General features: G+C 40.0%; 1 protein-coding gene across 1 annotated transcript; it reads left to right on the plus strand.

The window, feature by feature from the left end:
- The first annotated feature begins 4404 nt into the window (after positions 1–4404).
- ARFGAP3 (ADP ribosylation factor GTPase activating protein 3) lies at positions 4405–38282 on the plus strand. The gene is made up of 16 exons (XM_042795486.1): positions 4405–4570; positions 10671–10789; positions 11912–11984; positions 14079–14210; positions 16256–16339; positions 18065–18152; positions 18549–18605; positions 20348–20394; positions 22543–22688; positions 26199–26324; positions 26906–27028; positions 30120–30257; positions 31439–31562; positions 32545–32635; positions 36414–36535; positions 37180–38282. Exons 1-16 carry the CDS (start codon positions 4502–4504, stop codon positions 37195–37197), a joined length of 1557 nt encoding a protein of 518 aa, XP_042651420.1. The 5' UTR covers positions 4405–4501; the 3' UTR covers positions 37198–38282.
- The last annotated feature ends 13823 nt before the right edge of the window (positions 38283–52105 follow it).

Raw genomic sequence — 52105 nt, forward strand, 5'->3', positions numbered from 1 at the left:
GCAATGTATTTTTGTTATGCACAATATAGCTGTGAGCAGTGACAAATTTTGCTTAGTGTGCCAAGTTTTCCAAAGGACACCAAGCACAGTTCATCCATATCCTCTGGCTCTAGGGAACCTTTGGCACTGGGAGGGTAATGAAAATCTAGCTAGCATAACCTGGGACTGTATCTATATTCCATCATTTCTCAGTAGCAGTGTGAGAAGCAAGCAAACAACAGGAAGCTTGATAATAACAAGACAACAGCACTAACAGAATTTTACAGAACTAAAAGCTTTGAAGGTTGGGAATAGCAGCGAGTACTTTAGATCTGTGAGATGGTAGTTGGCCACTAAACCTGTAATTCCACACAACTCGATGCGGATGCAAGTGCCTATCTCTGGTTATCAAATCAGGCAAAGACCTAGAGAACAGACAGTTCTCGATAGATCATCCTCAACAGTTGTCCTTCTTTGTATTCATATGTCCTGGCAGAACTGTCCAACTGTCCTGGATCAGGAGCCTGAGACTTTTGTTGTGGCAGTTGGATCAATGAGATGAAGAGAAACCATTGGAACAGTTTGCTTTGCCTATGCCGGACCAGCTCACAGAGTAGCTCTGGCACCCAAAAACTGGATGTCAACAAAGTATTACAAGGAAAACCCATCCATTTCAGGCCTAGCCTGGCTATGCAGAGAAGGGGGTATTAGCACAGAATCACTCAGGGAGGAGTGGCCTCAAAACCATCTCCAGTCCAATCTCCTGCTCAAAGTGAGGTCAACACTGAACTAGGAGCAGGTTGCTGAGGTCTTTGGCTGTTTGGGTCCTGAAACCTGCAAGGACAGAGTTCCACAGTTGCTGTGGTCAAATTGCTCCAATGTTTGATTCTCCTCATCATGAAATCTTCTTCTCTTCATGTCAAATTGGAACTGCATTGTGGGTTGTTAGTAAGAATAAGAGCCCTTGGTTTTTGATTTGCAAAACAGCAACACCCAGAGTCATACTCTGGCATGCTGGCAGTTAATTGCTCTGCATTTGCACCTGATTAGAGGGCTTAATACACACAACCCTTCTAGGGAATGCTGTACTTGCCAGACATTTGTTTCTGAGGGTACATATATAGCAGTCCTCTTCCAGCTATATCTTTGTCAGACCAGCTGGCATGGAAGCAATTTTTAAATGGTGCTGTGTGCACTGGGAATACAAAATGTGTATTTTGGACATTCTTGGAAACCACCAAGAAGACATGTTACTGTACTAAGACATAACTGGCAAAGCAGCAGTTGTCAGTTTTCCCACCACTGCTGCTATTCTCTCTCTGCACCTTCCCTCTTTCTGCAGTTGACTCAAACCACAGACTTGCTGAAGAACAAGAGGGACCCACTCCTGTTCCCTGGAGACATTCATCACCTTTCAGGGCTTATTCTGATGGTTTCCATTATTTAGGCTCTAGTTGGCTTCTCCCTTGGGGCTGGGCAAGGTCACCATTAGGGGGAGAATAGGATGTAGGGGATATTTACAAAGTTTCTTGACCAAATCAGCATTCCTTCTTATGGACAAAGAAAATGACAGCACAACATGCTGTGGATAATGGGTCCAGAGAAGGAATCTGTGCTCCTTGGACAGGTTTTTTTGGTCAAGATTAAAATCTACTGAGGACTTGAGCAATGTCAGACCAGAGGAGTCAGTCTTACTCACAGTGCTGGTCTCCTACTGGGTCTGAGAAAGGACCTGCATTGCACATTGCTCACCAAAGCAGAGGACATTCCAGTACCCAATCTACAGGCACCCTTGAAGGTAAGTCTTTCTGGATTGGTTTTATTTATTTACGCAACATGCAGAGCAGCCAATGAATTATGAGCACTGCCCTTTCCCTGATGGAGGAGGACCAGCTCATCCCTTCCTTCTACTGTTACCTCCATTTGCTGTATTACCTTTCTCCCACAGCTTAGATGCTGCTCTAAGATTGCCTCCAGGACCTGCTTACCTCCCCCAAGTTCATAAACATGTGCTAAATGCTTTTCTTCCATCTTGTCTAGACCTCATCTCCTAGCAAGCAGCTGAGCTTGCAGTCTGCAACAGGAATCTGTCTAGCATGCACATCCCCGTAGTTGAATTGCAAAGCACAGCCTTAGGATAGAGCGCTGTGTGAAACCAGGAAGGGACAGTGCAATGTGCTCCTGAACACTATCCAGGGCTGATATACTTCTTCCTGGATGGAGACTTGTGAGCTGTGTGTGCAAGGTGGCTCTGAACAGCTAGCAGCTTTTTGACATCCCAACTAGGAGGCAGAGGGGTACCACTTCCTGAAGTAGGAGGCCAGCAGAAGATCGAGCCCCCCTATGGCGTGACTGGCCTGTGCTTCCCCAAGATGCACTCTGGGTCTCCGGGGTTGCTGCCGTGGCAGGAGCTGGCTGATGCTGTGTGACATTGCCTGGGGGGGCAGCAGTGCAGCTGGGGAAAGTGAGGGACAAGAAATGTCATCCTTTTCTAGGATCATGCCAGACAGATCAATCCTTAGCATGACCCTGTTTTTCTGATGTTAATTGTTCCAACTGATTGGCAAGATTATACCCCTCCTGCTTTTTTTTTTTTTTTTTTTAATAGAAATAAAGCTGACAGAATGGCCTTTGTAGAAATTTGGCAACTCTTTCTCCCTGCAAGGCCAGTACTGGGCTGTAGGCTGGGATGGCAATTCTCATGCTATTGGATGGGATTTAGCAAGTGTCTCTGGAGGGCAGTGTGCAGTAGGGAGCACCTATGACTATATGGGCCATGTTTTCCTGAAAGGTAAACTTGGCTTGTAAAGGGAGGCCTTTAAGAAGAGTAAAATGTTTATGCATTCAGCTGCCTGTCAGGATAACTAGTGACTGACTCCTGGTGATCATCAGGGCACTACAGGGTCAGGGCATGCCTCAATAGCAGCACTGAGGGCCCAGTGCCAGGTCAGCGTGCTCCAGCAGAAATCTCTGAAGCAGTGTTCAGGGCTCTGCTTGCTGTGCAGTGTGGCCAGAACCAAGGCTGTAACCAGGTCTCATCACCCTGATTGACTTCCTCACTGGCCAGTAAGAACTGGGGGTGTTAGCTTCCATGGGAGATGGTGAGCCTCTTGTACCTGAGGCACTGAAGGTGATGCAAGGTTGAGGCTGAGGGGCTGAAGCTTGATTTTTCATGCAAAGCCTTGAACATGGCTATTTTGGACCTTAAATAACTCAATCTCTGTCCCTGTTTTTAACAGGTTAGAACAGACAATCTCCTGAGGTACTTTCCAAATTAGACTTTCTCTGAAAGAAAATTATAAAATTGTAGAAAATGTCTTATCTGTATGTAGCACAACCAGAGTTAAACACTGCAATCTTACTTGTCTGTGTCAGAAGAGTAAGGGAGAAGGAGATACAGCCTTGTGAGCCTTAATGGTTTCTGATGAAGAGTGCCATGCTCTGAAAATCCTGTTACGGATCATCTTACTGCTGCTGAGCAGAGTTCTGTACAGCCACAAAGTTGTCTTTACGCTCTTCTGCAAGGGCCATCTTAAGGACTTGTAAGCTTTAGTTCAGTGCTGGCCACAAGGGACCTGGAGAGGCTCCTGCAGGATCTCGGCAGCATCGCTGCCAGTGTTCCAGCCAAAGGGGTCAGGGTCTGGCTCGCTGCCTTTGCTGAGCTTCACGTCCCCAGTGATAATTGTCCCGTGAGGGAGGGAGCTGTGACAAGAGGTCTCTGCACGCAACCACGTTCAGTGCGTTGGAGGTTTTTGAAGCAGGGATGCCAGGAAGTTACACAGTTCCTGATTATATTCCTATTAGTTTTCTGTTCTGAGAGGCTTTATGACTTCAGATTTATGAACATGCTGCTTTCAAAAGCAATCAAAACCTGTTGCCTTTTTGTTCTGCTTGTTTGACACCAACTCATTTGTCCCCGGCTGCATACTTTAATGTTAGCAAAGAGAGGGAACAAGGGGTTTAAGTAATATTTTTACAGATTGCTTGAAAACCCCCTTGTTGAGTCTCAGAGCAGAAACAGCTCTAGCCGCTGGCATTACGCTGTGCTTGTCACCTGCCCTGAGGGGAATGCGGCAGTTTCATTTATTCCCACAGCCGGGGGTTCTCCCGTGGGTTTTCTCCTCGGGTCCCACGGTCCCCGCTGCCGCCGAGGGCCCCGAGGGGGCGAGGCCCCCGGGCCGTGCCCGAGACCCCCGCCCCCCCCTCACGGCGAAGCACCCACCGCGCCAAGCCGGCCGCCTCGCACCCCCCCGCCCCCAGCGACAGTTGGAGCTGCCCGCGGGCGGGCGGGCGCTGACGCAGCAGGGCCGCTCGTCTCCAGGGCAACCGCGAGGCGGCGGGCCCTTCCCGCCACGCCGGCGACCGCAGGCCGCGCCCCGCCGGGCGGAGGGCGCGCGCGCTGCGTGGCTGCCTCCCGCCGGGCGGGGCGGGGCGGGGCGGGGCGTCCCGGCGGCGCGAGCGGGCGGCGGCGGCGGCGGCGGCGGCGCTTCTCCTCCGCGGCCCTCCCGCCTCGCCCGGCGCCATGTGCGAGCCCGGCAAGCAGGACATCGCCGCCATCTTCAAGCGGCTCCGCTCCGTCCCCACCAACAAGGTAAGGGCGCCGGGACCGAGGGGGGGGAGGGGGGAGGGGGGAGGGGGGAGGGGGGAGGCGGCGGCAACGGATGCGTTCCGCCGTTGTGACACGTCGCACTGCCCGGCGGGGCGGGGGAGGGGGAGTGCCCGCCGCCTGCCACGCCCCGCCGAGACCCCGGCGCCGCGGCCCGGCTGCCCGCTGCCCCTGTGGAGCGGTGGGCAGGGCTGGGCGGGCCCCCGGCGGCGGGGGAAGCGCCTCTGGCCGTCGGCCGGGTGGCCGTGGCAGCCTCGGGCGGGCGGGGGGGCCGCTGGGCCTGCTGGGGGAAGCACCTAATCGGGGAAGTGTGTCTCATCCCGGGTACCTGGGGTCGAAGGACTGCTGGATGAGGGTCAGCTCAGCCAAAAATAAAAAACGAGGTCCAAAACAGCGACAACGTAGAGTGTTGAATGTGTTTCCTTCTTTTTTTTTTTTTTTCTTTTTTAATCAAAGAAGTAAAGCGTGTTGTGGCACAGCTGTTTCTGTGGCGATAAAAGTTTGATGTTTTCCCATCACGTTGGACTCATCCAGTAGATGCTTTCATTTTTCAGTGTTGTAAAGCCCTGTTGTTTTTTTAGTATCCATTACATACGAAGGTGTGCGGTGGCTACCTGTGAACTGGGAGAGGTGCCTCAGACTGCAGGGTGACATGGCAGAAGTGTTGGGCGGCAGAATTACTGTCCACAGTGACGTGCTCCTGTGCTGCTTTTCAGTGCCATCTGCTCCATTGTATTGGCTTCACGATGCATACTGTGAACATACCTGAAAAATACACTGGGAAACTTTGGATTGACATTATGAAGGAACACCTTGTTTTTTTGTTTTCTGGCAGCATGAGTCTGGAGGTCTGTCTTTGGTCCATAACTGACTTTCACACTTTGAACACAAACCATTAAGACTGTACGGGCAGTGGGCAGTTTGTCAGAAAGCAGAGCTCAAAGATGAACACTCACCAGTTAGTTTCTAACACAAATATTCCTAAAACTTGCCTTTGCAAGGGGGTGAAAAGTTCATCGAGGAAAGGTCCTACTCCCGATTGGAGAGTCAGAGAGAAGATCTTTTACAAGCTCCTGAAATTCACTGGCACTGTGTCTAAGAGTTCAAGTAGTTCTGTAATGCTGCTGTGATGCTTTTTCTGTATTGGGATCACCAGAGAATCAGAAAGCAGTGTCCACAGCTGGCAAGGGTGGAAAGCCTGAGGATGGAGTTCAGCAAACAGTTCCCCTGTACTGAACTAATTGTTACCATGCTAGACTTAATAACCTGTGGTTACTCAGACATATCAGTCGTCTTGCAGTCACGCAAGGTGCTGCACAGAAACTTAGAGCCAATGTTGACGAAGCAATATTGGCACAGTGTGTGCTGCCATTCACACTAGGTCAGTTTGAAAGAAGTAGCTCAGATGCAGAGAACTCATTAATGCTGCCATGAAGCTGGGTCTTGTTGACCTGTGAATACAGAGAGGCAGGAGAGTGGGGAAGCATCAACCGCTTAGATCCCACAACTCTCCCATGCCCGTGTATCTGACCAGTCTTCCTAAGTAAAAGTTGTTGCTGCCCTCAGTTTATCCTCTCATGTTTGATTGCATCTTGTTTTGTTTCCTTTCTCTTGTGTTCTCTTGCACTCTGCCCCTTTTATTTGGAGGGCTTTTTTGCTTGGAAAGACAGACGTGGGAAAGGACAAGTATGGGAAAAGTTCTATATTAAAAGCTTAGTAATATGCCTGAACAACACGGTTAGTGTATACATTTTAGGAAGAACTGGTATCTCTTCTGTGCAGCATTTGGGCTTACTGACTGCCTGCTGCAAGCAGGCATGTACCCTGACACTGTGCTAGGTGCTCTGCAGTAGTTCTTGGTGCACATGAGCTTAGGGAAATAACTCTCATTTATATAAATGTACAGTTTAACTTGTGGATTGTAGGGTGTTTAAACTGGTATTTGAATAATTGTCTTGAAATTTACATATCTGTAATTTGATCTTGGTTTCATTTACTTTGTATACCATGAGAAACAGCTTTCTTTTGAGTTCTTGGTGTGTCTTTGGGTATTATATAATACAGAGCTGCCTGGCGGCACTTAGCAAACATGTTACAGTTATGAAATAGGATGTATTTTGTACATACAAAAGTGCTCATAGTCTTTAAACTACCTGGTGTTGCTGTTTGTAAAGCTCACCTGTTTTGAAGAGTTGCACCCTTGAGGCTGTGCTATATAGCCTCTTTTAATCTGTCATAGATCTATTCCTCTGAAACAGTTTTTAATTCTCTTTGGTTCTTTCTTTTCTTTTGTTGATGATAGTATTCATGTCTCTGCTTGGACACCAGGGATCGAGGATCTGAACTGGCTGAAAACTAAGTATGCATGTTGTGGTGGTAGTTTACCTGTTGTTCCGTTTTGTTATTAGTGTGTTTTGTGACTGTGGTGGAGGGTGGGCAGAGGGGGGTTTGCCCCAGAGTAGTGTGTAGTGTATCATGTCTTACTTAAGTCATTTTAAGACCACGGCACATCCAAAATGAGCTATTCTGTCTCCTTTCTGTGGCAAACACTCCTGTTCCCTCCCTTATACTGGCATTACTGTTCACGTGGGTGTGATGTGAGTTGGACCTACCTTTGCTCCGAGTCAACACAGAGCAGCGTGGCTTTCGGGTAGGATCAACGAGTGTGATTATTATTGCTGATGCAAGAGAAGGAGGAAAGTGTATCTCGATACGGTGACTGGTAACAAAGAAGGCAGCTGCTTGGATTTAGATCACCTTTGACCAAGCGTGAAACTGCCTCCTGAGTTTTAGGCTGGCTTAGTGTTGATGCAGCTGTACGGTTGCCTTGCGCTGGCGGTGGCAAGCACAAGGAGATGCAGCAGTAGCCCCGCTACGTGGGAGGCTGGAAGTGCCTGTGTAACCGTGACCCCAGGGATAAGCTTGCTGAACCTGCTCACCTCTTCTGAAGTGCTGAAACTAACATTTCTATAGGCTACATATTACTATGTTTCCGCATCCAGTAACGATATTATATATTTAGTTATTGACATAGGTAGCTTGTGCAAGGTCAATGTTATGTGAGTTAATGACTGTTTGATGTGGATTATACCTGAGTCTTTGTGTTTGCTCAGGTACGAATATCTTGATTAAGCCTTCAGCTCTTTTTTTCAAGGCGACTGTTACTGAATCTAGGCTGTGCTGAAATGCTTTATTAACACAAAATAACCAAAAAGACTGCAAGTGTGTTTTAAAAGCCAAAGCTTATTTAAGCGTATCCTTCAAATTGTTTTTTATAATGATTTTGGTATCTTGGTTGTACCTAAATCAGTACAGAAGATACACTTTATTTGTTTTTGAAATTAAAACGATTCCATTCAGGGATTCAGGGTGGCTCGGAAATGGGTTTTAAATTTGTTTTTCCAATTCTTGTTACAATTTATGTTGTGGGAAGCACTTCAAAAATTGAGAAAATTAAGCAAAATTAGTCTAAATGTTAATGAAACATGCTTCTATTTCTGTTGTATAACATGATGAAAATGGCAGCTTTTACATTACTTTCACAAGAAAATTAGATGTTCCTAATTACATCACAATGCTAAAAGCTACCGTTTTTATGCATATGAATAATTTTCACAGGTGTCTGGTAAATAGCTGATAGTCCTGCAGGAGTGAAGATAATGAGCCATACTGCTTTGTGGCATCTAGCTTCCAAGGTGATGCAACTGACTTTTAAGATGTTGAAATTAAAAAGTGTTTATAATTGTACAAGGGAGGGTTGGAGAATCTTTAGGGATGTTTATAACTGAACTTTTTTAAGCATGTTTTTTTTTTTTTTTTTTTTAACCACCCAGTAGTACTCAAGATTTTTGTTTCCCATTTGTGCTCCAGGGAGCTTCCACAAGACTTAAAACTATAAGTCTGCTTTGCTTTCTTGTATTAGAAGCGAGACCAGGGCTGTGCTGTTAGCTTTGGTTTCAAACAGAATCTTCTACTGTTTTGTTGTCCCTATCTTTCTTTTGGCATTGTAAGAAAAAAGCCTGAAAATAGCCAATTTAAAATTAAGATGGGGCTTATGTAGTTTTTTTAAGGAACTACTTGAAAGACTGGAGAGAATTGGAAAAAAGAGAGTAAGTTCTGACTACCCAAGGCTATACGTTTTCTTAGAGTATGGCATACAGGAAGAGTTGCTCATTCTTCTTTTTCACTAATTCCCTGTATGTCATTCTTCTACCTGTGCTTATTTCAGGTACTCCCTCTAACCCTTCCTTTTGTCACTTATTCTGTGTAGCTTGTATCTTATTTCTTCTTTCTGTTATGCGTCAGTGAATGACCCCATTTTCACATACAATAGTGGGATACATAAATGACTTCACATTAAAAAAATGTTAAGTCTCTGTTGGGAGAGAAAGAAGGGACTTGCACATGTAGAAACTGTGACCTCCATGCTTTCTGTTTGTGTTACTAGTTATTAGCCTAACTGGCACTCAGTCTTAAAATGTTCATATGTCAGAAGAGCTAATGCTGGATCTGCTGGTGAACTGGACTGGTGCCTGATAAATTTGGACTGTACAAGCTTAAATAGACCCACACTAAAACGAGGAGTTTAGCTTCAGACTGCTCCTGGGAGTGTACTTGAAATTAAATTTGGGTGAATGATGGGTGAGCTGAGTTGAGTGCAAACTGGGGTCTTGTTTGACTGGGTGTATACAAAAGAAGATACAAAAATCTCTAGTTGTATGAAGGGGGTTTCTAGTAAGGAGGCTTCTTAACTTTTTATCTTTTTATTTTTCCAGCCTGATGAGAAGCTGCTGGAAGCTTTATGGCCTGCATGTAGAGTATACTGTATGTCCTCAGCTGACTTGGAAGAGTTTTGGTGTTGTTTTTTTTTTTTTTTTTTTTTTTAGTTTCTGCACATAGCTAGAACTTCCCTTGATATCTGAGGATGGATTAGGTTCATAGGATGTTAAAAGATAAAATTGCAGATTGGAACTCCATCGATTTGTGTGTAAAACTTTGTCTCTCTGTGGAGTTATTTCTTAGTAGATGCCACTGACCATACCTATAGATGGGTGCTTTTACTGTAGAAGTACTTTTCAAGCCTTTATAAATAACACTGAAAAAGCATTGGTCAGATAATAAAGTTCTTTCCTACAGGAATAGACATGTGCACATGACATTAACTAGGAATAGCTTTTTCTGTTTAAATTTGGGTTCTTCCTTGCGTTTGAAAATCGATTTGTATCATACACATTTTTTGGTTTTGCTTTCCTTGGCCAAAATAGTACAAAATTGAGAGTAACTGAAGGAGAACTTGAAAGTTGTGGTCTGCAGACCTGCAAAGTGTATGACATGTAGATTCAAATACCTCTTGTAGTTTCAGCTCAATGTTAGGAGTCTAGTGTGGTGGCAGAGGATAAGAAATTCTTGGTTTTGCCTGTGCAGTAATTGTGAGCATATTTGCTTTTTATCCAGTCTTTTTTATGGACAGTTTAAAGGTTGATACATCAATACATGTGTGATACATCATACAAATAGTGATGTCTGGCAGCGAGTGCTAGGCTAGGCAGTACACAGTGTGGACTCTTTCTTCAGACAGCTGGATTTCAGAGGCTTGCTCTAAAGGTCAAGGATTCTATACAGGAAAGTAGGTAATGATGTCATTAGTGCTGCTGCGAAGTGCAGTCGCATGTGTGTTCTGAGGAGAGTAGACTCAGTGGTGTCATGAAGAGAGCTTGTTCTTGGGAAAATATTTCTTAAATGCTTTCGTATTTCAGTAGTGCTGGAAGTACTGCGTGAAATGTGCGTTTGAACGAGACTGGTGTGGGTTCTCTGACCTCGTTTCTCAACCTGTGGTCCCTGTGTACACTGGTTGTAGTCGGAAACCGGGAAGGCATGTAGTCCTGTCTGGTTAGGGCAAGGACGCACCAGTGTGGGCAGATTGCATAACTCCTCTTTATAGTTATAAAATTAGGGTAATATGAAGTTGTCATGTCAGCAAATGCTGTAAGGATGAATTAATTAAGTTTGATCACTGCAAGGGTGTTAGCATGGCCTATAATATGGTTATGCTTAAGTCTTGTTACTGATCTTTGTTTTCTTTAAGGTATGTTTTGACTGTGGAGCGAAGAACCCTAGCTGGGCAAGCATAACATACGGAGTTTTTCTCTGTATTGATTGTTCAGGGACCCATCGATCACTTGGTGTTCATTTGAGTTTCATTCGGTAAGTAGTTTGTATATTTTTATAGTGAAAATTGTGTCTCTTAATGTTTTTGTTTGCTTGTTCAGATACCTGCTCAGAGAAGAAAATTCATTCTTCTCTCAGCTACTGATTCTGACCTTTTTAATGTTTGTATTGGCTTTGATGTATTTGATAGCTGCTTGCAAATTAGGTAAGTAGGTAGGGTTGAACAGAATTTGTATGCTGCACCCATTCCCGTTACCTGCTTGTTGTGTTAGTAGTGCATGTTTGTTGGCAGGTCTGTTTCTACATTGAAAATGATAAAAATGAAGAATGGAGTAAGCACTTTGAAGTGTTTTATCATTCCTCCAAATCAAAACTGTGGCAAATATTAGTTAATTATCTTCAACAGTGTTAACACTGTATTGATCATAAAGATAACCTGACCCTCAGCAAGCCAGTTCAGAGAGCTAAGTAGCATTTTGGCAGCTTTTTAGCTCAGTCAATCAGTAGGTGCAGTAAATCTGTACCCTGAGCTTGTCACACTTCAGGTGAGTGTCTTAACTGATGGCCTGTGGGCCTTTTTGGCCTAATGAATAATTACATATTTGAAATGTAAAATTCTGCTTGAAGTGAGAGCAATGCATCCAAGAATGGATTGCAGATAAAGCATCCAATTTCAGTCAACTAGAAGTCTTCCTCTGCTGCCTTTTCACTGTGTACACGAGCACTACAAGAGGCCTCTGAAGAATCCATTCCTAATGATCACAGAGTTATTGTACCTCATACTCACTGCTTCCCACATTTTTGTTGTGGTATGATATTCCAGATGTCACTTTGTCCAGTCCATGTGATTGTCATCTGTTGTTGACAGAGTTCAGATGTGATTCCTGAAAACTTATCTCATTGGTGCGTTTTAAAAGGGAAAACCTGTCAGCCAGAGGGTTCATCTTTTTCAGGCTTTTACAGTTTGAAAAACACCGTTGGTTCTACATGGCTTTATTAATCTGTTTTGCACATTGTGTATTGCTGCAGATTTTTTTTTTCTATAGATCCATGTTTTTCACTTTACAAAAAAAAGGGGGAGGAGCGAAACAGTTTTTTAAAAAGGGTGGATTTTAAATGGCTCTAGAGATAACATTAGAAATGTTTCCTTTCGTTTAGATCTACAGAACTGGATTCCAATTGGTCTTGGTTTCAGCTAAGATGCATGCAAGTTGGAGGAAATGCAAATGCTGTATGTACTCCTGAGTTTTTGCACATTGAAGCTTGTTAGGCTGGGAAGCTCTTTCTGTCCTTATTGGCTCACATCTTGGGGATATTTTTTTTTTCCAGTCCATTTCTCTTTTTTTTTAATCCTCTTGTTTTTAAGAATTCATTTGAATGCTGATTTCATCTTTCATACTTCTTGCATATTTTCTGTCTTGGTATAATCTACAAATTTTTTACTTTTTCTCAGAAGTCTATAAAAATCAATGAAAAGGCCATATTAGATTCCTTGTCAATATGTGTCTAATTTAACAGGGAAACATTGACAGCTGGTGAAAGATGGCTTTCTAGCAGTTTGTAAACTTAGATTTATGGTCATCTTCTTGTGACCATGTTTCCTTACATGGTTTATGAAAACCATCATGCCAAAACTGATGTCGCTGCCAAAAGTCACACTGAAGTCAAGATCTAACTTATACCTGAGGTACAACTGAAGTCAAGATAAGACATGCTACACTGTCAGAGAGGAAGTAGCAGTGTTTTGGTTTGGGCCAATTCATACTGGCAGTTACTTTCAACTTGATTTTTATGTACTTAGAAATAAGTTTGTTACACAATATTTTTGTAAATTGAGGTTAACTGCTGTATTGTTCTCAATCTCCTTTTTAAAAGAGGATGTTTTCCTTTGTCAACTCTTTCAGAATCTTGCCCCTTTTCCCATGTTTTTTCAAAGATTGACCAGTAACTGAGATTGCTTCCCTAAATTGACCCACCCAGTGTGAAAACATGCAACTTCCCTAAGCAATTTCTACTTTTCTTCTAATTCCCTGAATGTTTACACCTTATCTTTCTTCATTTGTGCTTTGTCCTTAATGTTGTTTCTCTAAGAAACCTCACACAAGCTTGTTTTCCATAGGGTTGCTTTTTAAAAAAAAAAACAATTTTCTTAACAATCTGCTTTCCTTAAGTCTAACATAGTCTGCTGTTCTTTTTCTTTTCTTTTTTTTTTTTTTTTGTTTCCCCTATTTCCATGATGAATTCAGGATTGTTACTGTTTATCTTCCTCTTAATTTTCTAATCAAACCTTTTTCTTTGAATTAGGTATTTAGCAGGTCACTGTTTCTGGCCTATAGATCTTGGCTGTTGCATGGTGTCTTCTCTTTTTCTTCTGCCTATCCTTTCTAAATTACACCTTTCTGTATTAATACTGTTGTTACATCAGTTTACTCATTGAGTTTCTGTTATGCCACTTAGTACCTAAAAATCACAGTTTTGACTAAGCAGAAGAGGGAGATTTTACATGAATTTTTTTTTTGCCAAATGCTTAAAAGCTTTGGTTAAACTATACAAACTTTGCTATACAGAGAATTTAGGGCAGTTGGAAAGAAGAGATGTCAAAATTAATCTTGGAAAGCGTATTACTGGAAGAATAACAGCAAAGATTTATTATTTAATTTTATGAGTTTTTGTCTTTCTGCTTGGATGTCACTGTTTCCTATCATACGTTGTACCAAAAGGTGTAATATACCTGCAGTCACCCCTCAAATACCTCAAATTCACAATGTCCTGTTTTGGATTACCTAGGATGATTGATACTTAAAACTTGAAGGACTATTTAACTGGACTTTAAGTTTAGTTAACTGTCTGGACATACTAAAAAGTAAAATTAACGTTTTTTTTTTTAAACTAGATTAAAAAACCCATTCCCTTTTTGTTCCAAATAAATGCCAAATTCTGTTATTACTAAGTACTGTTTAGAAGCACTATGAGGTTAACATTAATCATTTAAATGTATTCTGTAATTGCCGCATCATGCGGAATCTTAGATGGCAGCAGTCTTGAGCTTCTTAGCTATATATCAGATTGCTAGAAATTCTGAAGAGTTCTTAGTTCTTTTTGTTATCAGAATAAATCTCTATGAAGATTGGAATTAGGGTTTACAAAAAAGTTGCCAGAATGGAGGGTTTTTTTTATTTTGGAGATACACATAGACTTCATGATGTAAAAGATTAGATTTTGGTAGAGGAGCAGAGTATTTTGCTGCATTGCGATATATTTTTATATTAAATGGCATTAGTTTTTAAATCTGTTTCTCTTAGCGTTTCTGTGTTCTGCTTTATAGTCTGCTTTCTTCCATCAACATGGATGCACAACAAATGATACCAATGCAAAGTACAACAGTCGTGGTGCTCAGCTTTACAAGGAGAAGATTAAATCTCTTGCCACACAGGCAACAAGAAAGCATGGTACTGATGTGAGTAGTGTGTGTTCTGTGTCTTTAAAATTTCTGAAAACCTTCTTTCTCCCTAGAGTAATTTTAAGTTTTGAATTAGAAATGGAAAAGATTATCTGTCTTCAGGAGGTACCGATACACATTGCGGTGAATAGGCAAGCTGAGGAGTAACCTGTTTGTAGCTTACCTTTTTTATTCTGAAAAAGAATATTGAGGTAGAGTTCAACTGGGTATTTTGGGATCATTTCTGGGTTATTCAAAACATTAATTTTAACATTTGTAGTAACTTAGAAGAATTATAGGCAGAAACTTCAGGCATCCTTCAAAATGGAGACTTATTATTTTGCAGGTCTGCTCTAAAATTATATTAGTTGTGTTGCATAGCAAAATATCAACACTTATCCATGAACTATATAGTGGTTTTGTTTTTATCTGGAACTGAATTATTATTGAGAAGTACAGCATGTAAAAATGTAAAAGTGCTAATAGAATTAGCTGCAAAATGTTTGTGATGTAAGCGGGATTTTATTTGAACAGGTAAATGTGTGGTTTTGCTTTTTTCCCTACAAAAATAGAAAAATTAGTAGGCTATATATGTCCTGAACTTGCTGTTCTCCATTAAAAGTGCTGAAACAGTTCATCCATGCGGTCAAAACATTGTTAGGTTGCTGACAGAAGTTATTAGTAAAGTATGCAGACTTAGTTTGCTGAGGTGTTAAATAAGTTTGACAACAGTTATCTTCTTCGTACCCAGAAAACATATTTTGATTGGTTAATTCAACTTGTTGAAGTCTGTGACTGATTCATTTAGAGTTGATCAGATGAGTGGGAATTAACAGAAAAGCAAGAAAGCTTGGGCTTTTTTTTCCAATATATGCATCAAATAGCATGACATTTAATGGATTATAATAATTCTGTATTATAAATGTTATAGGCAATATAGTTGACAACACTAACTTCAGAGAATATTTCTTTTGACTTACTAGACAGCTTTAGATGTAAAGCATGTTCAAGTAAATATAATATACCACCTGCATTTAAGTTGACAGCAATTTCCCCAAATGACACTTTGAAGAACTGTGATTATCTTTCTTCAATACAGATTCCATCCAATTGTTTGATAATGACGTATTTCTTATTTTAAAGTTTTAGTAAATACTTTTTAAATTTATGTACTACAAGCTTAAGTGATTATGTGCTATCTAAATTGCTGAAGTAAATTATTGAGATAATTATATTTAGTACCAACCATCCCCTCCCATGTCATATTTTTACAAATTTCTTCTCTAACTTAACTGATATAGCCGATTGTTGAATGATGAGGTAAGCTTGTTGTGCATTCAGTAACCTTTTTGACAGTGGTCATTATTTTTGGTCATGTATCTTTTGCACGTAGTAGAAAGAACCACGAGAAGTTATTTGCCTGTGAGTAACCTTGGAGTGCACATTACAGGTTATAGTCCTGTCCTACACAGTGCTAAGAATGACCTGTGGCACTGTGGGCCCTCCAGCCCACCCTGAGATCAGGCATTGCTCAGAGCTGTTGGCATCTTGCAAAACTCTGCTTGAACTGTAGCAGAGGTTTTGGGACTCTCAGACTAGGTGGGAAAATTTGTCAGAGTAGCAGACCACACTGCTACAATTCTGAAGTCTGTTTCCAATGACTGCCAGTGTTATGTTTTCAGATTTTTTTGCTTTGGGCAAAATAAGAATATTAGGGATAAAATATCTTATATGAGAATATGAAAAAAATTACTATAAAGCTCTGGTGATACTAAACATTGACAGTATTACTGCAGCAGAGCTTATACTGAGCATTTTATTAAGAAGGAAATGGGTAATGTGAAGGAAGACATCAAAGATATATGAAATAAAAAATAAATGAATGTTATATATTGAAGCTTGAATAAATTTGTAAGGAAAAACTATTTACCAGGAAGAAAAAAAATCAATAAATTTTTAACCTCAAAAAAAAAGTAGTTTTAAGATTAGTGCATTTGAAAGAAATATATACATGCAATTGTCCTGTAAAGTTCTCTTTCTCTCTCTCTCTCTTTTAATTCTAGCTGTGGATAGATGGATGTGGAATGCCACCTGTGTCACCTCAAAACAAAGAGGAAGACTTTTTTGCATCCCATGTTTCTCCCAAGGTATAGATTTCCTCTAATTCTTGTTAGCTTTCTAGACACTTAGGTTGACTGTATGCTCTATGATGAAGATTAAACCCTGAAAGAAAACTTTATAGGTAAAGTGCATTAATACTTACCTGCTTTTCTTTCTGTGGGTCTCAAAATTCTTCCTGGATGTGAACCACTTTCTAAGGTGGTAATTTAAAATGACCCAAATAGTAGCTAAATGTGGAATGAAACTGTATTTTTTTGTAGGCATGCAATTCCACTTGGACTCATGATTTCTTGCTTGTTAGTGCTCTGATTTAAATATACCATGTGATAACTTTGGTTTTTAATCAGTAAAGTTTAATAGTTCTTAAAACATTTGCTAAACAGAATCTTTTTCTTCCTCTAAAATACTTGCATCCTGTTTGAAAATGTTAACTTTTTCTGAAGGCTATTGCTACTGTTGGTTTTTGTTTATTTGATCCTACCTCCTTAAGGTGATGGATGGTGTGTTTATTTCACAGATAAATGTTAGCAGACTCAAGAGAGTCTTGGAATTTGAAAAATATCAATGAAAGCAACTTCAGCAATTGTGATCTTCCACTTAGAGCAATTAAGTTATTACTACACCTAGTATTCCTAAATATTGCAACAGTATTGAGCATTCTAGTATAATTGCTTTCTAGTACAGTTGCAGTCAGTGAACACCTAAAACACAAGTATGACCATGAGGTATATCTTGGGAAGTGTTCATTGCAAAGACCAAAAAAACCTCAGTTATTGTGAATTCTAGTCTAGTCTGTTCTATTCTAGACTAATCTATTCTTCACCAGAAGATCATCTGTCCTGGTAGTAGAAAAATAAATGGAGTATTTTTGTTTGCAAAAGGCAACTTGGAAGAATGCTTGCAGTTGAATGGGAAAAGCATAAACTGAGGCAAGCTAAAGAGAATGAATTTTAAGGAGAAAAGTGTTATAAATATTTTTGTGGTTGAGGACAAGAAGTAGGAACTTGATAAAAACCGTGTTAAGAGAATGTGTGGATAGCATAAAGTAAATTTTCACAGCAAACTTTTTGGCTAGCTGCAAAGGGAAGATTAGAGACAAGCAGTCTCTGTACCCCAGGGCAAAAGATTATTTGGGTATGGGTGTTTTGAGAGAGATGTCAGGAAGTTTTGAGATTGAGGTTTTGGGGAAGAATAAGCATGAACTGGCAGTGGTACAGCACTGGTGGAAAAGATAATACTAATCAGATGTTGTTGTGATGAGGTCACAAGCCTGCCTGTGGAGGAGGATGTGTCTGAGGGACGTGGGAGGACTCATGAGGAAGACTTGGGAGGACTGCTAACCATCATAAATTGTTAGAAAATTGGAAGCGCAAGATCTTAGCGTGGGGAGAAGGCTTGGTGATTATATGTAAATGATCCAGATTTCCTGTGCTGTATTACTGTTACGAGTAAAGACGATAGCATACAATAAATAAAGCTAAAGCATAATTAAAGTGCATATTATTTTTTTGGATGGTAAACATACTGAAATTCCTGAGGGGGAAGTACAGGTGCTCAGGAGTGGTTTGAAACCAGCTTGCTTTTAATAAATAACTGCCCTTCTGAGAACAGATTTTAAACCTAGAAGTTGTAATCATAAGAATCCAATATTGACTAATCAGTGATGCTTAGGCAGTCTTTGAGTTCAGTGCTGTTATTTATTTGCTGTATCCTATTTTGTGTGCGTTTTTGATTTTGTAATTTTTTTCAAGGCAAAGAGTACAGAGTGGGTGTTATCAGACCCAGAACCAGTTTCTCTACAGCAGCAAACTTCAGAAAATATTCCAGAATGCCATGAAGGTATGACTGATTCTTTGTTAACAATAAGCTGCATTTTTCCGATAGTCTCTTTAATTTAGTCTCTTTTTACCCTACTTCAATAGTTAAATAACCTAACCATGCTATTAATGCAAGAATTTTGGAGAGGAAAGACTTTTTAGAACAGTTATGCTAGAATGTATAGGACTGCACGTTCCTTTAGTAATGTTTAATAGAAATCCAAATTAAAATTTGATTCAGAAGACTTCAGATAAATCTTTAGGTGCCTGCAGCTCTTTTAGTAACTGGTAAGGTTGTGATAGAAATAACACATTACTCTTTATGTAGCAAAGAGTACCCTGAGTACTGTGTTTTGGTATTTCACGCACTTTGAAGAGCCTTGTGATATTCTTACCCTTGTCATTCATTATGTTTTAGGACCAGAACATGGACCAAGTGTTGATTGCCTTAGCACATCACCGAAAGCTGCATTAGGTAATGAGTGTAAGCAGAATATAGCATCCAGTACAGTGTACTTAATTTGTACAGAGAATGTGTGGCTGGGAAGAGATGTGGAATTCTTACTTTGATATTAGTGTATATGAGTTGAAACATCTGAATTTGTTTTACAACTTCTTCTGCTAAATAATGTACTCCCACTAGGATACTAATTTTAGTCAGTGATGTTCTGGTTTTATCTATCTTATTTTAGCTGACCTGATGAATTTAAATGCTATAGGTATCACACCTAATAAAGGTGACCATTAATGTTTTACACCTGTTAGACTGCTTTAAGTTCTGTATTTAAAGCACACAGCAGGTGGACTAGAGCACTGTGCTGTGATTAACAGCCTGTTATTTATGTTAAGCAAACACATCTACTAATAGGTCAGTCTTTCTATCTAGATGTAGTTTTTGCTCCTTTTTCAGGAAATTTAAGATAAAAATTCAGACTGGAAAAATCTTCTATTTGTAATACAGTATTTTCAATGTCCAGAGTCTTAATTTACTTAACACTGAAGAGTGTATCATACTATAAGTAAAGAAAAAGTTGAAGAAAATAGAATAAAATTCATCAGTGATTTGTCATTTTTGAGGATCATCCTGCAGGAGCAGGTTTCTGAGAATAGAGAGTACTGGTTCTCAGCAGCACTGGGGTAGTAAAGAAGTGGTGGCTGGGACTCAGTACTTCAGGAAGGTATGATCTTCATCACTGTTTTTATATTCACTTGGTTGGGTTTGGTTTTGGTCTTTTGTAGGGTTTTTTTTTTGAGAGGTGGAGACAAGGAAGAGTAGTCAACTGCATACGCTTCCTGGTTTTCTCATTTGTATTTTTAACACATGTTCTCATAAAACAAGTGCTTTCTTGTTTATTTTGGACATCACAAGTTCTATTTTATATGAAGAATATCTGTTCTGTGTATGCCTGTTTACAACTAAATTTCAGCTCAAACCAGTTTTTCTGTAGGTACTAGCATTCAGTAGGAGTTGTTGATTGAAAACGTGATTGTGGGAGATTTACCCTGGCCCAGGGTAGCTGGCACAGTGCCTTACAGAATGTAGTGAGTCCGATTAGAGTCTTAAAAATATCAAGATTATAAATTGTGTCAGGCTTTATGCAGAGCAGAATGTAGGTTCATTTCTATTTCAAGATTTAATCTAAAGCATTAAGGCTGGAACTTTCAAACTTTATGTGTAAAGCTGAGACTCAGCACTGTACTTAGGTAATTGAACAAAGCTATTCAATCTAGAGAGTATGTTGTCACCTCTGATAACACTGCTTGTTTTGTTTCTGATGATACAGATATGTTTTATCTGTATCATTGGTGGGTTTAAACATAGCCAATACCTATCAATCAAGGAAGTAATTAATCTTAGAAATGGTATGGGATCAGGTGGACATCTAGTCTGATTCAGAATAGCAAGTCCTGTATTCTTATTCTATTTACTAGCAGGTATCTACAACTGAAAACTGAACTGTAACGTTATTCCTATTGTGTACTTGTAAGAGATACCATATCCTCAGAGGCAGTTTCCCACATTTTCTTAGAGATATTCACAGCTTTGTTCCCTGTAACTCACTTTAGTATCTGTCTTTTAGTGTAAAAACTATAATACTTCAAGGCATTAAAATAAATTCCAAAAACTATTTTGAGGCTGATACTGTGGAAACGATCTTCTGCAGTTCTGGAACTGATAAAATTGTATGTCAAGTAATGTACATTTAATCCTTGCAGAGAACACCTCCTTCATAAAAAAGAAGCCAACTCAAGCTAAGAAGGGGGTAAGTGTATATAAAAAAATGCATATTTTTACCTGTATTATAGATCTCTGGAAATATGTAGATTGCAATATGGAAATATATCATGTAAGTTAGCACTAAACACCACTTGTATCGATAAAAATTTAGGAAACTAAAAAGTAATTGAAAACCATTTCAATGAATTTGTTTGCAGGTTACTGTTGTTATGTAGGAGAGTGCTTCAGATCTGTGGGTTGTTTTCGGACCTCAGATAAATCCTAAGTCTGTTTGCACATACATAGCTCACTGAACTGTCTAGATTTTCACATGTATATCTGAATGTCATTTTTTTTGTGCTGTCTGGATTTGAACAGCAGGTGATTTTTTTTCAAAAATTAGTAGAGTAAAAATGCCAAAGTGCATATCGATGTCAAAGTCTACATCCCATTTCACTTCTCACAACCATTGTCCCTGCAGCTCTACTAATGCCCTATAACCTTTCTTCTCACTTGCTGATACTGGGTTGCAGGGCTTCTTCAGGTTTTCGCCTAAATAGTTGTCACTGAGATATTTTTGTAGGAAATCCTGAAAACAGAGGGAGTTCCAAAGGCACTTTTGAGTGGCTAAATATGCATGTGTGGCATAATCTGCCAATACAAGGTGAGCTTGAGACATTCCCTTCTGTATTTCTACAGCAGTCCTCATCTCATACCACACAGCAATATGATACTTGGTTGTATTTATAGGTAACTTGCAGATGCATTTAATTCAAGATGGCTTCAAGATAGTTTACAGACTTCTTTCTGGATGGGGTCTTAGCACTTTCTTAAGCATCTGGTCTCTGTAAAGAAGGCATGAGGAGCGCTGAGTATTTCAGAATGATGCTTCAGGAAACCTAAAAACTGAGTAAGACAGCTCAAGTTAGCTAGGAAGAGCTAGGTTTTGAATGTATGGCTCTTGAGGCCAAAGAAAATAGCCCTAGTATTAGGCTATTAGGGTGGCATTATATTACAGGGAGTCACTTTTAAGTCTGGGCTATTGTATGACGAAAGATTTTGAAGATTTATTGGAGAAGATTAATTTAGATTGAAACCTATTATTTCTTGCTCCCACTAGAGGGCCCTAAAATGCAAGAGGAATTTCTTATTCTAAGTGGTATATGCCAGGTATGTTCCCTTCCAGTAAGAAGAGCATAACTGGGTTCACAGGTGCACATGCAGTTTGTGAACTGTAGTGTCAGAGCCTAAAACTGTATGTGTGTAAGCCAGAGCTTTTACACGAAGACTTTAAAGCGTTAAGAGATTAAGATATATTGTGAAAATTAATATTGCTGCAGTGTTGCAGATGAGGAATTCAACACATGAGAGACTAAGAACAGCAGTTTGAGTGCTGTGCCACTGTCTGAATCAGCATCACGGTATCTATTCATATTGGTACTATTAACTGTTTTTTAAATCTTTGATAATCAGAATGAAAGAATATGTATACCTGTACTGAATTAATATGAATTAGAAATAGAATTATTTTAAAAGAATTAGTGCAGAACTGAACCTCTCAGCTGACATGTTTGTATAAAAAAAGTTTACAATGCTTTGTCATGTGCAAAGACTAATCATGCATATATGTATATATAAAACTTGTGTATCGGTCCCCTACCATAAATCAGTAAATACCTATGTATGTGCTTATTAAAAATATGAATAAATCAATACTAAATCTTAAGATAACACAGTAACAGTGGCCAGTGAGAACTAATCCAAGAATCTTTGCCACTTCTAAATGTAAATTGTGAAGTGAGTGAATGAGCACTGAAGAGTTCCATTGCAACAAATTTTATTATGTTATTCCTATGCAACAAAATCATTATTAAGAAACTAAAGTTGTTCTAGATATTATAACACTTATTTGAACATGCCAACCTCTGAATAATTAAAACAGTAATAGTTTCATTACCCTGTGATGCTTGACTACAGAGGTAACTAAATTTGTAAGAGTTAGGAGAAGATGCATGTAGAGGGTCAAAACATAAAAAAATATTTTTCTCTGCTCCCAAGTTTTCATTGTTGTTTGCATGTGCTCCCAATCAGAGTGTTTGCTGTTGCTTTCAAAGTTGACTGTTAAGTCAGCTTAGGTGCTTGTCTTAGTGATAATGTTTGGGCTTTTTTCTTTTTTGTTTTTTAATAAATCAAGCTTGGTGCCAAAAAAGGTGGCTTGGGGGCACAAAAAGTGAGCAGCCAAAGCTTTAATGAGGTCGAAAAACAAGCACAAGCTGTAGATAAAATGAAGGAACAAGAGGATCTTCATAGTAGTAAAAAAACTGAGAAGGAAGAGCCACTGTAAGTATGAATTATATATACATTGGTAAACCATGAAGCCTAATTTCATGTTAATTAAGTAATTGTCAACATTTTAAATACTACCAGAGATTAGCTCACGCAAATAAAACTTCAGTTCTTGCTTTAAAAAAACACCTCAAATGTGGATGAGGTGAGCCAAATGGTAATTCCACCATTGCCATTTTTTTTCCTGTTAAGTGTATGTTTCTGCAGTTAATGATTTACTGTAGCCCAGTGCTATCTTTAAAAATAATCAAATAATCTTTGAATTTTTCTTATTTAACACAGAAAATAAGGAGACATTCTACTAATACATATGAATAAAATGTGAAATAAATCTAAAATATGTTAAATTTAAGTATTACCACAGAAGACTCTTGCCTCTTGAACTTCCTTTACCCCGTGCTAGTTACCTAGTTTATTTTGTTTTGGTGTAGTGAACTGAATACTTTTTAAGACAGTCTTTCTAAGAGTATAGGGAACATACAAATATTCAGCTTTATTGGGTAGGAGTTTCTATGCTGAAGGAATAGTTTAAGTATGGCTAGTATTACCTGCCTAAGTTTTGTCTGTTTTATACTGGAACTGCCTTAATTTTCACTAAAACCCTTTGAATATTTTTGTCTGAGGCCTTGAATCAGTTAGTTCATCTGAATTAATAAATACTCAGCCCTAAATTTCAGAGGGTGTGGTTCCTGGTACCTTCTGCTACATGTTTTTTAACATTTTGTTAGTTGTCATCAAAATTAGACTACTAAAGACTTGGTTAGTGTACACTTTCACTGTTATAAAGCCTAGTATCCTCTCTTAAGTTCTAAGATACATAATTTTTATAACCTATTGAGAAATTTCCTGACTTACTACATAATTACAGGATCACTCGAAGCCATGGTTCCAAGCTCTTTGGTCTATAATCTCCTCCCTGCTCCTTTTGCTCACTTTTATGTAGCCTCTGCAGAAATGGATGCTTTGTGTGCATCAGAGATATTAATCAAAAGGGGATCATTCATTTTTCCTGAAGTATTTTTGCCACAAAGTCATGCTTCTCAGTGATTGCCAAAAACTACCAGTAGAGTGACTCAGGAATGGAATACTAAACATCAAGAAAATTATTTTTCATTATTATTTATTATTCTTCTTAATGATACTATCGTTAATGCTATAATTTAGTTTGGAAGAAAGTCCCAAGTGGCAATTCGGTTTTTGTGTCAGAAATGTATAAATCTATATAGATCCAAGGCAACCTTCAGTATAAGGTCACTGCAACCTTTCTGCAGTGGCCAGAACCCTGTAAAAATATCTGCACACGTGAGGGGTGCACACACACTTGAGTTTATGGATCCTGTCCCAGTAGAGGCACGATAACTATTTCCCTTGAGATAACTTTTTGGATTCTTAACTGTAGATGGCAGTATATACCAAAATTAACGAAGGGTGAATACTGTTACAATTGCATTTGTTCCCAACTAATACATGGTGGTTTTAATTTTAAAAGCTTGAGTATCTTGAGCTTTAGTAAATTAATTCAGTGTGGCTTTGTTACATGATGGGAATGGAAGCAATGCTTTTGTAGTTATTTAGAAGGAGAAAGAGTCCCGAGACTTAAACCTTAAAATGTGATTTTATACTTGGTACAGTTTTTTTATTTTCTGCTGTTCAATGACAAGAGAATGGATAACTGGAGTTACTTTAAAAAATATGATCAGTATACCTATTTGTTTTAATCAACAGCAAATAAGATTTTTGATGTTCATATAACAGATTTCATAAGATGGGCTGATAATCTTTCTACTTAAAGCGCTGGGTAGATTTTATCAGTGGCAGTTTCAAGTTGAAATTTAGAGAACACTTTCAATCTTCTGTGTAACAGTTGGTCCTAAACTGTAAGAATTGATTTAAAATGTCCCTGAAAATATTCTATGCTTTGAAGATACATTTTTCCGATTTTATTGGTTTCAAAAGTCATTTCACGGATGCATCCTGGTTTGTATCTGACTTTTATTGTTATAAGCATCTGAACATAAGATGTAGTAATTTTTTAGTTCTGGCTGCAAGTCCTCTGAAGGCCCCAGTCAAAGGATACCTAGTCATCATGAGACTGGACGGCTCTCCTCCTTCTTGAAATGCCTTGTCAGTGCGGGAGTGATGTCCCGTTCCTTATAGCAGGCTGGTACTGACATCCCCTGTCTGTGCAGGAAGATGACCAGATGCTGTGCCCTTTTCTAACAGGTTCAGCTGCACAGCTCCTGTCTTGATGGAGATGCACAAACCATCAGGGTGTGAACTGTGGTAGGGGCATCTGGTACTCCCAGTTAAAGCTATGTCAGTATGTGTGGGACCAGAAAAAAATCAATCTGGGAAGAGCCTGTTTCAGTCATCAGATAGTTAGGAGAAACACTGGAAGAAAATACTCCTAGGTCAAAAACTTGTTTTCTTTTCATTCCTGCTTCTGCACAAAATGGTTGGAAAATTACAGGGGTTTTCAGACTTAAGTAATTCCTTTCTGCTTGCAGCAGGTCACCTACCAGCACCATCCAAAATCTAATTTACTCTTCTTCTGATAGCGTTCAGTTGGACTTTATGCCAGTCAGAATTTATGAATTAAAATATTGCTGTGTTGCTCATTAAAATTCCTATTTGTATCTCTTTTAACCTAACATTAAATTTAAGCAGTGTTTCTACTACTCTGTCGTCAGGATTACAAACTTCTGTCTCTGCTGCACTGGTGTTACTGGAAAACAGTTAGGATTGTTTTGAGGTATAGGAAGGTTCATGGCATCTCAGAAAGACAGCTTATGATATCTGAACTGTGAGGATGTTTCAGATGACAAAATGTGTTGCGAGCTGTGCAGAAAATAAGTTTTGGATGCTTCAAAGTTTCTATAATACAGAATGTATTCCATTTTGGGAGTACAAAGACTCTCCCATCTTCTGAGACACCTTTTTGGGCACAGCTCAGGTCAGCATCAATAAAGAAGAAAACTTCTAGCACTTGTCTCAAGAGTGTGTGTATAGCAAGTGTTAAAATCACCAAGAGCATGAAGGAGTGAAGGGAGGGAGACTTAGCAACACCAAGCTGTACGTTGGGGGAAAGCATTATTAGTAGTGTATCATGAATGCCACAGTACTGTGGCATGTCACAGTTGGATAAGTTTGACAATCATTTGGTATCATGTAGAATTAGGACTGTGAAGGAAAGACTCTTTCAAGTTGATGTAATGGTGATGCAAAACTGTGTCCTGAACTTCAGCAGTAGCATGTTTCACATTCGTTTTGAAGACTACCTGCTCATACACAGACTGGGGTACTGTTTAGACAGTCTTCGCTACGGGCTTTCTCCTATCCTTGTAGTTGGAATTTCATCCAATTAATAATGAATATTTTCAGTAAACACAGAACATACAAAATACAGTGCTACAATGTATGTTGTTAATTTTCTACCAATATTACTGGATTGGACGTTCAGTGTAGCATTTTACAGTTACATGTTAACTGTATGTTTTGTTCTAGTGTATCATCGTTACGATTGGCCTACAGAGATCTTGATATTAAAACAAAAGAAGAGAAGTTAAATCTGTCTGGTAAGAAGAAAAATGAATTGGAGAGACTTGGTATGGGATTTGGCAGCAACAGAAGGTATGTGAAGTTCTATAGGCTATTTAAAATATTTGGTGGCTCTATGCAGTTACCCTTCATTTTAATTAGGAAATAAAAAAAATATACTAAGATGTTTTACAGAAACGTAAACAATATAATCAGACAATCTAGTATTTTTCAGGGGATGGGACAGGATTACTTCTGATAGGTTTAAGTTCCAACCTGCCAGACGGGTGTCAATCTGAATTGTAGGGTATCTGTGGAGTGTTTCTGTCTGTTACCTGACTGTGAGGAAGGCAGTTAGGATGTTTTCAGTGAACAGTCCCAACTTAAGGATAGTCTGTCTTTTACAAAAAAAAAATCACATTGCTCTGGTTTCTAGCTGTTGGAATGGTCTGTGTGTTCAGAAGTCCTGTCACTACTTCAGAGTATTACAGCTGAGTTTTCCAGAGCTTTTTTTTTTTTTTTTTTTTTGCAATTCCTCCTTTCTTCTTAAATGTTTGTATGGCTTGGGCTTTTACCAGCAAGCTTCAGAAACTAGATTTGGGCTTTCATTTCTTTTCTTTTTAGGGTGTGAGCTTTGTCATCTCTTTACATACTTATTTTCTTCCTGTCCCCAGTGGCATTTCTCACTCAGTCACCTCAGATATGCAAACAATAGAGCAGGAAACACCTGCAATTGCAAAACCGAAGAAAAAGTACACTGATGATGTCGAAGACTCATATTTCTCTTCTAGTTCAAGGTAATGTATAAACTTCTTATTTTGAGTGGGGATAGAAGGATATGCAAACTACATATTCAAGTATACACAATATATTTGGAACTTAAGATCAAAACAGAAGACAGTTGGACATGTCTACACACCTAGCATATTTTCAGGGGACATGTGAATCAGAAAAGTTGTGAGACAGTTGATCTTACCTCCGTGACACATGTATTTATAAAGAAAGGAGTTACCTTTCCTGAGAAGGTAGTCTAAAAGTCTGAATTACGTGTTTACAGGTTTTGTCTTGTTCAGGTTCTAGTCTTAACTTGCACAGAGACTTGCCATATAAGTTTATGTTTGCTGTATAACAAATCCAGTGAATTTTCTGTCAGAATGACTACTTTTTTTTTTTCCTTTCTTGTGATATTGTCTTCAACTTTCAATTTAAAACTAAACATATATCAAAGTCTGATACTAGATATACTACAGTTGCATCATGGACAAATGCCAAAACTGAAGTATTTTTGAGGTGGTGTGTGTTGGATGTATTGTGTAGATCTCTGCAGTCTTATTTGATAGACTTTTATGTATTTGATCATAAAATGTAAGCAAAAAACAATTGATGAATTTTTGATCAGAGTATGAATGCAATGCAAATTATAAAATACTGCTGTTGGGAGGGAGAAGAAAAATAATTAATCCTGTAGGCATTAGTTGCAGTGAAACATCTGTTTCTAGACTGATAGCTAGAAACAGGTGTTGCTTTTATAAACTGCCTTTATTGGATAGGTGCTACAGAAATGTGAAAAACTGTACCTAATTACTTGTAGACAGGCAAATAAAAACACAAAGCCTTTTGTGTCATTACTTTGTAGTGTAATCACTAGTGGCAGAAATGTAAATGTGGTACCAAGTAAGCTGGTAACAGTCTTGTAAAATAAAACATCATTTCAGTGCTTTCCTGTTTGTTCCTTGAAAAGAACTGTTACTGCTCCCAAATTATTCATAAGCCTACTATCAGGCAAAGGATAAATTATGGAAGAGGCTTTTTAATGTGTTTTGGTTCAGTAATTAGAAGATAAATTGTGGCGTAGCTGTTCCTGGCTCTTGTTCTTCTAGTTATAGCAATAGTAGAATCTAATTGGAGTTGGTATACAAATTCATTCTCTTTGAAGAAAGTATAAAGTCAGATTGTTGGAATTGGTAAAGATTGTAAGGTGGTTATTATGCTTTATTCCAAGCTGTGACTTTGAAATAAAGTAATTTTAATATCATCTTAGTATATGCCTGAAAGCAAAATATTCATCTTGAATATTAGGATGCTGATAAGTAAATGAGGCAAGCGAAATGTGTCAAGGTTTAGATATATAATTGAAGCCTCTTGAAATCCTTGGATTTTTATTTCTCTTTTTGCTACAATTAGTAAAATCTTTATTAACATGGCAGTGTAAAATTTTATTTTCTATTAAATGGAGTTTTTCTTTCTCTCCCCCCAATTCTGAAGTATTTTGCAAAGTGAGGAAAGTCTGAGGGGAAAGGATGGAGTAAATGAGTCATTTTATTCAAATCTTGTAGCCCTTGCCCCATACAGTGTTTTTGATGGCCATGGTGAAATTGGATAGCTTTTATACATACATATATACATACATATATATATATAAACACCTAGTTTGTTATTACACATCATACAGAGCTTATAAAAATTGCTGTGGCTTCTTTTTGTCTGTCAGAAGAGAAGGGGGGAGACTCCTGCTTTTTGTAGAAGTTCATTCCAGATTGGTTCCTGCTATTTTCCGTGTGCAGTAATGGGAGACTTCACTGCTGAAGGTGTCACGTTTCTCAGAAACTGCAAAAACAAGTGTCCTGACTATTCATAATACAAACATGGAGCATATGGGTTTTTAAAGAGTATTTTTCACAAAATACAGATGCATACTTCAATATTCAGTGCTTGTTCTACTGAATGTTTCCATTCTGCTAGCCTCTTGTTGTTTTGATCATCTTACTCCCGATCCTTACATCCTCTTACATCTAAACTTTAAGAAAGTTTCTTTAACTGCAAAGGGAAATTCTTAATCTTTGGCATTTTAATAGTGGTGGTCTTTTTTTTTTTTTTCCAAGTATTTTCCATATATGTTTAGATATGTGTAAATAATAAAGGGGAAAGAGTCAAGATAACGTACCAACAAAATTGACAACATGCTTCTGTTTTTTTTTTTTTCCCTTTTCTTTCTGTTTGTGTTTTCCCTGCAGTTTTGATATGCAAGAGAAGATTGTTTTCTTAAATTAAGACTCACTTAAGAAATATGTTCTTTAGCACTGTTTTAATAAAACATGTTAAAAAACTCAGAGGTACTTAATGTTTGTATTTAAAAAAAACAAAACCCAGAACCAGAGACAAGAGCTTTCCTGCTGTTCTGAACTATGTTTATTGATGCCTCAGAAAATTGGAGCAGATTCTCTGCTTGCATAGTTTACAGATTGACTCATATGGAACTGTGAGATTAGCCACTAACGGCCCTGTAGTACGTGGGACCACAGCACAGTTGGGTAATGTGGGTTAGTTAGTTGCTCTTGGATCTCTGGAGTGTTCAAAGTGCCTGGAAAGTTGTGGTGACTTTTCTCACAGCTGGTATCTTAGCATGGGGTGTCAAGGGCAGCAGGTCTTTATGAGCAGGCTACCTTGTAGAGTCATCATGGTGTCTTCCTCGCAGGGGCCATCCTGAGGTTTTTTTAGGATTTCTCTTAAACCAGCCAGGTATCTTGACAGTGTTCTTCCCAGTGAAGTGTCAGTGCCTGACACTAAAGATAATGTAATACTTTGAAGTAATAAGAACTTTGCTTGTTTTGGTGGGACCATATCTTTCAGGCAGTCAGCTGCATATTCATGACCATATTCAGCCTAAAGAAAGGCTGAACTTTTCAGTCAGATAAATAAATACATGTGTGTAAAACTAAACCTCCATTGGGTTCAGCTGTACAAAGGTTCTGATCAATATTATGAAATCCACATTATTCCCTGACAACTATCATTGTGCTGAAAACTTATGTGCTAGTGAACACTTACTATAGCAATATTTACCTAACAATATAAAGTTCCCACTTTTTTTTGTTCCTTTTGTTTTAGGTACTATGATTCTTCAGATTTGAGGAGCAACACTTTCTCTAAATGGGATGACAATTCAGATTCTTTTTGGAAGAAAGAAAATAATAGTAGAGATGTTGATATAATGTTAACTTCAAAAAGTACAGGATTTTCAGACAGGTATACCAAGAAGACCTAGCTGATTTTTGTACAGAAAGCCCAAGCTTGTTAATATGATTTGAGTACTGGTCATAATAGTGGGATTTTTTTCAGGCAACTTCCTGGCTGAATTTCTTTTGTTGGCTGAAATTTTTTGTAAGCTGAATTTCCTATTTACATTTGTACTTACGTTTTAAGAACTTGTCTGTTTTGCTAAGTGCTGTACAGTGTATGTACTAGAGGTAGTTCTCAAAGCATTTCAGCAAAAAATAGTAGACAAAAGATGTGGAGAGAAACTCAAATATTTGCACTGTTCTGAGAGCATACTTGCTTTACTTGCTTTGTTTATTGCCTAATGAACGAAAGGAACAAAACTGTAGGGTACTCAGCTTGTAAGATGTTGAAGATACTTGTAAACAACAGGTCTAATCATTGTGAAGATAAAATATAAATGTATTTCTTTGACAACTGGGTTTTTATCTTTGCAATCAAGTGGAAAATATAAGAATGTGAGGTTTTGTATGCTCGGTTGGTGTTTTCTGTTCTTCTGACTTAAAACTGTATTTTTAATTTACCTGTAAAATGCAGTTTGTGCACTTAAGTACAACTTTTTTTTTTTTTTAACACAAGCATCTTCTGTTGTTTCCTAAAAGTGGACCAGTGATGCTTATTACACAAAGTAGGGGTTCATGTCTGTAATGCTATTACTTCCTTATTTGAGTATATTTACTTAAGAAAAAAAAAAAAAAAAGCAAGTGTTGAATATGTATGTTTGAAGTAGAAGGCATTCAAAGGACATTGAAACTTTTTGTGCTATTATGTTTAAATCTGAATTTCACTGACAATTTTTGGGGTTTTTTTTGAGGTTTTGTAGAAATAGTCTGTCCTTTTTCACATAATTTAGCTTGCTTTTCAAATGAACTCTGAAAATAAAGATGAAAGATAAATGCATTTGAAATACTGTATGCTCAGCATCTTGTAAGCCCATGACTGAAATATTATTTGCTGCTTATATAAACTTAGTTATCTGAATTTCTTTATCCTGGGTTGATACTGATTTAATTTTTATTAAAAAAAAAAAATCACTATTATACTTCTAGATTCACAAAGCAAAGATGATAGTGCTTCTTGTTTGTTTTATTGCATTCTGCTCTGGTGTAAATAAAATTTACACTCACTAATGCAGTTTATTTTTCTTTTAGACCTGCATCTCGTCGTAAGCCTGACTATGAACCGTCCTTAAACACAGATGAGGCACAAAAAAAATTTGGCAATATAAAAGCAATTTCATCGGACATGTATTTTGGAAGGCAGGATCATGCTGATGTAAGTAGAAAGCAGTGATAAATATTTTTGAATGTTAAAACATTCTTTGACTGTAAACTTGGTGTTCTTATATAAAGAGAAACCAATAAATAGTTGAAATTGGTAGAATTAGTAAGATTATAGAATTATATCCAGTTGAATATTTGTTTGATAGAAAAGTACAAGTTTATGATAACTCTTGATAGTTTAGTATTTCATTTTAAGGAGTTGCAGCTGCAAGTAGGACCTTGCTTCCAATGTCATTCTTCTCTGATAGAAGTGATAGACTGTGATTCAGCAGTCTTTCTTTTTGAAAAAATCAGCCTGATGCTGGGTGAAGCCTTACTTCATTTGTTCTAAATACCCAAATTGATGCCAAGAAGCCATTGTTAAAACAGCTGTTCTCTCTGTATTTGTCACATGGAAATATTATTATTATTGTAAGGCTAACTATGCAGATAAATTGTTCAACAAGTGACATGTAATTAAATCAGCCTAGAAATAAAAACCAGATTGCTATTATGTTGCATTTTGGAGGCAAGGGATCATTTTAAAAAAATCTATCCTTACTGAAAAATTAACAATGTGAAGAGTAACGTGAAAAGTGATCAATGTATTACCATTCCCAAGGAACTCAGAAAAAGTTGAATTGAAAGCGTCATATGATTAGAAGGGTTAACATGATGCTAACTGCAGTGCTTTTTCCTTATCCTATGCAACTACTCCATTTCATATTTTTTAGTTGTTGTTTTTAATGGTTGCATAGTTTTTCAGCAGTTTCAGGGTAACCAATATCACTCTTCGATCAACTCAAAAATGAGTTGAGATAATGACAGACACACTGTGTAAGTTGTGAAAACTACGAAATGGGAACAACTTTCAGAATGGTCAGCTTCAGCCGGGTTTGTGTGTTCTAAAACTGTATCTAATCTCACAAATTATGTGGCATGACCTTGAAAGAAGACAGCTGTTACAAGACTTTTTATTCTTGAATCTTTTCTAGTATGAAGCAAGGGCTCGACTAGAAAGACTTTCTGGAAGCTCATCTATAAGTTCAGCTGACTTGTTCGAAGATCAGAAAAAACAACCAACAGGTACATATTGAAGAGAGTGAGAAACTGCATCATGGGGTGAATATGGTCCCATACTCTGCTTCTAGTTACACTGTCAGCTAGCTGTCGCTGTATTCTGCAAGAAGTGTGCGAAGTGCAGTATGCATTAGTATTGCTAGTAAGTCAAACAAGCACAACAGGTGTAGTCATTATTTTTTAAAAAAATAATGTCTTAAATTTCAAGTTCTGTATTTTCTGTTCAGTACATTCAAAATTTTGTACTGTTTTTTCATGTGACCTGTTGCAAATAATAGACTAACTATATTGCAAATAATTTTTGTCAAAGGAAAACTAATATTTTGTTGTAACAACAAACGAGGTAACACCTAAATTGACTATCATATTGTTTTTTTCTGATAAATTACCAAAAGTAACTTACATATTTATTTATGTGAAAATAGCTGTCAATATTATTATGACTCTAAGAAGGATCTTTAATAAAACCTTAGTGGCCTTGAAATTCCCACGTGATCTGTTGCATGGCATATCCATTCATCTGGATATCTGCTTCTAACACTAGTCTTGCCAAATTATTAAGGAAATTTTTCAATTAGTTTGGCTGTTTAAAAGATTTGTTGGAACACCTTACATTGGAGAGTACAGATCATCAAATTAGACAGGAAGAAGTATTAGGTTAGATTGACTGAAGTGTAGCCCCTTAGTCTATTGAGACTCTAATGTTTTATTTTCAGTGCCCATTATGGGTAGTGCAGTAATGTGAAATAGAAAAGGTAGGAAATAATGGGACATTTTATTGACTTGATCAGTTGTGTTTCATTCCTTAACTTGTGTAGAAGTGGGAAGAAAAAGAATTACTGAAGAGCTTGAAATCTGTGAGTAATTATGTAAATAGTCTGGAAAAGCAAACAGTATGCGGCAGCTGATTTTACTTTGGTAAAGTTGGAGGAAAAAAAACAAACGTGACTGTTCAGTTTTGATCCCTTGAAAGAAAGTTTTGAATATACTGGCTAGTAGAGAAATAACTCATGTTACCACTTACTCAAGTTAATTGAAATGTTAAAAAAAAAAAAAAAAAAAAAGGAGGGAAAAAGGCATAAAGCAAAAATTGCAGTAACTTACTTTAGCCACTTGAAAGAGTATTTGCAACCTGGTGTCATATTTGTGCTTAAAAAACATGTGGGAAACAAACAAAGAAATAGTGTTTCTTTCAGAATTTGTGAACTATGATTTCAGTAATACATGGGATTGTGATAACATTGTTATCTATTGTTGAATAGAACTTTTAAATTATTTTTTAATTAAATTTAATTATTTTAAAATTATTTTTAATTAAATTTTTCCTTTAATTTGTGTAATATATGTGGGGCTTTTACACAGTAATGAATAAGAGAATGGACTAGGAAAAGGTAAATGTAAGTTAAAGATAGGGTAAATCATGTGGTGTGAGATATATATATATATATATATCTCTGTGTGTGTGTATATATATGAATGTGCCTTTCTATGTACATGTACATATATGTGATAAAATTCTAGGGTACTTCCAGGCAGTTATATAATGTTTACTATGTGTATGTGAATTATGCACACATGAATTCATCAGTGACCACTTGGAAAGGTTCTTGGGGCTTGTGGGGGAATGTGGAGATTCCTAAAAGGATGAAAAATATCGGCCTGCGACTTGAGGTTAGTTACTAACTGTCATGTAACCCAGCAGTAAATTTAAATTTACATTACAAAGACTAAACTTCTGCTAAATTTTGTGGATTGTTAACTGCTCTAAAATAATAGTGAGAAAAAAAACACACCAGAAATTATTAGTCTGTGTATTATAAATTCACCCTATATTCAGTCTACAGAATCTTCCTTCCCTGCATGTCTTTCTGTTTCATCCCCCACCCCAAAGACTATCTTTTGACAGTGGCTCTTCTTGGAGAAATTTTAGTGCATTGATAGCTTGTCTAGTGTTGAATTAATGCCATAGCCATCATTAGTTCCATAAAATAAAGGTAACCAGGAGACTGGAGGCTGACAACAAGAACGTTGCTGTAATTCTGGGGTCCTTGCCAGAATAAAATGTCCTTTGAAACTAAAGTTTTTACGAGCACTGCTGAGGTTTTAGAGTAGAACAGTTTTGGGATGCTTGCTTTTGTACAGAATGCTGTAGGAGCTATTTACCAAAAAGAGGGGACTGCAAAAAAACTTTTTACTTCGCATTGTATCAGACCTGTTGCTTATAAAAGATGGCATGTCGAATGGCTGACTTGTAGATGCTGGTTTTGAGGGAGATGACAAGAAAAGGAGTTGCTTTCCTATCTCATTTACAAGAAGTTTTTCAGACAACCATACATAACCAGAAAAACATGAGAAAATTCATGTGGCTGAGAGGCAGTTAGAGCTTTTCTCAAGTTATTTATATGTGCAAGTTTTATTTCCATGACTCTGACTTTAATAACAAAAATGCCGAAGCATTTGAAAAGTGGAACATTTGATGAGTAAGGAAGTAAAAATTACAGTTCAGAAATAGGGCTGTCTCAGTGACAGTGAATTTTTGAAAATAATCTATAAACAAGTGTGCCCATGCATTCTAGAAACAGCTACTAGCCAGCTTTAAAGAGTGGAGTGGGAAGCTCTCTGCATGTGACTAGGAACCAGCCACATAATTTAGGTAGATCAGATTATCTGCAGTGATGTCTTTCTCAGCCTGCTAATGAGGCAGATGCCTTTAATTTTCCATAAAAAGAGGAGCTGCAGGTTTTCTCTCTCTTCCTCCCTCACCCCTGTTCAAAAAGAAAACAAGGAGAAGGAAGGGCTGCCAGTGTTGTAGCGATGTCCTGTGCCGAGCTGCGCTGCAGGTCGTGGAGAATGCGGCTGGATGAGCTTGTCTGAGGTTCAGTAATTGCTCACGAGTTACCAGCCAGTCAGGACTATCAGTTGGCTACGTGTCTAAATTAAGGCTACAGATTGCAGTCTCCATTTTGAAAATGGTTTATTTTGGGATGCTTCCTCTCAGGAGCCCCATTTATTCCTGAGATCATAGTTCTGTGGTGCTAGTTTTCTGCCATTTGTGCCCTTTTACATTTTCAGGTATGTAATATTTAAGGCATGCCAGTAATTCTTTTCACAAGTGAGTGGGTGATTGTAGTTATTAGCATGTTAATGCTTATCATGCAGTTAGTTTTGAAACATCTTTGATTTTTGTTATCTTTAGGCCTATGCTTTCCATAATAGCAGTAGAGCTAACGTTGGCCAGTTGGCTTTGAGGAAGGCTGGATTACCAGCTTTATTTTGGAGTTTTAAAACTAACCTTTACTATAATTTCCATTGAATTTTCCAAGACTCAGATGCAGTAATGCAAAATATGTGTGTATAGACAATATGCAAAGCATACCTATGCATGCACACAAATAGGGTTCCTCACTTCAGCCACTGCTGAAGTGGATTAATTTTTAAATTGCAAGGTAGTAACAGCTGTTTGGGGTACAAGAGAAATAACATTGCAGCAGATTGAAAGTGCAGCATAAATTATATACTATCCAAACATTAATTGCTCAGCTGGGAATACAAAGTGTAGATGATGACACTCTGGGTGGAATTATGAAAACTGAAAAAAAATAAATTTCTTAAATGCATCTTCCTTTTAAGGTCTATGCCTATTGTTTAAATTTTACAGTGTCAATCAGACATTGGTATTTAGTGCTCCTAGTAGTACATTGTACTTCAGGGGGGGAAAAAAGGCTGCTTTTAATACAAAAATCTGATTTCTTCTTGTATGTGTGTGTGTGTGTTGTTCTTTTAGGAAGCTACAATATTACAAATGTCTTGCCTTCAGCACCTGATATAGCTCAGTTTAAACAAGGAGTGAAATCAGTGGCTGGAAGACTTTCTGTACTTGCTAATGGGGTCATGACATCTATACAGGTTAGTAAAAATATTACTGTATATTAACCATAGTTAAAGTATTTCTATAGGAATTTAGTATCGTAGATCCTGCCATTGAATCATTGTTAGGGAGAGGAGTTTGGTTTTGAGTTTTGTAGACTGCTAGCTCACCTTCCTTAGAATATCTTTTTCACCTTTTCCCTTACATAGTTTGTTTGTTTTCTTACAACTGAAACAAAAATTCCATCATGGAAATTATATGCTGTCACTTTATTTTTAAATTAATAATAGTTCATAACTCAGGATAAAATAGTTTAGTTGGAAGGGACCTACAGCAGTCATCTAGCCTAGCTCTTGTATTGGCTCTTTTATTGACTTGACAGTAATACCTCTGACCCACGTTTGTGCACAAAATTAAGACATCCCAGTCTCAATAGTGTAAATAATGCTTTGTGCTCCAGTTAGTTTGCATTTCATATATGAGGTCAGTGGGAGCTCCTCAGGTGTTTGAAAATTGGGCTAATTATCCTGGAGTTAAACCATAAGCTCCAGTTCTTGGAAGCATTGATCAGTTTCTTTAAGTCTTTAAGGATTAAACTATTTATTTTACAAATACAAGTAAAACTAATTTATTTCAATGGAAAAAATACTCAGGTCTGTTTGTTTTTTTTTTACTTTTCTAGGATCGATATGGTTCATAACATCTTTTGTATTGACATTCTACACTAAAGAAGGATTTCTCTTCATATACACAAGTAATCACACTGCTGATTCAAATGAAGGTTGCCTTAAGACTGATGTTTTTACTTGTTCCAGCATATTTGTTTCCTTGTGCAGCTTTCTGGTTCAGCCTCTTCTTACTGCTATTTCATCTTACAGAGCAGAAATCTTGTAGCAACTTGTTACATTGCATATGCTCTTTGTTTGGTTTTGTTTTTTTTTTTTTTTTCTCCTTTACAGTCTTGTATTTCTTAGCGACCTTAATGTTAGATGTTGGAAACTTTATGTTATTACTGCTTTTGGCTGTGAGGCAGGAAAGAGAAAGAGGGGTGAACATGTGCATTGGAAATGAGGCTTCCTAATGGGAACCTCAGTGCTGTTGCATTCTTACCTGCCAGACATAACTTGTCTTCTGACTGTCTTACGAGCTGTGGAGAAGAAAATGTAAATTAAGCATATGGTGAGGTGGTATTTAGTGGACTGTAGCAAAATATAAAATTCAGTTAAACCTGTGCTTGTCAGGAAGTAGAAGAAGCTCTTGCAGTCATAAGTTGTTGTGCATTAAAATGATGGGGAATTAGTGTTTTAAAACAATATTCCTGCTAGAAAATTGTGTGCTTAGATGTGAGGTATGGAGAAGACAAGACACATGGTATATTGAATAGTGGATTTCATCTTGTCATGGGAATAACGTATTTATTCCTAGTTTTTAACATTACAAAAAATTGCAATATAGAATCCTTAAGTGCTTTTTAACAATCTGTGTTGTGTACAAATTGAAAAAAAAAAGGAGCCTAATAGAGTAGTTAATTAAATACTTATTAAAAATGTTTAGAACAATCTTAGTTTTTTGATAAATTATGAAATATTGAATGAGGAAGTAGCAAGGCTGTGTTTTAGACAGTCTAGAATTTATTGCTAATGACATCCTTTATAAAAATGATTATGAACTTAAAGAAAAAAACCTCACAACCAAGAATGAGCTCAAGCTAATTCCATACTGTAACTTTGTTTCTCAATTCAAATTTGTAAACTGCTGATATCTAATAAAAACAATTGATATAAACTCATTTTTAAATTAAATTTCTATGTGCAGACACCAGTCTCCAGCTTTCTAAATACTGCCATCTGTATTCTGTCTGTACAATAGTAAAACTAGCCTTTAATTTCAATTAGTGAAACTAGCTTTCCTATTAAATTGCTGTAGTGATTTAGAAATCATGAACTAAGGCTGGGGTAGAAAATAAGCTAGTGTATTGAAATACTATGTTGAAATACAGTTAATGGTATAACTGTACTTGTTTTTAAATTTCTAGCTGCCTCTTAAAGCTAACTCTCAGTTCAGGAAACTTTCTCTTGCAGCTGTTGCATTTAGATTTATTAATTCAAAAATGATCTTTCTCTTTTAAAACTAGCACAAGATCATAGAATCACAGAATGGTTTGGGTTGGAAGGGACCTTAAAGACCAAACTGTTCCAACCCCCCTGCCCTGGGCAGGGGCCCCTTCCCCCAGCCCAGGTTGCTCCCAGCCCCGTCCAACCTGGCCTTGAACCCTTCCAGGGAGGGGGCACCCACAGCTGCTCTGGGCACCCTGGGCCAGCGCCTCACCGCCCTCACAATAAATAATTTCTTCCTTATACCTAATCTGAATCTACCCTCTTTCAGTTTAAAACTGTTACGAGAGTCTCCCTCCATCTTTCCTGCAGGCCCCCTTTAAGCACTGGAAGGCCTCTGTAAGGTCTCCCTGGAGATGGTTCAGCTCTTCTCCAGGCTGCACAACCCCAACTCTGTCAGCCTGGCCTCACACGGGAGCTGCTCCAGCCCCCTGAGCATCTTCGTGGCCTCCTCTGGGCCCACTTGAGCAGGTCTATGTCCTTCTTATACTGGGGACCCCAGAGCTGGACACAGAACTACAGGTGGGGTCTCACGAGAGCAGAGCAGAGGGGGAGAATCCCCTCCCTTGCCCTGCCGGCCACACTTCTCTCGATGCAGCCCAGGACACAGTTGGCTTTCTGGGCTGGGAGCGCACATTGCTGGCTCACAGTCAGTTTTCCACCCACCAACACCCCCAGGTCCTCCTCCGCAGGGCTGCTCTCAATCCTCTCATGGCCCAGCCTGGATTTGTGCTGGGGATTGCCCCGACCCGTGGGCAGGACCTTGCACTTGGCCCTGTTGAACTTCGTGCAGTTCACACGGGCCCCCCTCTCCAGCCTGCCCAGGTCCCTCTGGATGCCATCCCTGCCCCCCAGCGTGTCGACCGCACCACACAGCTCGGTGTCGTCGGCAAACTTGCTGAGGGTGCGCTCGATCCCCCTGTCCGTGTCACCGACAAAGGGGTTAAACAGCGCTGGGCCCAGTACTGACCCCTGAGGAACGGCACTTGTCACCCCCCTCCACTTGGACATTGAGCCGTTGACCACAACTCTGAGTGACACCATCCAGATAATTCCTTATCCACTGAGTGGTTCATCCACCAAATCCATGTCTCTCCAATTTAGAGACAAGGATGTTGTGTGGGACAGTGTCAAAAGCTTTGCACATGTCCAAGTAGATGACATCAGTTGCTCTTCCCTTATCTACCAGTGCTGTAGCCCCATCGTAGAAGGCCACCAAATTTGTCAGGCATGATTTGCCTCTAGTGATGCCATGTTGGCTGTCACCAATCACCTCCTTATTTTCCGCGTGCCCTGGTACAGTTTCCAGAAGGATCCACTCCATGATCTGGCCAGGCACAGAGGTGAGACTGACTGGCCCTGAGTCTTCATTTCCATTTTAAAAATGGGGGTCATGTTACCCCTTTTCCAGTCAGTGGGTACTTTGACAGACTGCCACAACTTCTCAAATATGATGGATAGTGGCTTAGGCACTACATCTGCTGGTTCCCTCAGGATCTGTGGATGCATCTCATCAGGTCCCCTGGACTTGTGCACCTTCAGTTTCCTTAGATGGTCTCAAATCTGATCTTCTCTTACAGTGGGCATTTGTTCTGCTTAACTGTAGAGCTTTACGGTTTTGTTGCTTTGTTTCCTCTTTTCCCTTTCTCCTTTCCCACCCTATAGGGATGATTTTGCTAATATAACAAACAAATGAACTGGTCAGGGCTTGCTTTGGTTTTCTCTAATTACAGGTGATTATTCCAGGTTTTTTTTACTGTGTATAAAGTTAACTGAAAGAGCAAATTTATTACAAGTAAGATATGGTCTTATTTTCAGAGCTGCACTATACCAACAGCATTCAGTGACTTGCAGAAGAGTTGCTCCTCCAATAACTAGGTTGCATATTTAGAAATTTGTCTGTGGATGCAGTTGCTTAAATTAAGGCAGTGAAGTATAACAAAAGGTAGTTTGTTCCCTCCCATGGTTTCTCATATGTAACAAGGTATGTGAGATCACCTACAGTGAAATAATTTTGTGCATTTTTAATGTATCATTGCAATACAGCAAACCACTCACAGATGGAAAAATAAAAATAAAAAAATATATTTTTCAGTACAAAATAAGTAGTCGTTCTAGGAGGAAACAATGGGATTATCTTAAATACTGTAAAACGTGCAACAGTAACAGATGTATAAACTTTTTCCTCTTTGCTGCAATCTGAAGATTCCACCACAGAGTTGTCTTACAGGTGAACAACAGTTAAACATTTTCAGGAATATTGTGCAGTTTTGCAGGTTCTCTATGGCAACCCGTGTACTGCTAATACATTCTCTTGATGTTCTCTTGATGTAATGGGTGGATGAATAGCTCTTGACCCCCAATACACCTATTTGTGCCTTTAATAAACCCATGTGGTGTCACTCTGGTTTCATCAAATGGAGGTGGGGAGGAGTTGCCATGTACACTGAAAGAGCCAGCTTTAACTCTTCTGGTCTCCTGCGAATTCAGGATGCCATGGCACCTCTGATGTGATTGGACTGGATCAAAGGGAGAAAAGGTCTAAACCTAAAATTAGGTTTGCATTCCTGCTTTCTTGTGTGTCCTTTTCCTTATTCCCATCTTTTGCCTTCAAACACATTTATCAGCCTCTGGTAAGAGGGGCAAATGACTGATGCTGCTGCAAGTGTCACAGGTTTTAGAAAGCGTGATGAAACCACATAATTGGATCTGGTTTTGCAACGAGTTTCTGAGTAAAACTTGGCATTGGTCACCAGTTGCATTTTGTTGCAGTTCTTTCCTTAATCCTCTCTTCCTGCTGTTACACATACTGCTTTTTCAAAGCTGAAACTGAATTATGGCAGTGGCAGCTGTGAATCATTCCGGTTAAAGTTTCCTCCTCTTAAAGTCCAGTAAGGACACCGCATATAAGGGCAGGGGAAAGAGGATAATTTAATACTTTATATTTCAGAGAGTTTATTTTTGTATGTTAAATTGAAAGGGTTAGAAAAATGTTTGAAGTTAGTTGTTAAAACACCAGAACCAGCATTCATTCAGTGTGGAGACCTGTAGTCTCCTTCCCTGAGTAAAGTGTGAAGGGAATCTTGTTACTGTCTCTTTCTGTTGCTGTCTCCAAAATGGAAAATGCTCAATGCTGTCATTCTGGTCTGCTTCACATCAGTTTGTTCCACTGCTGGGAGAAGCAATTCCAGAGCCACTTTGATCCTGATTTAAGCTTTTTGTTTCAAAAGAATTTTGTAGTGCAAGAGAGGGCTGAGTGACTCTATAGCATAGGAGTCTGTAAACATTGCTTTAGCTACATGTATTTTAACACTGCTCTTGTCCTGCTCTCCAGACAAAGTTTAGTTGTCATTTTAAATCAAGGATGAAACTGAAGACCACATGAAGTGGTGTGTGCTTGATTTGGTTTTGAGGGGCTTCTAAACAAATCAGCTTTTTTGCATATGCATGCATATGAGACTGGATTCTCCTTGGTCAGTAATGGTCAATCTGGTGTCCTACAGACCTGGAGGTTGCTGAGGTGGTACAAAGCAGAAAAATTGCATTCATCCTATGTTCTGCTGCTCACAACTTCAAAGAAAAACAGAAGCACTGCCTTTGTCTTCTTCCAAGATCAGCTGCAACTGTCAGAATACGTTACTTCTAATTTTAGCGGTTTCAATTTAAATTTGCTCTTGATGTCTACAATTTAAAACCTTCAAAGGGAGTCTAGCCGTGCGGTCTCGCACACAAAGCAGTATGATCTCATGGTTCTTTTTCAACTTCAGTTTCTGTGAGACTTTTCCTTCCCTTTACACGGTGAGCAGCATTGCTTTCTTCCCAAGAAGATGTGAAAATAGAGAAATATAGCCCTGTTGAAGCAGTCCAGAGAGCCTTGTGGTGCTTGGAAGGTAAGTAGAGAGTTGTGTCCATCCTGTTTGCAAGATATGCAAGAACAGTTTGGCCTCTGCTTTGCAAGCCTCTAAGGGTGCACCTTCTTCAACAACCTCCTTGGTTTTAGAGAGAAAAGCGAGAAAGGAATGACAGAGGACTTCTTCGAATTTCTCTCTATCCTCAGCTTGTCTTACAGCTCTGTACTGAAGCTGAGACACTTATTTATTCATTTGTAGCTTTGGATTTTGTGTGGTTAGTCTGGCCTTTCTGTTCTCTTCAGTTGTCTCTTAGAGCAGGTTTTGATCTTAAAGGTAGCTATTTCTGTGTCTTAGCTAGTGAGAGTTCAAATCGGTTGTCTGCTTACAGAAATCAGTTGCCATTAGAAAAGTCTCAGCATACCTTGCCTGATCCCTGGCTGCGACACCAGGAGGTGTGGGTCTCCTGGAGTGCTGCGCCATCAGGGGCATCTAAAGTATCTATAGGTGGGCACCTGGATTGGGCCCTGTGTAGTTGCTGTACATTGGGCAATATGGATATCTACTCCCCAGCATTTGCACTGATGTTCCATACGTCTGCTGCAAGGACTCCTACATCTTCTCTTAATCGGGAGATTGGTGTGGAAGAGCTGTGTCTTTCCTTGGTGAAGGGTGGAGAAAATAATTATGTTGTTGGCAGGCTGGTTTGAGAAGACACAGCAGGATTGTCCGTGAGACAGGGTACAGAAGATTGGGATACGCAGGAGGCAGGTTTGGTGATGTGAACGTGGAGGTGTTCCCATCCCGACACTGCAGGATCCTATAACGTGGGGACAGAAAATTCTGCAGTCTGAAGTTTGTAAGTCAAATTCTTTACTGGTTCATCAGCTAATGAGCCAATCAATATAAAACAGCATTTATAGCTGTGTTTATAAATGGATGTGGTTTTCTTTTGGTTTCAGTTACTGTAATGATAAAGGTGACAAAATCCTCAGGGAGATGAGCACAGTGCAGTGCTTTGTGGATGTGAAGATTGCTAACAGAACAGCTTGATCAGAAATGACATATTCCAGAATTAATTTATACTGATGAATGCACTGTCATTCCGTTACTTACCCCCGCCCCGTGCTTGACAGGTTTGGCACATAGAGAGGGAAGGTGCTGACACAGTAACGTTGCTAAGAGAAGCTCCTTCGTCATGGTCTGTAAAGACCAGCTGTGTGACTAAACGTGTGCCCATAGCACAGAAAGATCTAGGACTTGTTACCAAAAATGATAAAAGGGGAAAGAAATGGAGATTGCCAGTGTTTGCTCAGAGAAAGATGCGTTAGCCAAACGTACTCATCCCCCACGCTCTGTGCAAGGTCTGACTGAGCAGTGGCTCCATCGAAAGGCAGCCTGTGAAGCTCACAGTGCTTGGGCATGAGGTAACACTTAAAACTCTGCATAGGAATCGCTTTTAAAAGCTGATGTGAAGCTGGATTTCTGAAGTATAGCAGCCAGCCACTGAAGAGGTACCCTCTTTCTTCTCCGGTTTTCTCATTCTATTGACATGAATTTCTGCATTCCTTCCTGGTAATACACAGTGTGCTCATAATGTCTCCTATCTGTTTGACAGTTCTTTCCTGTTTATATCAAAATTACATGATGCAGTAGTAATTCATGATTGATGTAATTACAAATGGGAGCAATGCTGGGAGATCCAGAAGCATTAATAGGACGCTTTGGAAACACGCAATTCACAAGAAGCTTGACCAATGGGAAGTGAATGGGCTGTATTGTATTTGTAACAGACTGGACTGCACATGTTTTCTAATCCACATTTGCAGCTCCTTGTTTTCAATATCTGAAGATGACTGTTATATTCTATAACACTAAATACCACCCTTTTCTGTCTTGAGAACACCAAAAAATAAAGGAAACGCAAAGCTATAAGTGAATTTTCTAGTTAGCACCTTAATTAACACCAATCATCCACTGAAGAGGAATGCATTTTTAATAACTGATTGCAACAGGGAATAACTGGTGTGGAACTGAGCTCCTTACTAAGATAAGGCGGATGCTGCTGCTTGCATAGTAATAATCTAATGATGTATTTAATGGTGATTTTTATTGGTACGTGCCCCTTTCCTGCTCCTGGGCTATGTTTTGTCACCCTCTTTCCTTGCTCTCCTGTTCAAGGTTAGAACAAGACAGGTAAGAAAAAACAAACTGCGAGACAACACAGCTTCAGGGGTGTGTTTGGTTGGGGTGCTTGGGTCGCTTGGGTGAACCAGTTTTTCAGAACCCTGTAGCCGCAGTGGAGGGTGATGAACCGAGGGGGCAGCAGCTGGAGTGGGCTTTCCCAGCCAGGTTAGATGAAGTCATGGCTGTGTTCAGTGAGGGTTTTCCCAAGATTTCCGGAGTTGACCCTTCACAAAGAGGTTGAAGGTGATTGCAGCAGCCTGGCTTCAGCTCCAGGGGAATGCTCATCAAGGCTGGGTTTTTCTTAGGGGAAGGATCTCTTCCCCAGTTTGGCTGAACTGAGAAATAAACAATTTGATTTTTTCTGATCCTGATTAACACAAAATTGTCTTAGTTTCAAAAATAAGCCAGTGTTTGTGTCCATAATTTTTCCTTTCTGAAACCCTTTGCTAAATCCAGTGAGGAACGAGACCACTGACACCCCCCCAGCTATTTTAACTTCTTTACAAACTCAGGACAGCTTTGCTCTGAGCTGTATTTTAAAGGTGCTCCACAGACCTGCCTGTTATGGATGTGGAGGCAAAATGCTGCCATCATGTCTGAGGGAAGTTTTCTGGTGTGCCAGCCTGCCAGGTCTGCTCTTAGGCCTGACTAAACTGTGGGTACTCGAGCAGCAACATCAGTTTGTCCAGTGGACCTAAGGAAATCTGTGCATTGCTGTCTCACTTCTGTAAATCCAACTGAAAATAGGATTTGTCTGCACTGAGAGAAGTCTCTCCTGAGGCATGATGAGAGCTCCAGTTCATCCTTGAAGACCAATGCTGAAGGCAAGCACCACCACCACTATCTGGTTTGTGAAGGTCAGATGAAGAATATACGCAGGCCATCATAGTGTTCCCAAACCCATAACTGCTTTCAACAGTCTTTGAAATGTGAAGGGGAAGAATTAAGGCATGTAACAATTATAAAGTGAATCCAAATGTCCTGTTCTTGGGGGGAAAAAAAAATGTGTGCTTCTGAGTTTATACTGAAAATGCTGCGTTTTTGCAAAATAAGTCATATCCGAAAGGAAAATACAGGGGAAGAAAAGAGGGTTTGGGTACTTCAGGGTAGAATAATGAAATTATTTTTTTTCTTCTTACTGAGTGGAAGGCCTTAAATCCTTCAGACCCATCTTGGCAGCTCCCGACTGGAAGCAGAGATGTGTGTCACATACTGCTGGGGGTGGGAGGGGTGCTGGTTTGAGGGAGTCAAGGGCCACCATGCACAAGATGGTTGTGCTTTGCATGGCCCCCAGGTTTGGGGGTGGTGCTGTGGTGGCTGGTTTTATTCTTACAGCTAAGAAGTTTATTAAAAGGTTTTCAGAAAACTTTCAGCTTAGAGAATCTTGCCTGTGTTTGCATGAGTTGTAGCTTAGAGGTATGAACTGCTGTGATCATTTTAAGTTCTAAGTCAATTGCCAAAGTAATTATTTAAATCATGACATTATTACTTATGTGTTTCCAACCACATTAAAAAATTAAAGGAAGTTTGCTATTACAAAGTTATTCAGTGGTTATTTTCTGAAATTCACTGTGTGGTATAAAGATGTTAAAGCCTTACAAAGCTGTTTGCCCCAAGTCTGGGAAATGGGTTGAGTCTTATTTCATCTTACTGAAGTAGGATTTGAGGTTAAAAAATTGTTAAAAACATTAACTATGCTAATTAATGGAAACCACAAAATGAAACCAGTCTGCTCTGATGAACAAATGAATTGAAAAAGAAAGGAAACAATATTAATCAACAGCATGCAGATAACTGGGATATTTCTTTTACTTTATGACTTGTGGGACATTACGAATGAAATTGGGGAAAATTGATACAGAAAAGCAAATGTTGCTTGATTATTCCCTTTTTTTCCCCACAAGGTGTACCTTATTTGTGCTGGCATTTCTACCAAGTGGATGCCAAGCAATTCAGCTGGCCAAGATGGGGCAATACTTGATTAAGTCGTGTGTGATAGCTTGTCCAGACTCTGGCATTCCCCTTTTGCTTGGTGAACATCTCATCCTCTTGCACAATGTTTTTCCAGACTGGGGGACTTCTCTGTCACCACGTGGCAATGCCAGCATCCACCTCACATTCCTTCCCTGGCATTGTGAAGCCTCTCTTGGTTTGGCTGAGTTTTTGACAGCTGCTTGTTTTCTACGTGCAAGTGCTGGGAAGTGATGGCCTTGGCGGGAGGGGTCTGTGCTGCTGAGGGTGGCTGGGGTCCTTCTAGGCTGCCAGGGCTGGAGGGAAGAAACTGCTCCTAGAAGGATGTGCCTCATCCTCCCTGCACCTGGCTGGGGTGATGGGAGGACCTTGGAGGTAAGGACGGAAGGCACTGAGCTCCGGCACTCCTTTGCAGTCTTTCTAGAAGCTCTCGCCCAGCCACCCCATGCTTGTGTCCTCCCGCCTCCCTGCCCTGGGCTTTCTGTCACAGCAAGAAGACAGGCTGTGACTGGAAACCCAGGTCAGGGTGTATCAAGGCAGGGAGGGACCAACAGCTCACCGTCCTGGCCTGAGAAACACAAAGACAGGGGTGTGAGAGCCTCTGGGCTTGAACTGATTTCTGCCAGAAGTTGCTGGAAGGGTGACGGAGCAGAAACCCAGGCAGTACACAGAGGGGCAGAAACAAGCAGTGGGCATCAATCCACCAAACTGGAGGAACCCTATCTCCAGAATCAGAAGGTCCATAAACAGAATTATGGGCAAAAAAAATTACTTCCACAGACTTCCCTGCTCATCCTCTCCCTTTACAACTCTTTATCCTTCTTAATGGGACCGTATTAACTATGTCCTATGTCCCTCAGAAATGTTACCTTCTCTGTTGTGGTTGCTTACATTGCCTTTTCCTCTCCCCCCACATCTTTTTTCTGTCTAGAGCTCTCTGCACTCATCTCTCAGCAATCATTTTTTCCAGTTAGGCGACGCCAGCTTTTGTAGCCTCTGACCTCCTGTTCTCAGCACTTCTATCACTGCCCTTTTCTGCTTTGTTTCTTTCCCCTCAAGTGATTTGCCTTGCAGCTATTTTTAACATTATGAAGCCAACCCTTTAAGGCACTGTTTGTACTTACAGTGGTTTGATTTCTCCCATTCTTTAATGACATTAATACCAGTTTCAGTTCTGTGCTCAATTTCTCTTCATTTTCCAAGACCTAATAGACAAGTGCAAAATTTCTTCATGTAAACTGTCATCTGCAAGTTTTCAAAAATCCCAGGACTGTTTCACCGGTGGCAGCAGACGTCTTCCAGCACATATTAGTCACAGTGACTTGCCGCCCTCCTCCCCGTTCTCAAAGTTACGGAGATGTGCTCCTGTCACCTACATGGCCGGTGTGGGGTGAGGTCCCAGCTGAGGCTGGTGCCTCAGCTGGTGGCAGGATGTAGCTGAGAACACCAGCTCCTCCCTCACCTATTCCCTTTGCTGCTTATTTTGATGTTGCAGCACTAGTCCTGCTTGCAGCGCCAACTAATTCAAATTTATGCTCCCAGATGACCCATTCCAGCTCCTCCACCTGCTGAGGGTGGATGGAGAGCTGAGGCTCTTGGACTCTGTGGCTGTAGGCATCATTCCCGCTGATGTGCACCGCGGGCTGGGTACTGGTGTTGGGATTTGGTTTGAGATCGACACCTCAGGTCGGTGTCTGAGCTCCCTTTGCAGCTGGCAGAGACCCGGGCGCTGGGCCCACGGGAGCAGCCGGCCGGTGAGCCGCGGGGTGTTTGCATTCAGGTGGTGTTGCCTGGGTCTCCTCCAGCTGGAGAGGGAGCTTGGGCACTGCTGCCCCGAGCCCCGCTCCCCAAATGCCTCAGTTTCTTCCTGCACAGCCATTAACTTGCACTGCTTTGAACAGCAAATGTTTCTATGATGAATTAATAATATGGAGTGCCTGCCACTGACCTGTTTTTGGCCATGGTGAGACCAAGTATTGTGTCTGTGCAGCCGGGGCACCCTGCAGCTCCCCAGACCTGCTGCTTGCTGCACCCCATCTCCCAAAATCAGCCTCTCCCAGCTGCTCCTGGCTTCCTCTTGTCTGTATTTCTAATACCCCGCTGGTAATTGCTTTTACGATATGTACACTGGCACTCGCTTCTGTCTGAGGCCATCTGAGCTTTGTTTTGTGGCCGCTACAATATGCAAGAACGGAGCCACGGCACTAAGCGTGAAAGCTTTCTTGGCCGAGCAGGGCAGGGAAGAAGCCGCTTGGCCTCAGGATCTCATTCCCTCAGCTTTGATGGAAAACAATGGCAGTTTCTGGGAGCTATTATAAACTCAGCCTGCAGGCTTCAAATACGCATAAAATCTGCTCGCTTGAAATGAGACGCCGAGCTACGTGGTGGGCCAGGGAGGCAGGAGTGCATGCACCCAAGACTTGAGAAAATGGGGAGTGGGCAGAAATGTGAAGTAAAGCATTACTTAAGCGTCTAACTGGAACATAACTGCGTAACTGAGATATAACTGCTGTTCTGATCCAAAGTGGCTAATAGAGGAGAGCTGACTCAGCAAATCAATAGTAGCTTTTTGCCTCATCTCATTCAAACAGCACCCTCTCTGGCTTTTTTCTCTTTTTTTCCAAGTTTTCTAAACGTCCATGGAAATATAATTTAATACTTTCATTTCCCCCTTCTCCCAGTGAAAACTGCAGTGCTCCACCTTTAGCAGGATCCAGCAGTGGGCTGGATCTGTGCACGTCCCCCGGTTGCAGCAGGTTTCTGCAGCCTGGGAGGTGGACTTGAACAGCAGTGAAGGCAGCAAGAGTGAAGAAGTGTGGAGCTGCTCAACTTTGTCCAGCAGAGCAACCAGGCCTGGGTTACAGCCTGGTTTTCTTCAGTCTTGGCTCCTGCACCACTCTAGATTAATGCACCTTTTGTTCCCCCTGAAGGAAAAGGTTGGTATGAAGTCCAGACACCTCAGGGAGTGAAAAAACAGTGTCTGCCCTGACTAATCCCTTGGACACAGCAGCTTGCCTTCATCGATGAAAAAGGAAAAGCTACCTCACTGATTTCAGAGAGTCAATGAGGTGCGTGTGGGAGAGGAGCCACAGCCCCCATCACCCCGCTGGCAGCAGATGAGTGTCACTGAGTGCGGAACATACAGGTGGTTTAACTGCAGCTGCAGCCTTTCCTATGGCAGACTTAATACCAGAAATGCCAAGGGAATTTCTGAAACCTTACTGAATTTCAAGCAAAAAGGTGCATCATTCTGGAGAAGCATCAAAACTGTGATGTAAATGCTAATGAATATGGGTACGTACAGGCTTCTGTAGAGACTGGTGGGTCCATCGTGCAGAGCACTGTATACAGAGCTATGTGAATAGTTCCCTTTTATAATTAGTTTGGAAAAAAAATGGAGATGTAAAGTTTTGTTCTCACTCAAAGCAATTAAAAAATATCAGATTAAGAAAAAAAAAGTAAAGAAAAAATGTTTTGGATCAAACTAAATATGTTTTTCAGCCTGAGAGGTGATGTTTTCTTTCTAGTTGGAGACCTTTCAGTTGAAGCGCATCTTAAATACACTTAAATGAAAACCAAAAGACCTGATCAAAAATGCCAGGAAGAAATTATCTTTCCTCTGACTCTTTCCTTTTATTTCCGCATTTGTTTTTTTGGCACGAACAGTCTGGAATCCACAAAATGTTTTGTAGGCATCAAATCTGTACTTTGTGTTGGAAAAAGCTTCTTTGGGGGTGGGGGGGGGGGGGGGGGCGGGGGTGGTTTGTTTTTCTTTTTTCCTGGCTGCTCCCTCACTATGTGCACAGGGTAAGTTACAGCCCATTTCCCAAATTGCTTCCAGTCTTCCTCCTCCACTGGTACAGGAGAGGAGAGGTCCCCTTACTGGCGACGTGTGGAGTGAAGGGGGACTGTAACCCTGGTGCACGGCAGAGGGGAAGCCCAGTATCCTCATGAAGAAACATGGAGCTGTAGCTAAAAGACATCTGGACTAGGCTCCCGTGCTCTATTCCTGCCTGCTTGAGTCAGGACGGAAGGAAACCCACACCCTGCTCCAAAAAATCTTTTACTTAACTCAAAACAAGCCTCAGAGATGGGTGGGGGAGAAAATAAATAATTGGGATGCCTCTGCCATGCAGCACCCGAAAGGGGGGTCAGCTTCTGTCTCATGTCTGTGGCAGGGGCCTGCTGCAGGCAAAGCAACAGAGCCAGGAGGAGGAGGAGGAAAAGGAGGAGGAGGAGGAGGAAGGGCAAGATGCATCAGAAGCAGGGGGTGCCCAGGCAGGCAGCCCCACAGGCATGCTGGTGAGAGCGGGTCTGGTTTTCCCTGGCCGGAGCAGCTGGACTAACTGGAGATCCCCCCACATACAGATACTTCCCGTGGCACTGAGCCACCAATTTAGCAATTCCCTCAGAAGCAGATAAATAAAATCCTGTCTTTCCATCTAGACCCAGGGCTGGAGCAGGTCCACAGCCTCGGAGGTGGCTTTGGCAGGAACCACAGTAATGGCACGAGGTGCGGCCGGGCTGCGTGCCCACCCCTGTACACCCCGGCACATTAAAGAAAGCCTTTATTTGCACCAGTCAACAGCATTTGCAGTTTCTGTTTGTTTTCAGCTCAGGCCAAACAGTGTCCGCAGGCTGCCCAAGTGAGTTGGTAGTTCTGTGGATGTAAAGAGCTCGCAGCACCCTGACCTGGCAGGGCAGCTCTGGCTTTGGCTCCAGCAGCAGCAGCACCGGCAGCCTCGCCGTGCGTTGCCTGCAGCTGGCCCCCAAGGCCTTTTGTCTGTATTACCTTTTAATTGCTAGAAAATTCAGCAGGGCATTTGGAGAGTAGGCAGTAATAAAAAGCTAACTTAAAAGAGTGTGTTAGCTGACAATACAGATAATGTCACTTCCTAAATGTTTTTTTTTCAAGGCATTGTTTTTGGCAACAAAATTAATGTTTAAGAAATTCAGACTGGAGGAATTTAACGAAGCTACACAACAAAAACATCCAGTAGAGTATCTTTAGGGAGACTCCTGTTTCCGTGACAGTATTCACATTATGCAAAATCTAAGTTTTCGCTAAAAATTAATTTTAAAAAATATCTCACTCTCATAGTTGAGAAAATAACTTTAAATGAACATAAGTAGGAGTTACTTCTGCCTGAGCCTCTACAAAACCTGCAGCAGCGAGGTTAATGTCCCGGTTCCCCACAGTTCTTCGCACTGTTCAGGTGCTGCATTGCTCCCCCTTCTGCGATGGCTGCAACCAGGAGAGCTGCCCCGAGGAGCTCGGCCACCCTGAGGGGTCCCAGGCCGAAAAGAGAGGTGAGATAGGGTGACCGGCTGCTGTCACAGCAGGTGCCTGGTTGAGTTTCTTCCTTTTTTCCTTTTTTTTCGTCATCAGGGTGTCCAGGTGGAAGGTGATTTTAAGCTGCTTCCTCCTCTTTCTGACACGAGGATCTCCAGGTAAGGGGATGACCAGCTCTGGCCCTCCAGCCCCGAC

Source organism: Tyto alba, unplaced genomic scaffold, assembly GCF_018691265.1.
Source record: "Tyto alba isolate M040663 unplaced genomic scaffold, T.alba_DEE_v4.0 Super-Scaffold_21, whole genome shotgun sequence".
Taxonomy (NCBI): Eukaryota; Metazoa; Chordata; class Aves; order Strigiformes; family Tytonidae; genus Tyto; species Tyto alba.

Bases quoted from the DNA above. Each gene is read 5' to 3' on its own strand.
- ARFGAP3 (XM_042795486.1), top strand. From the start codon at position 4,502: ATGTGCGAGCCCGGCAAGCAGGACATCGCCGCCATCTTCAAGCGGCTC. The intron at 16,340-18,064 runs GTATAGATTTCC...ATTTTTTTCAAG, and splicing joins CATCCCATGTTTCTCCCAAG to GCAAAGAGTACAGAGTGGGT. The intron at 22,689-26,198 runs GTAAGTATGAAT...GTTTTGTTCTAG, and splicing joins ACTGAGAAGGAAGAGCCACT to TGTATCATCGTTACGATTGG.